General features: G+C 40.8%; 1 protein-coding gene across 1 annotated transcript; it reads right to left on the bottom strand.

Moving 5' to 3' along the window:
• Positions 1-22,065: 22,065 nt before the first annotated feature.
• Positions 22,066-52,737, bottom strand: ZBTB10 (zinc finger and BTB domain containing 10). Its single transcript, XM_068396505.1, has 5 exons — positions 51,808-52,737; positions 43,737-44,637; positions 29,391-29,564; positions 27,092-27,267; positions 22,066-24,242 (listed from the first exon to the last, which is right to left on the bottom strand). Exons 1-5 carry the CDS (start codon positions 52,735-52,737, stop codon positions 23,937-23,939), a joined length of 2,487 nt encoding a protein of 828 aa, XP_068252606.1. The 3' UTR covers positions 22,066-23,936.
• Between the last annotated feature and the right edge of the window lie 19,352 nt (positions 52,738-72,089).

Raw genomic sequence — 72,089 nt, 5'->3', positions numbered from 1 at the left:
CTATTATTCTGTACAGAATTTGAGTGTTAAAACTTTCATCCAAGTGTACACAGTGAATTTCCACTCAGATGAAATAGCCTCGAAGAATTCATTGCCTCCCTTTTCTTGAGGTGCAAATGGGAAAAATATATTGCAATCTATCACGTTCAGGAAAATTGCTGGAGGAGGCAGAGATTTTCCCTCAGCCTGATCCCAATTGCGTTTATTTTCTATTTTAACTACGATCTTGTGTGCTCATAGCAGTTCTAATGCTTAGAGTGCTCTGCCATGGTCCCGAACAGAGCTTTGCATCACCCAACTCCATTTTGTGATACTGACAGTGTCGTATACTGGTCCAATTTTTATTTGGTGTCAGACACTGAGAGCCTGAACAAGAAGGTGGAGCTCAAAACCAAGTGAAAGGAGTGAAGCCTACATTATGTTTGCCACCTGCACAACTGGGGCAGAAAAAAATTACAGAAAGCTCTGTGCCATGCAACTCTTTGACTGCACCTCCACTAGACGTGTTTTAAAGCACCTGATACAGATGAAACTTTTGCAGGCACAGAGCCCAAAGCATTGAACCATTACAAACCCATTAGAAGGGAAAGTTTGGAGATGTAACTGTCTGCTAAATCAGTCATTGTTTTCAATTTGCTGCATTGATCTATTCCATATCATTTCAGGTAGAACAGAATCACAGAATCGTTTTGGTTGGAAAGGACCTTTAAAATCACCAAGTCCAACCATTAATCTAGCACTGCCAAGTCCACCACTAGACCATGTCCCTAAGCACCACATTTACTCGTCTTTTAAATACCTCCAGGGATGGTGACTCCACCACTTCCCTGGGCAGCCTGTTCCAATGCTTGATAAGCTTCTCAGTGAATAAATTTTTCCTAATATCCAATCTAAACCTCCCCTGGCACAACTTGAGGCTGTTTCCTCTCGTCCTATCATTTGTTACCTGGCAGAAGAGACTTGTTACCCATCTCACTACAACCACCTGAAAAGAGCATGATAAGGTCTCCCCTCCTCCTCCTTTTCTCCAGATTAAACAACCCCAGTTCCCTCAGCTGCTCCTCATAAGACACGTGCTCTAGACCCTTCACCAGCTTTGTTGCTCTTCTTTGGACTCACTCCAGCACCTCAATGTCAAGGTATTGTTTGTCCTCCCCCAGTATAATGCCACATTAAAAAGAACCTGTATGGACTGGTCTGTACTTAACATGGTTACGCTGTAGAGCCAGGGCAGTAGCCATACGAGCCCATATGCTTCTCGGCATTTAAAGCCAGTCTGCCCTTCCTCATGCTTAAGGAAAGTAAATTGTGCCTGTGTCAGCATGCAGAAACATAGAAACCAGAAGTACAATACAGAGCATTTTTAGCATACTACAAGAATACATCTAACTAGCTGGGGTTTGGCCAACCTTCTTGAGCCTCCCAGCCACAATACTAAAAGCTTCGTACAAATCAATAGCCACAAGAAACGCACCATATTTAACTTTGCAATCAGGACAGAGAATGTGCTAGAAATGGCTCACAGGGAAGAAGCAATGGTGCTCAGGAGTCCTGTAACTTCACTGCGGGACGAGCCAGGCTGGCGGCGTAGCTGGGTCTTGGTATGGTTCTTCAGTGTTAGCTAAAGCTGGCGTGGCTGATTCACTCCTTCCTGTCGAGCAGCCTTGATGCTGCAGAGGTCTGAGCTACAGCACGTGTTGGCCCCTTGCAGGAAATATTTCAACTACCTCTGGGTTGAGTGGATTAAAACGTGTTACCAAGGACATTTTCCTCTGTTACTTTTTTCTTTTTCAGGATAAAGCTTTGGCTTCTTATATGTCTGTATATTTCCTACAGAACATGAACCAGGGCCCATTAACCCCAAGTGGTCAGGTAGAGCCATTTTGTTACAGAGGAGCTGCCAGTTTTAACATCGTATGTCATATTTGTGAGCACTTTGAGACAGAGTGTTTAGAAAATCCCTGGAGATTCAGATATTCGCCTGGAAAATATCAGTCGGTTAAATTGTTTAGAGGTAAAAAAAAAACTTTTAGCACATTGCGATGCTGAAGTACTGAAAATATTTAACGCGTCTAAACAAATGGTGAAAGTAGAGGATTTTGCAGATGAGTGAAAAATGAGAAAAGATAAATTATTAAAATTCTAAAATACAGCAACATGGCACATTAAGTAACTTCAGTGTCTGTGAATGTAATAAGGACAGGACGATGCAAAAATAATAGGGTTTCTCTTTCTTTATAAACAGAAGCAATAAATCTAGATCTCTGTGATAATACAAGGGGGAAATCAGAAAAAGCTGCTGCACGCAAATCTGCCTCCTGCCTTTAAGTCTCCTCTTTCTAGTTCTAAAAGGATTTACCTACGCAGACACATACACACAGACATGTGCGGTGACATGTTTAGAGGGGCTGCATGTTTAAGAAGTTACCATCTTGTTAGCTGGGTCATGATACCTGTGCCTGCCTCTAAACCATTGCAATAACATCGAGTGAGACTAAAGTACCACTGAATGTAACTTAGCACCCCCTGATTAAACTTCTTAAAACTCCTGTGACGTTTGTGAATAAATTGTATTAACCTCTGCCTGGTGACTGGACTGAGCAAGGCTCGTTGCAATGCATTTTGCCTCCTTGCATGGGTGACGGCAGCAGTGAATATTGGAAGCAACGGCTTCTACACAAGCATGTGCACCAAAGAAGCCAGAATATGAACCACAGTTACTGCCGTCTGTATGTGCCACACAGATTTAGTTAGCACAGGCATGCCTCCTGATGCTGCTGAGCACTCCTTGCTTTGAAAGTTAAGCATACACTCTGGTGGAGACTTAAGGCACCAGTAAACTGGTTCTGTATCACCTTAAGTGGGTACAGTAGAAAAGGTTGCTTTACACTCGTGTCTGCAAAGGTTACTGGCTGCCTCTCCCAAAAACAAGCAGAGCAGAATAAACTATCTATTCCTGTCTGAGCTGCTCCTATTCCCAGCTCTTTACATGAGCTCAGCCTGTTGAGAAGGGTGAGTTGATGCTACTCACGAGGAGGTGGCTGCAGCATGGCCATGGATCTATTGTAGACTGATGCTCTCTCTGCTTGCTTGAGCAATACCAGCTCTCTGCTGACCTTAGCTATGTCCACCACCATGTTGGTGTGATTCAAGAGAACCTCATCTGCCACCTCAAAGCCCCTTAGCATAGGCTGAGCAGTTTGTGTCAGAGCCCATATCAGAGCTGGGAGGCTCCTGACTGCTAGCCTGATCTTGCTTATGTCCGGGCTAGGTCCATTGTGCCAAACTGCATTATGGCTGTAGTTTGGGGAACTCAAAAGATTACTGAAGTCATTTCACTGCGACACAGGTAAGCACTTGGATCTCCAAAAGCACTTTTTAATCCCTTGCTCTAGAATTTGGTATTCGTTCTGCAGAACATGCTACTAGTACCAATGTCAATGTACATTATAAACCTCAAGTTTTTCTTTTCCAGCGGTTACAGCACATCTACTCTACAGTTGGAGAACAGAAGCTGATAAGCCAACGATTCCAGTTCTGGCTACCTAAAAGCTGAAGTGTCAACATGTAAGTGTTCAGGCTAATTTCTAAGTTCTCTTGCCTATAATGCCACTGCTTTCTAAATCTGTTCACATCTCATTTTGACAGCCTTTAAGCCTTTTTCAAAAGCAAATTTTTAGCTCATCAGCAGAATACATACCACAGAATCACAGAATGTTAGGGATTGGAAGGGACCTCGAAAGATCATCTAATCCAATTCCCCTGCCGGAGCAGGATTACCTAGATCATATCACACAGGAACGCGTCCAGGTGAGTTTTGAATGTCTCCAGAGAAGGAGACTCCACAACCTCTCTGGGCAGCCTGTTCCAGTGTTCAGTTACCCTCATTGTAAAGAAGTTTTTCGTCATATTTATGTGGAACCTCCTGTGTTTGTCCGCTAAGGATATTGTCCTTGGAGATGGGGACAAGATCCTTAGCGGACAATAATGGTGAACACAAGTGGCAGGCTATTTTAAACTCACTGCTGTATTGTCTAATTTAGAAAATAAATTATAAAAGTTAAACTGAAGCCCCGATGGAGTTTGTGGTGGAACTAATATTACCAGCCCTTTTTTAAAAATTATACATAGAAAGCTCCAATAAATATGCATACATTTATGCACGTGGTTAACACGTGCATGAGGAAAACTGAGCCCTTCATCCAGATCTGGAGACAGCCACAGCCCTTTGTCACTGTTGATACATCTTTATAACAACATAATTGGGAAGAGAAAACACCAGCATTTCAGATACCAGTGTTTCAGTTTATATTGCTTTTTATGGTACTGTAGCTGAAACTTAGAAAAGCGTGCTAGTAAGTGTCAAGCTTTGCTCCAATAATTAAAGCATTGTGAAATGCGGAGAGCGAACCCTGGCTTTGCTTTTGCAAGCACTTGGCAGGTCATAAATAAAGCACAAGAAAAACAAAGGAAGTAAAATTGTGCCAGCCCCCAAAGCACCTGAAGGTTCATTTAATTGTCAGAAGGATTTTCCCAGTGAAGGGAAATTACTTGTATCAAGTCAGATGGTAAAGCAATGGATATTGGCAGCATTCAGTTTTTTCTATGTATCTTATCCATTTTCGTTTAGTCTACTGTATCACAAAATTTTATAATGTTAGCAGCTGCATGCTGGATAAGTTCAGGTTTGGTTAGTAATGAACACATCCTTACAGTTCTACAGTATTTACTGTTGTGGGAAGCCAAATGCATTATGACCAAAGATGTATTGGATAGCTAAGGACTTCTAATAAAAAAAAAAAAAGTATGCTGCGTAAGATAGAGTTCGAAGTTGGGCATAACCTCCATTTTTGTGAAAGGGACTTACTGTTGCCGTATGAACGGTTCAGCAAAAGCACTCCCCCCAAAAATAACCCAACTCGAAACTGAGGAAGTTTTCCTAACAGCCAATTCAGACATTTCTGAATCTGTGATATGTCTATTGTTTTTAGTCCATTTTGGTTTTAAACAAATTCCACCATTTAGTTTATACAACATTAGGAGGAAATACCCAAGGCAAAAGATGTTTGTAATAGCCTATCTATCTGTTGTGTATAACTTGTAGAGCCTGATTCTGCAAAAATACCAATTGAAACTAAAAGCAGTGCACAAAGAAGCCTCCATCATTAGCCCCTGAAAAAATGCAAAATGTTTTTAGCAAGTTACTTTGCATATTTTTAAAAGACCCTGGATCCTCTGGACAGGTAATTGGAAATTCAGATATACGGAACCAAAATCCATCTCCAGGCTACAGGTACAAAGTTCCATTGACTTCCAAGTGCAACTGAGAGTTAAACTAAATATCCTAGATTTAAGTCTGTTCTGTGGGCTTGTATTCTGATTTTTTTTTCTTTCTGTGAATCTGCTGGTGTGCCTTCATTCATCACCAGCTCCTCCACATCTGTCATGACATACCTGTGTATTGTGTACAATACCTACTTGTATCTACTTGGGACCTACAAGATCCAAAGAAAGACCGTGTGATTGTTCAGTGCTCAATACGTAATAACACCTGTTTTCCCTGTGAAGTCCTACGATTTGTTTTCTGGCAGTGGAACAGAAATAAAACTCAGGAAGAAATCCAAATTCCAGTAGCCAACAGTTTTAGTTCCCAGTCTAGAGATCCTCCATATAAAACCTGACAGTTTTGTACAGTCTTGGCCAAGTCAATGGGACTACCTTCTGGTGGGCCTTAAGTGCCCTCCTGCCTCTAAAATATGGAAGCTGTAATACAAACTTCAACTTGAAAAGGAATGAGGAGCAAAAAATTATATATATTTTTACAATTGTAATTTGGTATTCTAGGGCTGCGCTGTTACATACTATGGTTTCTAGAAGAAATGCATGAGACTGTGCATGTGTAAGGTTCTTTATTAAGCATTTTATGAGCAGGTATGACAGACTTGTCAAGAAATTAATGGCTAAATATAATTTTACAGCTACATGTATTTTTATAGTTTCCTGAAAGTTAAAGTTTGTACAGACTTGCTTTAATTACCTAATTATAAAACAATTCATAATGCCAACCAGCTATCAGTTGACATTATCTGTGTATGTCAGCACCACTTTGTTTTGCTGAGCTTTTGCTTAACTCATGACTCCCTTTAATTATTATACTCTGTGAATCTATCAAAGGTGAATAATACAGCTTCTCCCACAACAGATATTCTGAGATATTTTCCGCATGTTACGGTGTTAAGAATCTAATCATAGGCAGCAGCCACTTCTAAAGAAATTCTGATCTAAAGAATTGGATTCCAATCTGAGGATTTCCTTGGCAGACGTAGCATTGCCTGACTTTCTGTGGCGCTGTTTGACACAGCTGACTCATACACACGTGGAAGTTGCTATACCATGTTGTTTTGTGAAATGAAGAATAAAGGATAGATAAGTCTTACTCTTTGGCCCAATTAGCTAACAACAACCTGGAGTCCTCTGGATTGCTGAAGACAATGGCCAACTGGCTTTTCCATGCGTCCCTGTACACTTGACAAACCCTGTTTCCCTCAGCAGAGAACAGGAGGGAGCATCACTGTACATACCAGAATTTAGCTGGCAACAAACCTTTTCCAGGCCTTTCTCAAGGTCCCGTAGCCAATGTTGCTCCAGGTCTTCACTGGGGCTCTCTTTTAACTTTCAGCTCCTCTGCTTTTTTGCCTCACGAACTTTCAGAAAGCAATAGTTGCATCAAGTGAAATTGTTATCTGACCAAATACAAGGCGAGCTTTAGCTCCAGATCAAAACACCTAAGTTCAGCTGTCTACCTATCTCAATAGGCTCAATGGAGTCTATAGAGTGATTATAGAATCAATTCAGTACTTCTGTTCTTCAAAACATCCATATGGGACTGGCAGATACCACGCAGGATCTAGAAGTCACCCACACACTTTCTGGCCAGCAGCTAAAAGCCAAGTGAGATACCCTAAAACATCTGAAATTGTGTGAAATAGCCATGTTTGGGCAGTTGAATTGAGTCCTAGCTCCCTTCACGTGAAAGGGGTTTCTTTTATAATTACTAAAAAAGCATAAGCACCTTCTGGGTGAAGTTCATCTTGTTCTAAAGCAGATGTGTGAAATGGATGAGGTGAACATAGACAATCAAAGTGAGATGCAATGCAGTGCAGACATACATCTTGGATGTGCCTTTGCTTGGATGGAAAAACATGCCTGTGTTAAGGGTAGAGTTTGTGAATGCTTCATATACTTTATCGTAAATTAAGACTAGCAGCTACATTCCCCAATTCTAACGAAATTTGACTATTTCAGTCTTCCTAGGGGATGCAGTTAGGTTCTTGTTCCTTTAACTAAAAATGCTGCCTGCATACTTTCTCTTTGTTCATTTTACTTAAGTTTATTGTTTGTTAAGAAGCCTGGCCTCTTTCCAGACAGAACTTTGATGTCTCTCCTAACAGCGCAACTCAGAGAAACACACAGAATTTTTATTCTTCATTTCCATCTTAGTGGCAGCAGTCAGAAATAAATCATGTCCAGCTAAAACTTGGGAAGAATGACAGCTGTGCTATGGTTTTAGGGACAGAAAATCAAGCCATGTGAAAACATCTGCTAACTCTGTCAAGGACTTAAACATCATTCTGCAGACAACACTTTCCTAGGACCGTCACAAAGGCATTTTGTTTATCAGAGGATCATTTTTTATTAATATGAATGTGTATATTAAGTAAGATAATTAAGTACAGAGAGGTGAAACTATTTGAAAACAGTCTATCACAAGACAAAAGTTTAGATGGCACTCAAAATCATGCCAGGCACTGTAAGAGTAAGCCCTCCATACCAGCTCAGACTGAAGATACGGATCTTCCCTAGCGTCACGCTCGCCAACAGTGACCAAAGGCAGTTGCATAGATAGGAGCGTAAGAGCAACATGGTATATGCCACGCTTCCCTGAAAGCAATAGTGGCTCAGAGGCTGGGGAGTACGAGATGGCACTGAATAGAGGACCACGACAGTGTGACTCAACAGCATAGGTAGCTTTAAAATCAGTATTGGCATTTGGTGGAAAAGCAGACAAAAGATAAATGGACTTTTTTGTAATTTCACCAAGGTCATTTATAAAAAAAGGTGAAGGACAAAGAATTGGGTCTTGCCGCTACTTCATTTTGACACATATAACTGGGTCCATGCAGATTCCTGTAAATCAAGTCTAATGTGCCTACTTCACTTCTTGACAAGGCTCTGAAACAAACGGGTTCTGAGGAGATATTTGAAAAGGAAAAGAGTGGGATTTCAGGAAGATATTTATCTCTGAAGAAGAACTAATTGTTCAATTAAAATTCACTCTTAAAAGTGACTTAAAAAGAAGGCACTCTAACATTATTTGACACATTCTAATTTAAGTGCAAACACCGCATGTTTTTCTTCCCCACCCTTTCATTTTCCAAAGTGCTATTCAATATAGCAATTTCATAAAAATTAAATTTGAGAATTCTTTGTGCCAATCTAAAGAACACAGATTAAAATCTGTGCAACAGCTATCTGGATGACTGATTATTTTACACAAATGCAAGTGCCAGGAAAGCTGTTATTAATTGAAGATGTTACACAGCTGAAGGTGGTTGATATTTCCATTCAAGACATTCCACAAAGAAAGAGAATACCAGCAAGAACTACACAAAACCTGTGACTATCAATGAAAAAAAGAACACAGCATCCATCTTTTCAAAAATGAATATAATCTCTTTACCACAATTCCTAAATTATTTTCCATGTATTTTTATGAGTTGGAAATGGGATGCTCAAGCTGAGGTCTACCAGCCAGCCTACTTAGAAAGCATTTAGAAAGCAAAGGTTTTCACTGCATCTGTTGACTGATTCCTATATCTTTTCAACTATAGGGGTTTTTTGTATCATATTAAAGCCTTTGCACACTCAAGACTGTCAAGCAGTCCCCAAAACTCTGGATGACTTGTGGTAGTAAATATTTCAATAGGAGTTCAGCATTTGAGTGTATGCACTAAATTTCTTTTGAACTGGCCAATATCTTCATGTAGTGATTAGTATCACTGGATCAGGCTCCCAGATATTTACATAAATTAAGACCTGGATTTTTGAAGGCACTTAAGACAAAACCTATACTCAAGTGCTTTGAAGAATCAGGGCCTATAAACTGAAGTCAAATTTCAGGAAATATTTGATTAAGCTTCTTCAAATCAAAGAACTAGCATTTTAAAAAGTTGAAATGAATGATCCAGAATTAAATACTTGCTTTAGATTGTTTGCTTTGGATTTGTCAGTTGTCAAGAGTAACTGATAAAAATCTGCATAAGACTGTACAAGACCAGACAAACTAAGAGTGGCGTACAATGAAGGGATGAGTAGCCAAGGCATATCTAATTAATATAATTTGGACTGAGTTGTTGCAAAATCTCATGGGAATTTTAAAAAACACTTGGGTTTAAGTGTTACAGTTCCATTATGAAGTGAAACAGCTCAAGAACAAGGTGGCTGTTTTCAGAATGTCTCTTTGCACATGCTGCTCCTGGCTATGGCTGCTTTACAGTGACAGGCACCTTTCACTGGTTTGCATGGGAATCATAGATTAAGTTCTATAGGTTCAAAAAGATGACAACAGCTAATGCTTTTCCATGCAGGCGTAAACAAACACCTCTGCACATCCAGAGGTGCATAACTAAATGAAGCCACCAAGGCTTAACCGGGCATGCCTTGCTGGAGCAGGCTGGGGTGCAGGGGCTACGACACAGGTTCTGGGTTCCTAAAAAAACCCCAGCCCACTCTTCCCTGAACTGAAAACCTGTCCGCAGCAGGACCTTCACCAACTGTGCCAGTCAAATATGAGACTGAAATTAATCTCCTGGATTCGCATCAGGTCCATTGCCGAGAAGCAAAGATACTGGTTGCCCCGTCTAATCCGAGTTCAACCTTAGCCCAGCATCTTTTGGAAGGCAAAGACTTCTGATCCCAGCAGGTAAGAGACACTTCCACAATTACTTCAACATCCATTTGCCACTTTCTGTCAAACCTAACAGATGGGCCACATCAGCTGGGAAAAAAAAAGGACACCTCATCAGTACCCTGACTGAAGCACTTTGTGACATCACAACTGGCTCTCAAAACAAGACAGCTATTGGGGGAGGTGATGTTTAAATTACACCCACTGATACTGCGCAGGTAGGAACAAACTGACTTTGTTTAGAATCCTGCACCCCAAAGCTGTCCCTTTCCTGCTCACCCTTTCTCTTCCCACCCAAACTCACTCCCTGGGCCTGGCAACAGATACCAGCTTGCTTCCTAGGGCTGTAGGTATTCTGCCCTCTGTAACGCAGAGATGACTGCTGCCCGCTTCGCGTTATCACAATACAATCAACGTGATCTCTGGAAGGCATCTAATTTGTTGCCACATGTTGAAAATATGTTTATAAAACTTGGTTGATGAAGCTTCCCACTTTGCCTGATCAAAGTTTGATTAGTGATTTTTGTGAATGCTAATTAAAAGGCTGGTGTCCAAGCTCACCCTTGTTATGAGCATCCACAACTGCATTTTAAGCAGTTGGGGACAAGAAAAATCAAGTATAGCTCAGTTTCTCGTATTACCACTCATCTTTATTTTCCACTCGGAATATGCTTCATAAACATTAGTGAATGCCTGTCCAAATGTAACTTTTACAAATGTGATGAAGATTTAGCCAGACTGAAGAAAGATTACAATCAATGTTATTGTGAGCAATTAATGTGATAGAAAGATGGACAATAGAAGATTTCTGAACAAGTTTTGCAGTACATAAATGTACTCCCTTGTGTTAGGTGATGATTGATCAGAATACCTTAAGTAGCTTATCCTTTCTAGGACACAACCTTGCAACTCCTAGAATAGGAAGGAGAATCTGGACACTGCTCGCATGGCTGGCAGAAGGAAAAAAGGAAGCTGCACTCTCTACCAAAATGATGATGGCAGTGCATAGGGAGGGTATCATGATTTGGTCCTGTGTTCAGGCAGCGCAGTTTCAAGAAGTATTTAACATACAGCCATGAAGAATGGCTACATAAGTGTTTCCATCATTGTGATGGCTGTTGCCTAGACAGCCTTCTTCAGCAAGATGCTCAGCCAACAGAGCATTCATAAGCAATCAATTTTATCCCTAATGTTTTCCAGAGGAACATCAGGAGTCTCTAGGAAAGCAGAAGCATCACAACGCCCCATGAATAGGAATGCACCTGGAAAGCCCTAGGACAGTTGTTGTCAGTTTGTCCCCTCCACCATGTTAGAAAAAGGTCATGATAATCACATCCACAACTTACAGAGAACGAATCCAGCTACCAGCACTGTCACTTTTTCCCCTCACCTTAGTTACTGTCACTGCTTCCAGTAAAGACAGTATGCTGCACCAGAACAACAGTTCTAAAAAAGAATTTAATGATTTTAAAATTTAAAGAAATTTTGTTGCTGTCAGCTTCATTAAAAAAAAAAATACGCAACAGTAGGATAATGAAGCAAGACAAAGAAAGTAAATGAGAACATGCAAGATTGCAGGTACTGCTTCATCAGCAGGAAGAGAAATACTCCTCCAGCTCCCAGGCTGTGCAACATCACATCGCTACACAACTTGGGCAGGGAAAACTGCCAGTAATTTTCACAGCTTGCAAATCACTTTTTTCAGTAATTACTTTGGAAGTTAAGAATTTCTGTGTCCTCGTTTTGGTCTTCAGTAGAGTTAATGCAAGCAAAAGCAGCACAGCTCTAGGGTAACACTGATTTGGGGCCATTTTGGCCATGTCTAAGTTCTATGACTCCATAAAAGCAGATCTGTAAATAGCTGTCCAGGGAAGTTTTCCTTTCCATTATCTCTAATGTGGTCCCACGGACAGAGAGGCATTCGTGGCTGAAGTGTATCAGGAATGGTCCTGAAGTAGGTCTTCAAGTTTAGTTTCATCCAAAAGGAATTCAATGAAGTGTTCAGAGCACTCTGCAATACAAACTGAAGGAGGGTAAGTGGGGATGATGGAGAGTTCTACTTCAAAAGTGACTATCTGATCCAAACTAACTCACTGACTTGGATGCATTTACTTCGTTTTTGACTGACTGTACTGAAAAGTGATGCCTTTTCGTTATCCAAACACAGACTTAAGTTGCAATGTCTGCACCTTGACTCCACAGGAGATACAAGACAGTTCAAGTCTTCTGGTCTCTTGTCAGCTCAGAAACAGCACATGGCAATGCAAAGATGAGCCTTGTGTGCAGTGTGAAGTTCTACTAGGAGCTGGATGGAGGATCTTCATTGTTTCTCCCAGGACCAGTCTCAGGGGGTCACATTTTTTTCAGTGACAGAAGACACCTGGAAAAACGAATCGCCTTTGCTTTGTCATGCCTTTGGGTTTGGGTGTTATTAACAAGCAGATAAGGCCCAAGATATTCAACACTATTAGCAAAAATGCCCAACCCTAGGATTTTGTTTTGTTTTGTTTTTTTTAAACTAAGCAGAATAATGACTTGCATTTCCCTTTTGCAACGTGAAAAAAGTGGATCCAAATGTGAAAGTTCTAAAGTTTAATGAGTGCGATTCATGCAATATTTCAGAACAATACATCATTCAAGTTTACAATTAAGTTTATATATTTAGCAAGGAAGCAAAAAAACCTCAGAAAACAGTTCAAAGAACTATCTGCTGATGAAAAACGTCTACGCAACAAAATGGCAAAAGATTGTGGACACCTAACAAAAGAAATTGGTCTTCTACAGTCTCAAGTACTGCAAACTAGAAGGCAACTCGACAAGATTCCTTTTTTAAAGCAAGTTCGTTCAGCCTAAGGGGGGGCGATGGGAGAAGAGGACTAGAAAAAAGTGGTTGTAATTGTTTTATAGTTTGCTGGAAAACAAAAAAATTGGTCACAAGTATGTGAGAGAGTGGGCATGGATAAGTTTTCAGAAAATAATTTTTATTACTCTGAAAAGAGATGTCTGAGTACGGTAAATTCTAAACAAGCTACACCCGAGTAACAGCAAAGTTGTCCTTTTTATAGCATCTGTGCCGATTCCCTGATTATTTCTTTTAAATCATAATGATCTGACAAGGCTGATTTGTACTTTACTTAGATTTAACAACAGTAGTTGCAAACTGATAAAGCTTAAGAGTAAAGTAGCTTATTAGCACTGGCAGCTTAGCTGGCAAACATCATAAAAAGGATTTAAATCAGAAATTGAATCCCGGCCCCTTGCTTTTTAGCCGGTAACAGCAGTAGAGGATATCAATGAATCAATCGCATCAGCAACAGACTCTGCTAAAACTGACAAGCAAGAGTAGACTTGACATAAAATCTGTCAATATTGAGCCTGTCATCCATATCACCTATGTAACATGTGATCTCTCTTAAAAGCCAAGAGGGAGATTGGTATCACACTTGAAAAGCTGAACATATACTATCTTGCATGACATTGGTAAATATCCAAAGCCTCAACAAGGGTCATATTCTTCCCCACACTATTTAAAGGGTGCAAATTAAATAACAGCAAGCTCAAAAGAGTAACCCTCTCCCTGGAGAGAAAGTTGGACACCTGATGTACTTGCATTCTGTCCCTCAGAGGTGATGCTAAGGAGAAAACCACGCACTACAGAGGACAAGCATTGTTCTTAGCAGCGCGCAAACAAGGACATTCTGTGATTGTGTGACATGACCAAGCTTTCAGAAAAGCTTTCAAGTCACAAGGCCGGCTGGCAATGTTTGTGCCTTAGTAGCTCAAGCTTTAGCGATACTTTGATTTCTTCCAGTTCACCTGCCCAAAACATCTGCTGCACTTCTTTACTACAACTGCATTCTATACCAAGTTTTATTCATAATTACAGTTGTGCCTGAAGGCACACACTTTGGCATGGAACCACCAGAGATCGCTTCTAGGCAAAGGTGATATTACATTAATAGTAAATGCATCAATAAGGTATTGCTTTGGCCATCCTGAACAGAGAGAGGTCAAATGCTCAGGAACAACCTTTATTTTAGCACCTGAAAAACACTGCACAACTTGTGGGTTTGGTGGGGGATTTTTTTTGGTTTTTTTTTTTGATTTGTTTGTTTTGGTTTGGTTTTTTGTGTTTTTTTTTTTTTTGTGTGTGTGTGTGTTTTTTTTTTAAAAAAAGTTACATAGAGTGTAAAAAATACCAAATTTCAAGCTATGTGCTTCCCAAATAAGCTAAATATGGTATGAGGAGTTTGATGGTTGCTTTGGTACGGGAAAAGCGGCTGAAAGTGATGGAGAGCAGCTGCATTTCAAAGTGAAATTCTGAGCTAGCCTCCCCTACAGGAACAAAGGCAGGCAACCTGAGCTCGAGTTTACTTATCTGAAGTAACAACTGCAAGATGAAACAAAGCCCTTGTTGCATGTGAAAAGGTACTGTGTATTTTATCTTTTCTGTATCAGTTGCATTAAATACTGACAACACACAGGGTGTCAAGTAGTGGATTCTCAAATGCTCACGTGGAAGCAGCTTTAAAAAAAAAAAAATTAAACGTTAAGTTGGGAATTTCAGTTTAAAAACAAAATCTGACCTTCACATGGCAACAACAGGTTGCAGACTTAATGCTACAACATACTAACAAAGCTCTTACATACTGTTAAAAAGGATGCGGTGTAAGCTCAGACTTGAAATATCTAAGCGCCCTAGCACAAAAGTTCAAATTCCAACAGGGCTGACTCAGTCCTTCTGCCTTCCAAAGTACATAAATCTAATTCCATGCAGTTTTACTGTGAAAGGAATTCTTAAAGGCAGGTGTCCCTCCTCCCTGCTGTGCCAAAGCAGAGGGTCCCCTCTCCTGTGATATTTTCTGTTGTTTCCTGCCATTCTTCACTAGAGAACTGACTGGCAGGCTGTGTCAGGTCCAGTGATCAGGTGGTTACTTGTTGATACTAAACATGTTGCTTTGAGAGCCCCATATCAAGTTATAGAAATACAAATGACTTGCACTAATTCACAGTTAGTGCAATATAGTTCCAAATACTAGGTACATAAAAAAAACCCGAACTACATTTTAAGATACTTCACCTAAAATGTTTTTAGAGTGGCATCAAATCCAAAATTAAAAGCTAATGTTTGCTTATAAATAACATATTAAGAATTCTAGCATGTTAGCTATCTTCAGAATTCACCAAATTTGCAGGCAATTTACAGTCGGAGTTGTTTGGCCAGTGTCCCTGATGCATTCACTTTAAATATTTACTGTAACTATTCAACCTTCAGTAGGTGTAAGGAAAGCCAATCATCTTCATCAACATCAGTAAAAGCAAGGCAGCATCACCAAAAACCACCACCTAGCCCAGCAGAAGATACTTAATGTTAAACAATTTCATTGTTCTCTTCCCATTGTTTAATTCTTAATTATGATTATCACACTGAGAAAAATCAAGTGTGTTTTGCAACTATCAGCTCACGTTGAGCATTACAGACCCAGTTCTCCCTAACTCCATTGGGGTTCTTCCTACAGAACTCCTTTCCAGAGTTTTTATGTCTCCAGCAAGGAAGGAAGTTCGTGGATCTAGAAGGACAATCACTTCAGAGCCAGCTAACAGGAGTAAAGCTAATTACAAGCTCAAGTGAAGCATTCCAGCTTGTGAAGAGAAAAAAAGAGTATCTGGTGCAAGATAAACAGGTAGTAGTGTTTCTTAGAGAACAGTTGTTTGAGATTTTAGCCTGTGATAATGATAAGAAATGAGTCATCATCCATCACAACGAATATACTCTAAAGTTAAATCATTTGATGTGGTAACTTAAAACCACATTCAGTTTTAGATTCTTTTCTAAACCTGCATCAAAGAGGAGGAACTTCCAATAATTCTCATTGAACACCACAGATTTACACAGGTACTCCAGTACTTAGGCTCTTGAACAGGATTTTTCTCAGTACTTCAGGAGAGCTTTATGAAGTTATCTCAGCAAAAAGGAAAAAGAGACAACGATATAACTGGGCAAAGACATATATGGGGCAAAATAACCTCCCTGAGATTACCCAGCAGGCCATGGCACAAATGGACAACAAAAGGGCTTTTAAAAAGCCCTGTCAAATGCTGTAATTGGACTACACCACTTCGACAGCAACCATTATTAAAGCAGTGCAAACTAACGTCTGCAGTTAAGACCTCTGCAGCACTATAATGAGATCATATTTTTATTAACTTAAATGGTATGTAAGCACCAAAATTACCACACCAGTTCAGACTGACTAGTGGTCACTTTATGCTACTATTGAGCCTTCAAAACAAAAATGCTTCAGAGGATTCCAAGGGAAAAGTCTACTTCTAGTATGAATATATATGCCTTTCTTGCAGATTAACAGGGTTTTTTCCCTGCGCATACAGGTGGACTGCATGCCCCCTTCCACACTTTCCAGACAGTAAAAATCATCATTCCAGACGGAATCCAGGGCAGAGTAATACCTTTCACCAGAGAGAGTTATTAACAACTTATTTGTGAATGTTATATATCCATATTTGGCTGTTTCTAGAAAGTGAGTGGATCCTCTAAAGTTGTAAATTATCTTAGACGTATGACAGAAAAGATGACTTTGAGATTCCAACTCCAATAGTTTTGAAAAAATATAATTGAACATGTCAATGGTGATTTTTGCAAACTTATCCAGAGTAATGTTATTTATCCCATGCAGTTTATAATAAACATCTCTGCACATCAAGTTTCAGTAAGGTTTAAAAGCAAGCATCTTCCTAAATTCAAATTACTTAGCAGTTAAAGATAAACCTTCCCACTCCCCCCTCCTTTCCAATTACCTAGATTTTTAAGAAATATGACAAAAATGCATAGACATATTAATATTATATGCTACGACCTCAGTAGTCTGATTTTTCAAGTGGATGCAGACAATAACTTGCAGAAAGATGGTATGACAGCATGCAGATCACTCACCACATCAGCGTTCCTTAAGAAAAACAGTTACTTAAAGTAAAAGGATCTTTCAGTTAAAGCAGTGCTTCAAAAATGTACTTCCTACATTTCAGTAAAGAGAAACACAACAATAAAAACATTCCCAGGTAGGATTTATTTCATGACACTTCTTCACTGGTAAGATTTTGCAATCTATACCCAGCAGGAGTAACTTAAGGCTTGTTTGAACAAGATGTAACCTAGGGAGACAGCATCTCAGGAGAATGCAGCACACACTGACTGATAAAAGCCACACTTCCAAGCTAGAGGCAGTTTAAGAGTTAAAAGGAGTGGGATGCAGTTATTTCCTATCAAGTTGACAGTTTTGGCATTCAGTATGAATAAAATCTTTGAATGAACTGAACTGGTACTGTGCCTCTACCGTATGAATTTGGGAAATGAATGCATTGAGGTGGTATAATCGCTTATATGCTCAAAAAAAAAAAATCTTCATTTGATTTGAAAATCATTTGGGCTGTTTCTCAGCATATCTTTGGTATGTCTTAAGAGTTAATCCTGTAGACATTTTAAAGTTAAAGGGCTAGAAAGAGGTTGACTGCTTACAAGTTTGATGTTAGGTCTATCCTTTAAAGGTCAGCATTTCAAGAGTTAAGGGTTTTACAGCAACATCAACTCAACCATGCTGCAAAGATAAGCATCTTTTCCTGCCCTTGATGAATGCAGCTAGACTTCAGGTCCATTAAGAAAGCGGCTAGAGACCATTTCATTCAGCACTGTCTTTTTTCATGACTCTCCTACAAACTTTGCAGTTCATCTTCTACAACTGCATGCTGTCCCAGTGTTAGTTCTTATATAATTAGATTGAATTTGATGAATTTTAACAAATGTATTTCTTTTCCTGCTCTTCCTTTCTAGCTGAAGAGTTAACACTATTCTGTGGAATCTGACGCTCTTTTCATAACGTACTTAGACAAAACATAATAGTTTACGTAAGTTTAACAAGAAAACATCACATTACTATAGAGCACTTAATTAACAAGCTGAAGATATATTCAAGTCTTGAAACAATTCTCTGAGAAACACCATTCAGATAATTTCAAATTTAATGCAGAAGTTTGTCCAATGACCTACAAGTTATTTTCTAGGCTCTCCCAAAACCTGAGCTGTTGTCCCCACAAGACAATTTTCTTATGAGTTTCACCTACGTATCAGATAGAAAACTGTGCACAGCTAGCTAATAGAAAAGCTAATTGGACAGAGGTCTTAGTCTTCACAAACCCCTAGTATCCAAGTCAAGACATACAAGCAGACTTGCCTATCCAGGATATGGAACCCAAAATTTTCTCTACAGGGCAAAAAGAAAATATTTAAGTTTTCAAATCCTTGAAAGAACTGACAAAGGTCTGGTCATTTTTTAACTCAAGGAACCCACTTGTGGATAACCCACCAAAAATAACACTCATTTAGGAAGATAACAGAAGCCAACGGATCAGTTCAAACACACATCCAGCATTATTCAGTCAAGAAGCTTTTGAGAAACCCAGGTGAAAGTACTTTTTCCAAGCACCTCAGGTTGGTTGGGCTGGAGAGAGGGAACAAAACACAAGGGCACAGGTTTTGGGCACACACAGTACAACTGCATTTCTGAGGGGATCCAATCCTTCTGGTACACATGAGACTGTGTTTAAAGCATCCCTTAAGCGATCTGCTCAACGTTGCGCTGAAGTTTGTCTAAAATCCAGTTTTAGGTATACACATCTTATCTGGGATGCTTGTTTTTGGAAACTAGTTATCTTAACGTGATCTGCCTTATAATAAGTGAAGTTTAAAAAACAATCTTAAAATAAATTCTATTTTCTATAAATTCTATTCTATTCTGTGTCAGAAGCAGAAATTAAGTCATTTGCAGCAAATGTTTGTATGTTAACTCTTATCCATCCAAAGAAATCTCTGTGCATCTACTTGTGGAGGGTGAGGAGGCAGGGCACAGATGAAAATAGAATGAAATAGTTATTTTTAAAATTTATTTTCAGTATGGTAACTTAAAGACTGGTGCACATAGTATTAGAAGTCTCGAAATTATGTTTACATACCAATATGTTAGTGAGAAATTCCTTACGTCTGTATTCTGAAGTGGCTAATCCAAATCAATTCAGGTAAGCAAAACATTATTATAGCTTAATTTTAAACATTCGCTTCAAATTGCAATGATGTTGAATACAAAGTACTTGTTAAGCCAATTTTATTTTCCAGTTTAAGTCATAGGATCCTTCTAGTATATTTTTACCTTTTTCCACAGAAAAGTATTTTAAAAACCCATAGTGAATTATATGTGGGATCTTCAACATCTCGAAGGGTTCCGCTCAGCATCGCCCCTGCCCCTGGATTTCAAACCTGTATTTTCTTTATTACAAAAGACTTATTTTATTACAGGTTTGTTAAAGGATACTATATAAAACCCAACTTATTTCTTTTTATTCATTGTGTCAATATTTAACCTTTACCATACTGTTTAGTGAAACACAGTAATGTGCTATTAAAACAAAAGGCAAATCTCAGTTCTAAGGAGCAAACATTTTTCAAATAAAAAATGGGTAACAGATTACATAGTGTAGAGGGATGCTAACAGAAGGGTATATGGTAAACTATCTACAGAAAGCTACTCAGTGGTACTACCTCTGCAGAGCCTGAACCACATTCTGGAGATACCAAATAAACTCAAAACTGGGCTTCTTGCATAGCTTCTTCATCAGAAGGTTGTCACCAAATTGTGCTGGAGAGAAATACAGTGAATTGTCTGAAACACTCAAGCAGCAAACCAAAGGAATTTCAACAACTCAAATCCAAAACACTTTTCCTTATCACATTGCATTTGACATTTTTCTCCTTTTTCCACCTTCTTTTGGCACAAGAAGTTTTTCAGGCTGGTGGTGGTGTCAATTATCTTGCTTTCACTTCTCTTTTTAGTTTCTACAGCTATTTAAATACAACAAAGTACAAAGAAACAACCAATAAGGTACAGCTGTTGCAAAGTGAATTCTGCATCTGTGCAGAGTCAGCAGACTACAGAAATATTTTAGTATAGGTGAGAGACTTGTGTTACTGAATGACAAGAACAGGAAAAGTAAAGTGAAACAAAACTTAAAGCAAGCAAATCACAGAGATTGGCCTCATTAAAGAAATCCTATTAAAAGCCTTACCAACTTAAAGCTAGGCAAAGAAAGCATGTTCTGCTGTGACCCACAACTAAAAGCCTACCACATGCCAGTGTCCTGGCCCCACCTTTTTTCACCTGGTAATGCTTACTCTTTTCAGAAGGAAGAGGGGCATGTAGTAATACCCGAAACCTGTGCATCTGAAGAAGTCTACGCATCTCAAAAAGTAACAGTGTGTACTATGGGGAACAGTAATTTCAACTCTTACTTCTTAGGGTACATCATTGTGTTGACAACCAAGTATCATTTCTGGCTTTCAAAACTGGTTTCACTTCAGAAAATGATTTTACTCAAAGATCTGTTTGCAAACTGAACTACGAAAATCTTCTACACAATTGAAAAAAAACAAGCTGGTTTTCCTGCAAGATGCATCTAACATTACAACAGAAAAATGCTTGCTATTGCACTGTAGTAACATTGGTGTAAGACAAACCCAGTTTACCTTGTCAGTCTTCCTTACATCACACCTACTTTGACAGGGACTTGTAATCAAAGATAGTTTATTTACTGATTTTTGTCCTGCATGACAGTTCCCTGCCAGAAAGTGCTCTGTATGTTTATTTCTAAAAGATAACTGCCACAGCTTGAAGAGACCAGAAAGCAAAGAGAAACCCACAGAAATGGGGGAATCCCAACATCAGAACTCTGCGTTTGTCTGTTTCTGTAACATACATGATTCTTTTCGTAAAACTACTCTTGTGTGGTATTGCCTCAAATAAGCAAATCTCAGACATTTGGTTTGAAAAGTATTTCATCGGAAGACAAAATGAAAGACTGGGTATCTTTTAATTTGATAAGGAAGAAAGTTTAAGGGCATTAGTCTGTCTTGTTTTAAACCTGAAAAACCCCAGAACAGACAAACCAAAATTCACTGCCATGTTACTACAGCATAGCTCCAGCATTTCTTAAGAGGAAGACAATTTCTAGTGCAAACAGAAATACCTTCCTACTTTTTATACCAGTAATGAAACTTGAGCTGTCCCTTTTAAGGTAATTCTTAGGAAATGTACTTTTATTAATTTAGAGCTCCCCAATCAAAGTAATATATTTAAAATAAGTTCTGAACAAACAGCTTAGAAAATCCAGACTGCAGATAGCACCCAAACAAATTCTTTTGGTTCTCCCACACAAGAACAGTAGATCTCCATTAAACTATTTCACATCATTTGCTAAAGACTTGGTATCACATTTCAATAGTCATCCCTCTCCCTCCGGCCCTACCAAGGGCAATTACATGCAACTTCTAAAAGCAAGCAGTTAAGTATTACCAAGGAAATGATGATTGTCACAATGCAACAGACCATTAAGGCCAGTGAATAATAACTGAATATTTATAAATAACACTAACTTCTATTAAGGCCTGCTTTTTCCCAATATAACCAGAACAAAAGCACAACAATTCTGTAGTGTACCAAGTGTATATTTCAATTTACTGTATGCAGTCTAACAACAAATTTGGTCATAATTTACCAGATATACATAAATGATTTAAGTAGTAAAAGAAGATTCAGTTCCAAGAGAATAAGTTCATACCTTGAGAAAAAAACAAAAACAAACAAACAAAAAACAAAACAAAACAAAAAAAAAAACACATTAAGAATGTCGAGCCAGGTCCAGTTTCTAAGCATTAAGTGAGCAGTATTCTAATATAGCGGATTTAGGTGAATTTCATATATATATATATATTTGTATATATAGACAGATCTACCAATCGTAAACTATGGTTTTAAACGGGATAAATGGGATGGAAAAATCTTTATGCTATACTTACATATTCACAAAGCAGAACATTACTTTAACGTTTAAAATACTTTTTCATTCATATCATCTTTGCCCAACTAATTTCTACTTTGGACCCCACCGGAATTACACATTACTCATTTCAGTCTAGAACAATAAGATGTTTTCTTCAGTGTAAAAAGAGGCACCCCGCCCTCCCCACCCTCCTGCAAAAACCTAATTGTCTGTCAGGTTTACAATGATGTGGAAACTACCAATGAAACAAGTGGATGATAAACAAAAGCATTTTAATTCCCATATAACTGTAGTTCAAACTTGTCTCAACTTCAATCAGCAAAAACAATGTCTTAACATTATGTTACCGTTCTTCTGATGTAAAGGACAACAGTAAAGCTTGTCTGTTTCAATACATACCAACTTTGATCAGATAGATGGAGCACCATTAAGATTCTGTCCATCAAAGCATAGTTCAAAGTTATCCACACAACTAGCATAATTTAGTTATCTGATATAAAATAGGAAAAAATATACTCATTTTAAAATTAAACAAAGCTGAAAAATATGGTGACCCTCAATTGGTTTTTATACAGTACTGTCACACTGGCCTAGCTATGTGTCATAAATGCTCTGCATAATTTACTCATTGTGACATAATAGTACATCAGATGTATAGTTCCAATAATTGCCTGAATTCATTTGCCTTAGGCTAGGCAACACAGAGGAGTTTAAGATGAAGGTGTAATGCCCTCCCCTCCTTATGAAAGAGGCCTAAAATCATTGGTACAATATTACAAGCTTAGGAAAAAAATCCACATGGCTACAAAAATTCAAGTTTCAATGCCTGCTAGAAAATTTGAAATAGAGTGTAGGGAGCATATCATCCTGAAAAGCAGACAACTCAAAGAGCATTATTTTGCTTTGGACTTTGTTTTTCTTTAAAAAAAAAATCCAGCAAATTAAGTCAACAAGTTAAATGTAATTGGTTTATATTAAACACTAGCAACAACCCCTTAAGTACAAAAGAATAAAAAATAGTCTGTGTTCATTTTAATGATGAACGATGGGCACAATAGCCTAGTGTCCAAATCACATCACATAAACTAGCCAAAAACTGGACAAGTAAGAAATTATCAACCAAAAAGTTGTTTAATATGACACTTTCTCCATTTGTTGTATTTTTATTCTATGGGACTGAGGTATACACCAGGGAAGTCAAGAAGTTTGAGAGGAGGGGGGCCTTTGAGGAGGGAGGAAACATTATTACATCAGATACCTTTTAGCATTACTATCTCTTTTGACTAAGTGGCAGAAGAGTTACCCATGCTCTGACCAGTCTGTTGTCATTATTGGTCATTTCTTCTGCAAGATCATTTTGGAACTGATGAATCAATAACAACGTTCTTGAAAATTCAAAGCTATGAAGAAACAGACACTAAATTAATGCCATTGTTAACCTCTCCAGTGCTTATCACCTATACCACCTGCCAGCATAGAGCCAAAAGTTTGAAAAGCAAATTTCAATACGGTGTTGGCATTATCTGTGATGCATATTTCAGTGATTGGCTTTCGTCTATCAGAGTATGGGAGAGGTAAGGTTTGTATGGCAAAGACATGCTTGTGGAAACAAGAGCCCCTAGCCCAAATTAGCTTCACTGGTTCACTGACAAAGTACAAGCGGATTTGGGAAAGCTGTCTTTGTACTTCCATACCAAGTTGCAATTTTCTTCACTCATGTTAACAGATATATGAACGTGTAACATAAGTACAGTTACTACTATGTCTGGATAGGACCCAAGTAGCTATATCCTATAAATAATAAAAAATACATTTTTCTTTTGATAACTGACTGTAGATGTGAGGACTCTGTATAATTCAACCAAATGGTTGTATGCTGTACAGTCCTGTGCAAATATCATAAAAAAATTAATAATCCTTTTTTGCTATAAGGCTTTGACCCTACATTTTTCACAGCAACATAACTACCCACCCAGCCTGTACCATATTTTGCAAGCCTTCAGTCCAAAAATTCAAATAGTCAATCCATATAGTGTCCATTTGTGGCACTCTGAAGTCATACGCTCTGTCAGTCATCTAAGGGCATACAAACTTCCCCAGATTCATCCCACCGAGACTGGTCATTCTGTTCTTCTACATCATCACCAAGCTCCTCGTCACCTTCTCCCACTTCATTTTCCTCGTATTCTTCGTCCCTAGGGAAATCTGTGTCCTGCACCTGGTCTGCTCCCTCTTGCCCTCCAGGTTGAGATTTATCTGCACAGTCTACACAAACTCCATAGCGTCGTGATCCATGTCTTATTCCAACACTGGCTGCTAGCATGAAAATCTTCTTACACACCATACATTTATACTTTTTATCCTTTTTATGCACCTATGGAAGAGAAATATTAACAGCTGAAAATATGCATATCAGGTTGTATGTGCATATAGTACTAAAACCTAATAATAATAATAACAACAACTAATACAAAAATTCATTTTTTGAACTCTTCTGAAAAATACTCCCAACACTGTTCAGAGAAAGAGAAGTACTACTAGAGATCCATTTTGACTACATGAGCTGTTGCCCACAACCAAACTACCTGCTTACTGTTCAGCAGGTAGCTGAATAGCTGCCTGTTCAGTAAACAAGTGAGTGTTCATTTTATATGTGTTCCGTACTCACTGTACAGAATGAGACTCTGAAATGCAATGAGAACAGTATAAGCACTTATGTTGCACACAGGATCATATCTCATTTAGAAAATTGCCTTTAAGTCCTAGAAACATTAAGAACAAGCAAGGGTTATTAAATTCTGTGTGAATTCAAAGAGCAAGAGCCTTCTTCCACGACATCTCCCTCCCAACACAACCAAACGCAAAAACATCTGTCCACATCCCATTGGTGAATTTTTTATCCTGCATGTAGAGTGAGCTTGTGTGTAAAATTAGAAGGCTGCTGTTGACTAACTTGACTAAACATAAATTTTAATTTTGAATTTGAGAGTATGTTACTTGTACAAGTAACTGATTTCAGCAACCATGTATAATAGTTATCATCTTGGAAATACTTAAGTTGAAGACTTCTTTCTTGTATCTGTTGTCCCCACAGCAGGTTACAACTATGTGCTGAAATATCTCATTTGAGGTCACATTGAAAAAGTTGCTGTTTTAGATAAAACAGAAATCAGCACTCAGATTAAGGGGGAAAACCAAACCAAGGTCAAGATACAAGTAGTTGCTTTAGTCCCTCTGTATAATCTCTACAGCTGATACTACATGTTTTTCCCCAGCCTCTAGACTTGTTATGATAATGTTTCACACAAAGAAGAATGTTTGAGGTGTTTGTTGAATGGCAAAAAAACCCCAACCAACCAACCAACCAAACAAAAAAAAACCCACAAAAAGGTGTTCTGAATCCACCAGGGAGAACACACTTCAGAAAGCACAGGGCTGGGCTGAGCTCACTCTATAGCTATTTTCACCCTGCCTGACTTCATCACCTTTCCTGGAGAGGAAAAAAAAAAAAAAAAAATGTCAGCTACAAGATCTGGTCAGATACTGCAGGACAGAAACCTGAACTCCCACTCTACTCTTCCTGGTAGACCAACTACCGCCCACTGTTGCTATCTGCTCTGGTGAGCCACAAAGGAAGAAGGAAAGTAGATGCTAGGACACGTTACACAGTTATTACCACCAATAAGGTGATAATGACCTAACCTCCTCTGCCCAGCCACAGAGCTGCCCCATACCATCACCACCTCCAGCACTGCAGTCATCTGCATACACTACAGAACAAAATGTCCTTCAGACTCTGTAACATCATAGATACTCCTGTCCCTTCAGGCATCTAAGCCTTCACCAGGTGGTATGGGAGGAGGAAGAAAGGCAGCAGTAGCAGGGTGGAAAGAAGTGTATCTCAGGTGAGAGAAGTCCAGTGGAGCATAAGAAAGATGCTCGTTCTAAAATTTACGTAAGAGCTGTTACCACATGCCTTTCCTACCTGTAGAGCAGTTTAAGGAATACTTAAAATTACTACAGGACTCTTATAAATATCTTCTAGAATTATATCCTGATATGAATCATGTTATTATTTACTTTTAATACTATTAGTGGCTAACAGAAAGTCTATTTCATGATAGCACAAGCTAGAAAGGAAAGTTAGGTAGACTTACACCAAGAGCTCTTTTCTGTATCCGCATTAAAACTTGGACACTCACAACCACTTTTTCTACTCACTGAGGAACAAAAAGCCAACTGTGAGGCTATGGAGATTTATGGAACACCTTCATGAGGGAGCAAGGTAGTCCACTGATTCTCAAAGGACTGAGGAAAGCTACCAAAAATGGAGAAGTGCAATTTACCTCATTCCATGTACTAACCTATTCTGAGTATCTGCAAAACATCGCAAAATGAGCTTTTTAAAATCACAGCTTGGAGAAATGTTACTACCTTCTCACCACAAATATAATCTTGCTTCTATTACTCCCCTAAAACACACCTTGGATTTTATACAGTAAATATTACAATAAAGTCTCAATTTCCTTACAGACTAGACACAAAGTATCTACAAAATACCCAAGACAGATAATACTCTCTCTGGATCCTCAGATAAACGGTACTCAAGTCAAATCCCAAGTTACGCAACACGCACAGGACAGGGTAAGCTCAACTGCTGATTATGGTATTGGTAGAGCGCAAGTCAGAAGGACATATATTTTCTGTATCTCAGATATTTTTCTTTCTTTCCTAAATCTTAAAGCAGATACAATACTATAGCTTTGTCTAGTTGTGAAATAAGTATTCTGGAACTACCCCAAGATATTGTGCAATTGCTGATTAACATGGTGTCCTCACAGAAAATGGTGATGCAGCATTATAGAACAAGCAGATGTGCTATTCCGTTGCAGTAACACTAAGCCAAAATTCCCTTTCATTATCTACAGAATACTTACATATACTGCACCTCTTTAATCACATCACTTTCAAAATCATCTTGAAATTATCAGAATTTCAGTGACTGTCTTAATTGGCATTGCATTTTCAGTTAAGAATATAAGAGGTATAGCTGTCACAAAGAGATGTTTATCTTCATCCGTTTCAGATTAAGATAAAACAATTTACATTACGGTAAATCAGAGAACAGTGTTTCTCCCAACTACCAAAACATCTGAAAAAAAACCATAAAAACCCACTCGCACATGTGCGCACAGACTCACACACACACTTGAGGTTACCTACCAAGGAATGTCTCTTTACATGCTCTCTTCGAGTAAACAGCTTCCCACAGATGTCACAACTGAAAGATCTCACGCCTGTGTGAATGAGCAAGTGTCTCTTTAGTGTTCTTCTGTATTTGGCTACATAATTACAGTGTGGACACTTCAACTTGTTCATTATTAAAGCAGAGGAATCGCCTACAAGAAAATAAGCCATCAGGAGAAAAGATGATGAAACACAAAAAAACTGTTTCAGTATGTTCTACCTGGTGCACAAAAATAAACAGGTGCCAAAACAATAAAGCACCCGCATGACTTTTCATCAGTCAGATCTGGACAATGCCTGCCTGCAGAAACCGCAAACACTGGTAGGTTCTGCATGTATGATCTTGCTAAAAAAATACCTACTTGTAACCAAGGAATTTTTATTACAGAAGTACAGATCAATTCTTTGAAAAGAAGTCTTATTTTATGAATCACAGTAAGTTAGCTAGAAGTTAACAATATTCCATTTTCTAGAGATCACCTACACCAGAAAACAACACGTTATTCTGGATTAGAAACCCTCTAGCTCCATGGCATGTAGACAGTTACAATCTTCTCTCCCAATATTCTATTTAGAATAATGGGCAGGAACTGCCCACCAAAATCTGTCTCTACAAATAAGTAAAAAAAGAAAGTATAACGAAGCAAGAACAAATATTGACAAAAGGAGTAGGACAGTAAGAGGTAGCACAATTCTGAAGTAGCTAAAAAGGGAAGTTATTGGTTCAGATCTTAGCTATTCTCTACACAAAAATCTATTTTGCTCTAACAGCAGAAAAAAATAAAGAGAGCAGAAAAAACTTCTGGAAGTAGGAATATCTCACTTCTTCCTTATGATGGAAGAGCGCTATTTACATATCCTTGGACCAAGAATAACATAGCTAGTTCAAAGGATACGTGCAAAACAGGTTTACTACAGTTGCCTATTACTGTGTGAAACAGAAAAGCACAGGATGCTCTGACAGCTATGAAAAAGGCCACACAGGAACACAAGGATTAGTTTGACAATAGGGTGCTGACTCAACTTAGTACAGGTGAGATAATTTATTAACATGATCGTAACCACCTAGAAGCATCCAAAAAGCACTGGCTAAGGCTACATGATTATATGCATAAATTTCTAATGTTCATGCTGACAGGAAGAAAGCAAAAGTAATTGTGTGTTATGTGCCTGGGCCTGCATGGCTATATCCAAGATGCCTCCTCCTACCTTCAAAACCCATCATAACATGGAAGTCAAATTTTGCTAATATTCCAAGGTTTGCCTTGGTGTATCGAAGCACTCATGCAAGCTGGATGTCAACATAGTGGCTTACATGAAGAAAAATAAGTTCAAGAAAGGTTTTAAATTGAAGTCTTATACACATCAACAAGGGTGTGACAGACAGGCAGTCATCCAGGCTGTAAGTTATACAGGAATTTAATGGTTTAAGAAGAGGTAGACATCCTAAGACCTGAGTTCTAATCCCTTGCCTGCTAGTGAATTTCACCTTCTGATGACCCAATGTCTTCCACTGTATAAACCAAAATATTTAAAGTAAACCATAAACCACATCCCAGTAATAGCTCAAAGTATTACAGAGAAGAGCTAGGCATTACTATTTACCCAGTCCTTAAGATCCTCTTTTTACTTAAGACTTTATGTATTGTAAGGATCTAGCAATAATTATTTTTGATGTGGTGGGTTTTTTGGTGTGTTTTGAGACAGGAAAATAATTACAGATAATTGCTTGCTTGAACTATTAAGAAAGGCATATAAGCTGTGAAAGGGTAGGTTATATAACAGGTTTGACTGAAGAGGGCTTTAGCTATGGCTGCATTGAATTCAAAACTTTTATTGCAATAATTTTTTTATTTTTAATAGTGAGAAGTGTGCTCCGAGATCTACTTTTAAAATTATATTTAACTCCGTTATCTTCATCATCCAAGTGTTCAATTTCAAAGCCCATTTATCTGTAGTTAGCTTACCAAGGGGGGGAAAAAATGCTACCAGATCATTAAACATCTCTGATATCTTCATATTCAGGCACAATACAAGAGCTAATATAAATCATGTTCTATTTTCACTTTTCCATACATTTGAATTCCTTTTTCTCCCTCCAAGGAAGTGCTCCTATTTACATTACCCAGAAAGGCAAATGATACGGAAGAAGATTATGCAAACACTTTATCTAAATCTCTAAACAAATTAATCAAATATTACCAGCAGTGATACAGAAGATAAAGAACCCCTATGAGAGGCAAAAAACAACCTCTTCTCCATCAGATATACTTGCCATTTTCCCAAGCTTCTTTTGGCCAAGATTCTGGCAGCAGTCCGTACTTGAAGTCAGTTGAAGTACCCGGCAACAGTCCGTACTTGAAGTCACTTGAAGCACCCGGCAGCAGTCCATACTTGAAGTCACTTGAAGCACCCGGCAGCAGTCCATACTTGAAGTCACTTGAAGTACCTATTATGGACAAAGTCTTACTTTAGCTTCCCGGGTTCTAATCAGTCATGTTGTTAAGCAAAATATAAATCCTTTTTAAACTGTGACAAAGAAAGTTTCAAACCTTAAAATAGTAATTATAATCTTTTTTCACATAATCTTCAATACTGAAATGAAGAAATAATTGCATTCCTAATTTCAATGAAATTAGACCTTTGAACTACTCTCCATGGCACCATTTCTCCTCCCCATCCTAAGGAAAATTCAAAGCCTTTTTCATACTACCAGAACTTCTATGGCAAGGATATTTATTCCCTCACCATCATCATGACAGGGCTAAAAAGTTTTCCACTGGATTCTCTTTACAATTGCTTTGTGCAGTGACTTCATCTGGTCTACCACAAGCAGTCTACTTGGTTCCACAAAAGTAAACATTTTCTACTGGAGGTGTGATTTTCTTTATTGCCTTAAAATATCTCTGGTATATAAAGTGCTTTAAATACCTTTATTTATATGAAGTATCCTACAGCTATGTCTAAATCCTTTTTTGAATAATCATCTCCATTACTCTACAACCACATCAATTCAAGAAACCATAATTACTTGGAATATATGATCTTAAAAGACTAGTTTGCATATTTACATTTGGTCTTTAGACAAGCTCTTCACGCAGTTTGCATGGTCTTTGTAGCTTTTTTTCCCCCTCTTGAAAAGAACAAAATAATTCAGAAGTGAATAGTGCCTCAGTAAGAAAAAGATCCTTGCTTGTTTAATTCTATACTTCTGTAACAAGTAAGAATTGCATGAGTGAATATGGAATCACTATTACACAGCACAGAGAAGAGAACTACAAATAGTACACAAGAAAGCTGCACTAGGCATTTGACAAAATCATATTTGTGAGGCAAAGACTTCTGGCAAGAGTGCAAATCAATCTTCCCCCCCAACCCCCAAGACAGGAGTTTGTTGGAAAACATGAACTCAGAAATCCATTACTTTCCTCACAGGCACACAGTTGTTAAATAAACAAACTGGGAAACTGGCAGATTTCCTTTTATTTGTCTGGATGGTGCTCAGGTCCTCACACTGGATTCCCAGTGTCACTGCTGTGAAAAGTCTTGAGAAGGGCTTCATAGCAAACATATACATTTTTACTTTCAAACCTGAGACTGTACATTTTAATAGTACAAAGACTTTTTCCTTTGTCCCCCATACTGCCCATTCTAAGGATTTTCCGGGAAAGGAAATTCTCTTACTGTAAACTAGAATTTCATGCAGCTAGTGGTAAGCTGCATACTGAAACACTCCCAACTTACAGTTTTACTGGAAAAAAGTACAGATTACAAATCCTCACAGCATTAGACATATACAGTAGTTTCATTTACTGCTCAGGCAGCATTACAGTTGGCAGCAGTGGTTTAATCTGTAACGTAAGACAACAGTTCAAAAGGAAATCAATTAACAAATCGGAAGCTTACAATTCTATCCTACCCGTTAGGCAATGGCAAATGATAAGCAAAGCTGGATCGCGACTGCCAAACTAGGTATTCCATCGGAGCTTTTAAAAAGCAGAGCTTGAGCGGACAAAGGAAGCAGGACCCCAGTATCTTAGCTCACTTAGCTCACCTAGCTACTTTGGTATAGAAAGAAGAAGGGGGAGGGGAAAGGAATAAATCTCCCTCTCCTTTAAGAAACAAAGTAGTGAGGAAAGTTGTTTTTTTTTTTAATTTTTTTAATTACTGACTCTAATAGCTGCTGTTATGTCCAAAAGAGGCAAGAACTCCTTAGACTAATTTGGAGCTATGGACTCCAGCAATGGCATCTCACAACAGCTCAAGGAATAGAACACAGATACCCTATAGACATGCCAACCACACATTCCTTTGAGGTGAGCAGCAGAACTTCCTTCTGTAATACACAAGAAAGGATTAGTGAGGAAGCAGTGTTGTTTCTGGGCAAGACCAAAGATGACTTGACCTCAACGCTAAAAAGCCTCCAAATTAAAGCAGGCATCAGGATCCAGCAGAGAAAAATAAAACAACTTTTATCATCTGTTGAAAATGTATTAGACCTTTTCTTTATAGTTTTTTTCCCCTCTAATAGAACTGTCCTGTCTCCAGTTCACCAGTAGAAGATCAGTGATCAAAATATTTTAATCACTTTTCCCCTCCCTTATGGGAGAAATATCTGTAAGATCAACAGACCAAACCTTTACTGCTCACAGATGTAACACATATGCTGTGTACACGCAATATTGCATAGCTTCCTTCAAAATAAGCATACAAAGACTGACCATAAGTCAGAGTTGTACTGAACTGAGCACATTTATAACACTGTCACTTTGACAGTTGTTCTGGGTCTAAGAGAACACAAATTGAATTTCATTAGGAACATTTATGCTCATAGTTGGTATTGAAGTTTGAGGGAAGTTAGGAGCTCAAATCCCTGCATAGGTCTAGATCTTAGCATAAGACTCAGCGTAGAGCCAAACAGACTTGAGAGCTGTAGCCTAGTGTAGGTAATAGCTACTAAATCTCGCTACCTCCAATTTGAAGAGAAGACCTGCTATAACATGAAAGAACACTGGCACACATACCACAAGAGATAAGAGGTTGCTACAGACACTTCAGTCTCTGCACAGTACAGGACTAAGTAGATCATAATTAAACCTAATGCTTATTCTTAGAATAATTCGTTGACCTAGAAAACCTGCTTTCTAGATTAAGCACACATATAATGTGTTCAAAACAACAAAAAAAGAGGGCATTTTTAATGTCTAATGGCTCATCCACACAGGAAAGACATGAATTACATATAGACTGGGAATTGGAAGTACAATACCTAGGCTCTACTAGTTTCCCTAGGTGAACATACAGCCTAGGTCAGACAAGCTTCTGACTGTAGCTGAGCCAAGTAGAAGATGTTACACACCTCTGTGGCTCATAAAATCTTCTCCCATTCCTCCTCCCACCCAGGCTACTGCCCCTGAAACCTGTTTGCAAAACCGCAGGTATAGACATCATCTAACTTGTTCTTGTCAACTTAAACCCATATGATTTTGATAGGAGACTGAAAGCAACCACATAACACAGTTGTACTGGTAGTCTTGGGGTGGCGTGCAAAGGGGGAAATAGAGACAGCAGTGGGAAAGATCTCTTAAAAAAAAAAAAAGGGAATAATTAGAAGCAATAATGTTCTGTATCCCCAGACCAGGTCATCTGACAACTTTCCTCAGATCTAAGGATACCTTTTTACAGTTTAGTTGATTCCTAAAAGAGGTGTAAGTTAATAATTCAAATGTCAATTAGCCTCCAACATCTACCCAATCTTCTACCCTGCACGGAGAAGAGGTTTCTATCAGTAACCTAATCTTAAAGAAAAAAAAAAAAAAAACAACCCAACAAAAAACCTAACCAAAACCTCAAAAATATTAAAAATTAAACAGAACACAAATAAGCTGATTAACTATCAGCACTAAAATTCTCAAGATGTGAATCCGAGAAGAAATAAAGACAGTCGAAATACAATTAAGTGGTTGTGCAGGCTTTGATGCAACCAACAAAAACTTTATGGAAGGATTTTATGTTCTACTGTGCTTGTTCTCAGGAAAAAGGATAACCAGAAGTCAGACACACTGATTTTCAGTTTTGAAGGCAAGAGGTAGGGGAGTATCACCAGAAAAAGAATACATGTGAGCAGAAACAGCCTTAGTTTGACAAGTTTTGCTCTTTTTCTGTAACGATAAATGCTGATTTTTTTGGGAAGAAAGTGAGACATTACTGAGTAGAGGATGATCAAGGAGATTAATGAGAAGATATAGAAGCCATTGAACAGGTCATTATGGAAATGGATATGGACATAGGGTGTACTGAAAGAGAAGACACACAACTTCACATTACATAGTTGTCTGTAATGAACTTAACTTCTGTTTACTTTATACATGTTACCACTAAAAACAGTGCCTCAAGAGGAGAAAGAGGAATACTATTTTTCCACCAAGTTTTCTAATACTGACTGCTCATTCAGATCAATTAAAAATGACAGAAAGTAGACAGGATAAGCAATTAGGCCATAGCTTTCAAGGACTGTAAAGAGTGCAGTGGTAATCTACTGGTACAATCTGGATTGCTGTTAGAGAGCTGGATTTGTTGCTTACATTAGGTAAAACAAGACAGAAAAAAACAGCACTGCCAAGACTGACATACTGGGAAGGTGGGAGACAGACAGTATATTGTACTCCATTTGTTCCCAGAGTATTACTTACATCTTTAACCTTGCTTCTGAAAAGGGCTCAAAGATTATTACTTCTCAACTGCCACTCGCAACAGAAGGCTCAGACAAGCTTAAGACATTTTGCCAAAGCAATCTTACTCATACTCTATGTACTGCTCCCAGTTCCTCTTAATTTTTACTATTTCTCATTCATTGCCTTGACTATGGAGGCAGATCTATCACCAACTAACCCTGACAGATGACCATCAATTGATGTCAACTATATAATCCACTTCCTTTTCAATTTCCTTATCATATATTCCCTGAAAAACTCCTCCCTGAGAAAGGGGTGCCATTCACATTAGAAAGCTGTTTTGCTGATCTCTCCCCATAAAGGCTACATCAGCAAAACACAAGATAGTAAGAGCTTTCCTCATCAAGATCATTTATTTGTGGGGGAGTTACTGTTCTCAGGGACTATCACAGACTCAAACAAAAACTTAGCTCTCAAGGAACCTCTCAAGGTCACCTAGCTAAACCTCCTGCTCACAGCAGGGCTAACTTCAAAGCTGGACTATATGTTGTGTTGGACCTTGCAAGTTTTAAACATCTACAAGGATGGGAGATTCCATAAATCCTCTAAACAATCGGTTCGAACACAGCCGCTCTCAACAGTTTTCTCCATATACAACTGGAATTCCCTTAGCTGCAACTTGTGACAACTGACACTTGCCCTTTCACTGTGTGCCTCTGAAAAGCATCTGGGTTAATTTTCTCCATAATCCCCTTAAGGTGGTACAACACAGCAGGTAGATCCCTCAGCCTTCTCCATACTAAATAAATTCAGTTCCTCAGCCTCTCCTTGAACAACATGTTCATCTGTCCCCCTAACCACCTTAGTGCCCCCTCCACTGGCCTCGCTCCAGCTTGCTGGCAGCTTTCTTGTACTGCCTGCCTTAAGCTGGGCACCATATTTCAAATGTGGTCTTGCCAGTCCCAAGTACAGGGATATTATTATCACTTCCCTCAGTCTGCTGGCTATGTTCTTGCTAATACCACCACTACAAGTCTAGCCTTCATTGTTCCTAGGATGCACTACCGACTTATGTTCAGCTCGCTGTCCACAAGGACCACCTGGTTCTTTTCCACAGTTACTACACAGCCGCTCAGCTTGTACTGATGCATAGGGCTGTGACTTCCAGATGCAGGACTCTACATTTGTCTTTGCACAGCATCTTGGGGGTTACTGTTGGCCAATTCCTACAGACTGTTGATGTCCATCTGAACAACAGCCCAGTCCTGCACTTCAGCTTATCAACCATTCCCACCAATTTGATGTCACCTGCAAACTTGCTCAGAGCATCTTCTGTCCTACTATCCTGATCACTGATGAAGATGTTAAACAGCATGAGACTCAGTAAGCTATTTTCAGGAAAAGAGCCCTTCTTGACTTCACTGTCAAGAAAATACCTTCATCCATAAACTTCTGGACTATGCTATGAGCTCAAGGGCCAGATCATGAACACTGCAAACAAGTCAATTTAAAGATGTACCTCAAGAGCTTTCTCAAATAAAGTATTCAAGAGATAAATCAAAGACTTTCTAACATAAACATTTCACATCCCCTTTTCATCAAGTCTTCTATTTAAAGTGTTAATAGTAGGACTTTCCAGGAGATCTACACCTGAAAGGCCACATGAAAATCCTATAGACTGATTGGAATTTAGGATTAAGATCCTTCGATACAGTAAAAAACACCAACCATTCTAGATACTCTGGTAACCAAATTAAGTGTCTTGCCATTATGTTCTGCTCCTATTTTCTTGCTAATTCTTTGAAAAAGCAACTGTAGAACAGTCCAAGTAAATAAGTTTGACTGGTCCTCAAAGCTGCCAGTTTCTCCCTAATGAGGGGGTAAAAAAGCATCCAATTAAAAAAAAAGTTAAGTTTATTCCCATCTTAGCCCCAATACAAGGGTTCTCTACACATTAAAGCCATTAGTTTCTTTCTGCATCAGCATTAGAGACCTGCTATTGCTACCATTTTATCAGCTACATGTTGTAGCTTGTAAACATATTTTCTTAAAGGAAGAATTACATGTCAGCTTGAGGGACAGGAAATAGAAGAATCACCATGCATCATGATCAAAGACCACTGATGTCACTGTAGTCGAGACAAATACACCAAGAACTGATATGGGTCTTCATTTGTATTTATTCCCATGTAAAAACATAAGCACAGATACCACTGCTATGTAGACTGTTTTGGGCCGAACAACTTTTTATGCTAAAACAGTTGAAAGGAAATGCTAAGGAGATCTTCACTTTATGTTAGCTTCTCTAATCGTAGGCATTCTCAGAAGCAGTAGCATAATTGACCAAAACCCTTGTGTTGAACTGGTATCTCAGTATCATTCATTCCAGACTTGCTTTGCCAAAGCCTAACTTTGTCCAGGAATATCGAGGGATTTTGTCTTTACATTGGGCTTTGAAGAAAAGCAAGGTGCAAGACAGAGGCACAAATCTGTGAAAATACCAAAACAAAAATGAAAAAACCCAACCCTTCCAACAACAACAGAAATAACAAACCCAGATACATCCTTTGGAACTCTCCATAATAAGATCTTGGGAGTACATAACAAACCAAGCTTGACAGACGGATGTCATGCTCTCCTGACAAAGTAACATGCAACATTACACCCTAAAGAAACGGGATAAACTCAAGTCACAAGCAAGCAAACGTGTAAAAGACTGGAACTTCTACACAGCTCATACTTTTCATACACATGACCTGACCATGAAAGACAACTGCCTCTTAACAAAGGTTTGTTTTTTTTTCCTCCCAGCTTTAAAGATCACATCCCCTCAGCCCCCCCCACCAAGCCCTGGGAATACCAGAAGTGACTGAAGTTCTGCAATTGTGGCTACATTTTTACAGTAAAAATGACAACTCGGATCTTGCAAACTCCCCTCTCCATTGTTCCCAGCGTGACAGGATGAAGCGTGTAACTAACAAAGCTGCACCAATGAAGGCTAGTGGTTAAAGTGAAATTGGCTGCTAAAGCTGTACTCCTACCAACCCACGTGAACTGCAAGTACTACAATGAACTCTAGGGCAAACGCATAGTATAAGCTCACTATCCTACAGTATTCTGCATTTCATGTAAACTTTCTAGACTATGAACACATTTCTACTTGGATGTATTTACTGATACCTGCCAGAAACCAGCATAAGTAAGAAATGCTGCCTGCCTCTCTCCTTCACCCCAAAAAAATGACTCCAAGTTCTGTACACAAGAATTCCAGAATGTACACGGAGAATAAATGGCTGGGCAGCGAGCAAAACAACTTGGCAAGGAAAGAGAACCTGAAAAAGAGAAGCTGAAGGAATGGTCTTTTAGTCAAATTACATGCCACTATTCTACTCAGCTACCAACACTGAGGATGACCTAACCCTTCCCTCAAATTTAAAAAACAAACAAAACAAAACAAAACCACAACCAAAAAAAACCCCAAACCACACAACACACTAAGACTTGTAAGCCCAGAGTAACAGAACAGCAATTGATCAATCTATACTTCCATAAACTCTTACATGATAAAGTTACTCTAGCATAACAGTGCTCTCACAGGGAGTTATGGTGGCGTAACTGAATTGAATAGGCCTACCAATGCAGAAAACCTACAGCTTAAATAAGAAACCTGACACTGTTTTTCTGTACCATATGTCAGCAAAGGGACAAATGATATTTTAGAGTCCTCTCAGCTTTATAAATATCATATGGAAATGGATAGGCATGTGAAGACAAGCATGTAGGAGATAAGGGGGCTGTGGATAAAAACAAGACTTTATTTCCTAGGGTAATTACTGTCTAGGAAAAAAAGCTTTTTAAAGGAAGTTGTATTCTGATCTTCATGATAGTCTAAAAAAGCTCCACACTACTCTGAAAATCAGCTACAATCCAAAAGGATCTGAAACATCTGGAATAAAAACACTTTCACTGCTCAGCAGGTGATAAAATTAATTAGATCTGACTTACTAAGCTACATCTTTGAGATGCAGGAGGGAAGCTAGCTGAAGAAATAGCACAGCTAACTTCTGTGGCTGGAGTTATGCCCCCCAAATGAATCAAGAAGATACACAGTCCTTGGTTTCCTTTATTTATGGAGCTGGTGCCATCATCATAACTATTTCATAAATGAGGTAGCAAAAAAAAAAAATCAAATCAGCACTTCAGATTGATAAAAAAGTGAATGTATTGCCTGCACTTCAATTGCATTAAGATAGAAAAAAATTTTTCCAGGCAGAAAAGTTCTGTGGACACTACATAACCTTCTTCCCCAACCTATCTGCCTTGCTTGCCTTTTTTTAAAAAAAAAAAACCAACAACCAAAACAAAACAACAAAACAACACAACAGTAATATGCAGAACATTGCTTAAAGTTGCAAGGTCAGTGGTTGACCATACCACCAGAATGTGAGGATCTACTTGTCTTTGGGATCATCCCTGGGAGAGGTAAACTTAATGAACGGGAAAGAGGCTGACCCCTGGATGTTCTACTCTCTTTAGATGACACCTAAAAAGCTATAGGGCCTTCAGTACCAGATTACATAGGGAATGGGGCAAATAAAAAGGTTAAAGGTCCATTAATCAATTTAAATCTTTCGATCACGCTATCAGCTGGAGATCTGACTGAGAGTCATAGTACCATGGAAGAGTAGGAAAAAAAAAAGGTTAATTTTCTTATACTAATTTTTTTCTTTGTAACTCAGACAGTCAAGTGGGGTTTATCCCTACAAGAAATATATACATGTCCAGATAAGTCCATCAATCTTGATTTCTTCAAATACAAAGTTACCTGTCTTTACTGTAAAGTCCTGATCAAGTTGTGTTATGCTGCTCCCTCATGTCATGACAAAAACTGTGACCAGCACTACAGTCTTTGTAAGCAGGTTTAGCTGCTGTTTGTATCCTTCTGAAAAGTAGTTGCTTCTAGAGCAAACTGAACTAAATTCCTTAAGAACCCCTACAAAAATCACTCAGGAACCCTCTTGTTCCACAAAAGGGCGGTTTTCATCCTGCCCTTATCATCCTTTCCCTCATCCCCACCCCCAACACAATATATGACGCAGCATTATCTAGCCTGAAAAAATCAAGGTAACAATCCGGTGACAGCTTCATAAAGCTATTGGCATATTACATACAAGTCTCCTGAAGAATCAACACTGTCAACTCTGGAAAGCATAAGCAATACTTCACAGTCGTGTTCTGAAGCCTGAGGATAGGACACTTATACTCCAAAAAACAGGCCCAAATGAAAAACAAATTCAAGAAGTGATAAAAACTTCTAAAAAACTATGAACAGACATTAAGAATTCGATGAATTAGAATCATTGAGCTTTTATGAACTGGAACCTGACTAAGAGATGCTGACTGATTGCACTGCTATTTTCATCATGCTAAACGGTTAACTGTTGGATGCACCACGGCTGTAAACAGTAAAGACTTTTTTTAGCAGATTATCAACCAGAAGGGAAAATAGTGAGACAGGCGGTAACATTCAGTATGAAGAAACACAGCTACTTTAATCAATATAGCTAAAAACTGGAGAGGCTTGAAAGCTTCAGTAAGAGTAGGTAACGGAAGTAAGTCACTACATGCAATTTAAAATCTGTCTCAACTTCATGGGGTTTTTTGAAACTCACCAAGTGCTACTTTTACAGGGAAGGTGTTAAATATAAACTCACTGGCAACACAGGGGGAGAGGAAAGAGAAGATGACATGTACTTATGGATACCTGTAGGAAAACTCACATTTGGCAAGGAGCAGTTTAACGTGTTTGCTTTACTGGGACGAGAGGGGTAGCAGACAGTTCAGAAAGCTTTTATTGTTGATTATCTAACACTTACCTAACAATACCCAATTGCAAAGTCCATTTACTATGTAATTCAAGGTAGTAGCTTTTGGGGCAAATTTTTGCAGTGAGAGGAGCACTCCTAAATAGGATTCTCTTCCACCGTACCTATGGTATTTCTTTCCCCTCACAAAAAACACCAGACAACCCAAAACCCTAATCAAGGACACAGCAACTCACCTCGCATATAACTGGACATCTCATAACCACAGCTGGTGGTGGTTATCCCCATCAGCACATGACAAAGTGTAATAGGAGAAGCTCATTCTTTCCCTTTTAGCAACCAAAGGGACAGCACACTCCTCAGCTTGCATCATAAGAATTTATGATTCTTTTTTTTTTTCTTCTCACAGCACTGTCTTATATCTATTCCAGAAGACACCTTCTTACACATTTTTAACTCCCACTGCCCATTACTTTTTGTAGCTTTTCATCTCCACAAGAAATTTAATCCACAACTAACAAGTTACCGTGTAACCTGCAGGTTACTCTACAACTCATTCTTGTCATTCTTCCAATTCTCCACTCCTCCCTCTTCCACCTTTTCTTGGGCATAGAGGGAGCAACTGAAAGAAGAGTGTTTAAGAGTGGAATCTACCTGCAGAGTAAAGAAAAAGCTAGCCAGCAGTTGAAGAGAAAGAACACTGAACACTGAAGCACAGCCTATGGCTGAAAGTAAACTACACCAAGCCCTACTTGAATTTCTCTTCTTGTTTCAAACAATGTGCATGCACACAAGAACTTCCTAAAAGTAAAGGTCTTATTATAAAAATATTACATATGGCTTCCAAAATTAGTTTTAACACTGAAGAAAATGTAATTATTTACTTGGGACCACTTATGTTGTGCTCTGAAAGTACCAAGGAAACACTGTTTTCCAGTTCAATAAAATAAACTCTCCCCTGCAATCACCGAGCTTTCAATGGTTTTGGACAGACACGACAGCACAAATTCAGTGTGCCCTTAGCCTCTAATACAGCTCTTTTCATCCAGATGTTGCATGGATGTCTTTTGTAATTTAATTCTTTAGCAAAACAAGTTACTGGAAACCTTGGTGCTCCTGTCCAAAAAAAAAAAAAAACTGAACGAGGACTAAATTGTTTAATCCTTACTGCACTGCCCATATCCTCCATTAGTTCCTCAAGAAAGCTCCACAACACATACTCAAGTTCTGCAGAATGCAAACAAGTATTTGTTTCTGTTGCTGGGGACATCATTTAGCAGACATTCTCTGTGGTATTTCCAACAGTAAAAGAGGCTGAATATCTACCCCATATAAACCAGAAATATAAGTCACATGCTCAATTCTGTCAGAAATTTGATGTTTGTGCATTAATATACAAGTCCTCAGCTCCTGCTCCAGACTCTCTGCTGCCCTTTTTCATGCTGCCGCAACTAAGCATGTATTAGCAAGTAGTGTAGCCCAGCACAGGCAGATTTGTTGTGTGGGTGCTGAGGACTCAACATCCCCATCACACACATCTAAAGGTGCTGTACTTAAGGCTACATGATCTCATGCTGCGGACCCAAGGCCTGTTAGCAGTAGGCATGCAATAGGCATGTTTCTGAGAAACAGCTTCTATTTTCATTTCAGCCAGAAGAAACACTGTGCAGTCTACAAAAGCTTAGACAGTAAAAGAAAATCAGAAAATTCACTTTACAAGTGCACATTCCCAAGCTGAAGTGCAAAGCTAAAGCAGAACTATCCACTGAGTTCAGAGATGAAGACTAGAGATAAGCAAACCCCCTCAAGCATTTACAGAATGAATGTTAGCTCCTCAGCACAGCTGCTGCTCCAGAGCTGCTCCTGTAGTGCCACACTACTTGCTAACTATATGGACGTATCTTGTACTGTCTGCTCATGTGCCAGATGTACATGTCCATAGCTCCAGTCTGCATTACTCTATATTGTCACATCTCATTGTGGTGCTCATGCATATATACTCATAGAATCACAGAATGGTTTTGGTTGGAAGGGATATTAAAGTTCATCTAGTTCCAACTCCCCTGCCACAGGCAGGGACACCTTTCCTCTAGATCAGGTTGCTCAAAGCCCCATCCAACCTGGCCTTAAACACTGCCAGGGAGGGGGCATTCACAGCTTCTCTGGGCAACCTGTTCCAGTGTCTCACCACCCTCACAGAAAATAATTTCTTCCTAATATCTAACCTAATTCTACTCTCTTTCAGTTTAAAACCGTTCCCCCCTCATCCTATCGCTATTTGCCCGTGTAAAAGCCCCTCTCCCGCTTTCCTGTAGGCCCCCTTCAGTTACTGGAAGGCTGCTAGAAGGTCCCCCCAGAGCCTTCTCTTCTCCAGGCTGAACAACCCCAACTCTCTCAGCCTGTCTTCACAGCAGAGGTGCTCCAGCCCTCTGATCATCTTCGTGGCCCTCCTCTGGACTCACTCCAACAGCTCTATGTCCATCTTATGTTGGGGGCCCCAGAGCTAGACGCAGTACTCCCGGTGGGGTCTCATGAGAGCGGAGTAAAGGGGCAGAATCACCTCCCTCGACCTGCTGGCCACGCTGCTTTTGATGCAGCCCAGGATATGGTTGGCCTTCTGGGCTGCAAGCGTACATTGCCGGCTCATGTTGAGCTTCTCTTCAACCATCACCCCCAAGTCCTTCTCCTCAGGGCTGCTCTCAATCCATTCTCCACCTGTACTGGCATGGTACAGCACAGCACAGAGTCACCATGTGTCCTCTGCTGCACTGATATTCACCTATTGCCTCCTCACAGCACAGCAGCTGCCAGCCAGGCAGAGGCATTTCAGGGCCCCAGGAGAAATGGCCTGTCCCTGCCACTACTGAAAGGATTTCTTACAGCCCTGTTATTAAACAAGTCTGGGGGTACAGGAAGAAACCAAGGCCATTCTTCCTTCCACCAATATAAATATAGGTTCCTAGACCCTCCCAGAATTCAGGTTGCTTTCCAGTCTCTGTGTTGTCACTGGAATACAAAAATATCCAGAAATATTCTACACCCACAAGCGTGAGTGCTGATTTTTTTTTTTTCAATTTCCCTCTTAATTCTACCCCTTGAACCTGGGAAGCAAGAGGAAATCCACAGTCCCTTCATGTCTGAAGGGGGCATACATTCTAAAACGCTTTAGAAACTGACACATCTAAAGAACTTTGTTCCAGCTAAATCTCAAATCCACCTTTAATTTGACTCCTAAATTGCTGTAAGTTTTCAAAACTGCTAATTCATCTGAAAGTGACACAGGTAAACGGCAGTACTTCAAATACATACTTCAACTATTGATACAGTATAATAATAATTTAAAAAATAAAAACCAGAACGTAATTACATTTCCCCAAATGCCAATTACACTGCGAACAGTCTGCTTATAATTCTTTGTGTAACTGTATTTGTTTAGCAAACACATATTTAATCTTTCTCTAACATTTACATTAACCACAGATCCTTAAGAAAAAAAAAATGCTATGAATTCAGGATTTGTTTAAAGAGTAGTTCAACAAAAAGATATTCCTTCTACTGTAACTCATTGTGGCATTTCTTTCCAATCTGTTTCACAAATCTGCTTTAAGAGTTTCTATTATACTAGCCAGGATTACTCCATTTTGTAACTTCCCAGATACTCTAGCAGTGGAAAGTTGACTTCAGTTTGAGTGACACTCAGGTGAGGGAGGTTACCAGAAAAATCTTCTGCTAGTGTAGTAAGGAAATTATAAAGGCCTTTTCTCTCTGCGCAACCAGCTAACACCGTCTGCCACCAGTTATCAATCCTTAACTTTGCGCCTAATAGTAGCTACAGATTAAGAACTGTAGTTTCTACCAGCTGGTAAGGATCCCCAACTCAAGCATCAAATGCAAACAGCATGTTACACACTGCATGGCACAGCACTGTCATTCCTGTCTCTAGCCGAAGATACACTGCTGTACCCCAAGGTGGAGAATCAGATTACTGATTTAGTAACCCGACTGGTGTGCTGACTTTACTAAGAGATATATCCAACATACCTTTATACAAGTTACATAGTCATGTACTTTATTCAATAATTTAGTTTTCAAATTACATGACTGACATTAAATAATATTTACCTGGTTCTTCTTTAATAAATGACAAATCTTCTTCTGGGTATGGGACTGACGGTTGCAACACTGAGCAATCTTCCGAGTTCTCTTCAGTATTAGGTGGTATATTATAAATAAATCTCTTTGCAGTTTGGTTTTTCCTTCTTGCTTTTCCAGGTTCTTGAACTGATTGTCCCTGTGCGCCCATGTCATTCCATACGAAAACTTTTCCCTCACCTTGAGATTCATTTTCAGCCATTTCAGGTGAGCTGTCCTGGACCCAACTGCAGTCATTCATTTGGTAGCTTTCCATTTGGCCCTCATCAATAGGGTAACTGTCATTCTCAGTTTTTATGCTACTTGCCAAGTTGGTAAGGTTTCGCGTTGCCCAGAAGCTGGCAACTTTCTGATCCCTTGGAGACAAGCCATCCCTGCTAACAGATCTTCTGTTGTAATCCACGACAACGGTCTCTGGAGCTTCTGATTTTATACTTATGTTTAAGGCATCTTTAATGAAGTTGCGGCAGGACTGGACAACCTCCGTCATCTGAAGGTAGCTGGCCACCGACATCACTTCAATGGCATTTTGGCTCGTAAGCACGAGGTTCCCAGAATATAAGAAGTCCAAGATGACAGAAAAACCTTGAACAGCAACAACGTCTAAATAGGTAACAGTGGTTTGGTTACGGCTTTCTTTGTTTGTAAAGCAATACAGAGTCTTGAAGAAGCGGCTGCCTGCAACCAGGATGTTCTTGTGAGCTCTGAAGACCCTCCCGCTCACCACAATATTAACATCACAAAGAATGCCTTTCTTCCTCTGCTCGTTGAGCTCTTGCAGGAGCTGATAGCAGTAAGAGTTCTCATTTGGCCTGCTGTTAAAATCACAGTATACTTCTTCATTATTCAGTTCTGACGGTAGCTCTGACTCCTGCAATTAAAAAAACCCACAACCGTAATTAGCTCTTAATGAATGCTCTCCTTCGTCCTCCAACACTATAATAAGGATATGAAAACAAACTTAAGAAGATAATATTATTCAAACGATTTTTTAAATTTATGTTCTTGGTCATAAAGGCAGGCAGGAATATATAATTGAAGAAACATTTCTGAAAACTAAGAATCACGATCTCACTCTGCACCCTCTGCCCCCAAATCTGAAACAAAACCAGAACTAACAGAATTGCCTTGAGGGTAAACAAAGTGAAATTTCAGCCCAAAGTAAGAAAAGATTTAGCTGAGTGTGGAGTACTTGTTTTTCTTAACTCACATATATTAAAGATTCAGGAGTCTCTCTTTACAAAGATTTAACTAGATGGTTCTCATGTATCCAACCCCCTCTTCTTCCCTAGAAATCTCCACTTAAACAGATAAGTAGAACCCTACTAACTGGTTCAACATTTTCTCATGCTGAGAGATTAATACATAACGATTAGGTCTGTATCTCCCAATTTGTCTCGTATGTTTTAAAGAAAACATTACTGAGGCAGTTATAATAGCAGATATATTTCTTACACAGTTCTACAAATTAGGCATTTATTCTTTATTTTCTAATTGTGGCAGGTTAGGATTAAATAGCTGTATTACACGACAAGTGGACAGAATACTGGAGGTGAGCAAACAAAACTTAAGCTTCCATTACATTATTTAACTAAGACTTTCTTGAACCAAGCTTCACTGAAACTTTCCAGTAGCAACACCTTTAACCGGTACATACTTATTACACAGACAATATGTACTTATTTGTCTCTCTACAGCCTTCAAGACATGATCTCAAACAGGGCTTGAAAATTTTTGCTAAAAGCAGTATCAGACAATCCAAAACCAAGAAATAAGTTGTTACTAAAGATTAGTTCAGACAGCAAGAGGCTGATAAGTAACAAGAGATCTGAACTGGATTTTAGAGCATTTAGAAAACTTATAACTGATGTTCAGACAATGATGATTCAAATCCCCTACAAAGCAGCAGCTGGGAGAAAGCAGAAAACAACACAGACTGGCATATTTGAGACCATACCTGTATTGATTGACATGTGCTGCCACCAAGAGCAGCGACAATGACATAGTCTGTTTTATACTGGATCTCTAAGACTCTTTCTTCCCTAACAAATAAGGACAGTTGAAAACTAGCTGGCTCCAATATGATTTAAGATGAGAGAAGATCAGATTTTGCAAATTATATCATTATTTTCTCCTCATTTGCTAAAATGACTCACAGATTTGGGCGCTAAAGGTATCATTAAAGCTTGACTGCCTCAACATTACAGGTCAAAATCAGCATTAACAAGGTAATATTAATGCTGTCATGAGCCCATAATCTATACTGGGGCTGAAACAGATGTTGCAGAAAAGTAATGCCCTTAATTTGGGACTATTGCAGAAACCACCTATATAAAAGTCACTTTCCACCACACAAGAATTAGTGCATTAAATCAGTACTCACCTCAAGTTATAATCCCAGTGTGGGTCACTGGGATGATAACTAAAGCTGTAACTACATCCTCTAAAATGGTATTTACACATATAAGCAGTAAATAATGCCCAGCATAACCAAAATAGAAACTGTACCATTTCAGCATCTCCTGCAGAGAAATTTCAGTTTGCTGTCATGTTCAAGTTGCTTCTAAATCTCTACCCTTCTCAGAAAAACATGTCAGTGAAAAGAAGAGGTAGAAATAAAAGCAATTAGGCTTCTATGTGAAAACAAGCAACAGATCTTTATCCAACCATGGCTTATTTTTTTCTGTGTACTCTGACATACTCAAGTCCTCCCTCAGATCAGAGATCTGAAACAGAAAGTATGTCCCAAACGTGTGACAACTAAGTCTATCATTCTCTAAGTTCTCAGCAGATTTTGGTCTGGACTAGCTTCCTGTCACTCCAGCAACACAGCACTGCATAATTTCAAAACACCAATTACACTGACTTTGGATCAGATTAAGATGAAAATTATCGTACCCTGAAGCATTGTCACTCTTGTCAAAGTCAATCAACAGTGACTTGCATCTCACACGGTATATGTTAGGTAGATGCTATGGCAGCTGACAATTTCATTCTCTGAGAACACGTTAAACACCACATAAAATTTAGAGATAATCTGCAGCTGTTCTTTTCTTTTTACAAATGACTGATTAAAGAATGGAGGTAGAGTACATTTTAACTGAGCATGTGTACGTATCCAATCAAGCTGATAACAAAAGAGAAATATTTACATGTATCTTTTTGTTTTCCTAAGAAAACGACAAGCCAGCATGATAAAAAGCAGCTGCAGATCACAAATGTGCTACAGGAACACAAGACTGAAGTCTTCATTACGAGAAGACCAGAAGGCTGAGTGAAAGTAGTGACATTATGTAATTAATGTCCAAGCTATAGGGGTGTGTTGGGGGAAAGAGATCAGTATTACAGCTTTACAGAAATGGGTGCATAAAGATTTTTAACTGCAATATTGAAAACAACTGTTTAACTGCTGGTATGGAAGTAGCTAACCCTAACTCATATGAAATGAAAGCCCTGACATCTGAACAATTATCAAGCCTATGCACACCACGTGTAACAAGCAGAATTAACATTTACTATGACAAAATTAAAAATGAGAAAAATGAAAAAAATTACTATCCCTTGTAAAGTTTTAAGCATCCCCCCTTTGTTCAGAAAAAGTACAACACAGTTCAATAGGAGGGAAGGGGCAGAAAATAATTACGTAAAATCAAAAAAAAGTATATTTTCAAGTTTGTTACTTGTGCTCACAGCACATCATCATAAGGGTACTGTTTTTCTGATGAGAACCACAAACTAATATTTGCTTAGATGTCAATTATATTTTCAGAATACAGACCAAATATTCCCATCAGCTAAGTTATCTTAACACCAAATCACCTTATCCTTTAATAAAAACTGATAAGCAATCTAAACTAAAAATCAGGATTATTTCAGTTTTATTTGTGGAACCTACAGCATTGTAAGCCTGAAAAGCTTCTCTCTGTAGGTGGGATTAAGCAGCGGTCTAACAGAACAGAGACTGCTCAAGGAAAATAATAATGTGCTCAGCTTCAATTAGTTAGACTCATCTGAATGCACTCAAAGATAAATGACTATTTCATACGTATAATTCACTAATTAAACTTGCCTAAAAGCTAATAAAAGCAGAAACAGATGATCAAAAACTGCTACTAGAAACTTACTTTTCTTTCTCCTCCTGTGCCATCAGCATACTCTGTCTCCTGGGAGCAAGGTAGGGGATGAAAAAAAAGCCCAAACCTAAACGAATCTAACCATAAATTTCATCTCAGCTGCACGTGTATGAAAGGTAGTTATGCCACATTTTTGTAATCTCTTCCCTACTACCACACCTTACTCTACAGCAGTTCCCTATGCCCCAAAATTGATTATTATCCTGAAAAATGGTTCCTCTATCAGAAACTTCTCAAGCACATGCAGTTACAGAGCAAAATTATCTCAAAATATGGTCCTATCAGCTGCGCACACAATGCTCCGCTGCCTTTTTACATGCCATAGCATCACTCACAGAAAACTCAGCAATTTAAAACTGTTCCATTAAGTGCTTAACAGCCAATCCAGTAGTTCGAGGTCTGGCAAAAAAACTACATAAAAATACAGTAAATGACAGTCCTTACTCTGAAGGCCTGACTTCCTCCCCAACTTTTTTACTCTGCTAAGAGCAATTCAAGAAGTTAACTTAGAACACTACAATGTAACTCTTACATCTGAAGCACGACTTCTATTCATCACTGCTCACATAGAGCAAACAATTACAGTTCACATGGAAAAAATAACACATCAAAGGCCTTCTTCCTTTTGGAGAGCTTCTGCTTTAAACCAACATGCCTCTTAGGCTGGAGAAAGCTTTTTTGGCAGTATTTCCAAAGCTCAGCTTCAAATTACGTCCAGAGAGAAAATGTTTTAAGAAGCTGCTTTGAGGGGAGGAACCCCCAGCAGCCAATAAATCTGCACATTACACATCTAAATTCATCACAGAATTAAAATCTTTTGCAGTGACTTCCCAGTAAGTGTCTATTTATTAAGATTTTTGCAACACAATAGTCTGTTTATTAAAAAAACAAAGGTAGTTTCAAGCTCATTATATCTTTCCTTAGGCCTTAATATGGAGACAGATTATTTTAAAATCTAGAATAGAAAACAAAAGAAAGTCATATTTTTGTCTTAGAAAGAAGCACCGACTGACAGCTCAATACCCTTGAATTCCAGCAGCTGCAACAACTTGTGATGTATTTTGGCATTCCAAATTAAATGTATCCCAAAAATAAACTGAAATCATCACTCATTTCTTCATGAGTGTAATAGCCAACAGACCTATAGAAATTTCCACCGCTTTACTGTCTTAACACCTACAATTTCCTTTTCGCACTTGAACAGTGGCACTATGCCATATGTTTATTAGCAGCTGCTAAACATGCCCTGCAGTTGAAGCTTGTCAAGTCAAGAATACATGTGTGTTGTCTCCGAGACAAAGGCTGAAAGATCTCTCCTAAGTTTCATTACATCTAAACAGCTTTGCTGCTTCATTATGTATGTTGGAAATATGGTCAGGGTACAAATTACCTACTTTTGTTCCAAGTATCTGGTATCATGGCATTAAGGGAAAAATGGGGCTATTGTTGTGGTATTAATTTAAACATATGTATCAAGAGAAATTCAAGTGCTATTAAAAGTGGGAAAGGATATGGAAATTAAACATAAAAGCGGAAAGAAAACAGAGATTCTTAATCAGATTTTCGATAAAGCAAGCGTACCCGAAAGTGCACCACAAAGAAAACTACACTGACTCTTGAAAAACTGCAATCCCTTCCCTTGTGAGAAGTCTTTAACTGAAATGTAATTGCCCAGGGGAAGAAGCATCCAGCACTGTTTTCCACTCGAAAACACCAATCTCCGTACAGCTACCTTGTAGAAGCTTACTTTGTCCAAACCTTATCTTTAATACAGTAAAAAAGAACCACTATCACATCCCATCTATCCTACTGTTTCATTTATTACAGTTACTACAAATATTTTTTCTTACAACTACCAGTGATGTAAAAGCAAACGCTCATTTTTATAAAGATTCCCATGACAATGAAAGGTTAATCTTCAAGTAAAGACTTATATTAACTTTTAGGCTACAGTGACACACAAGCCAATATTCTGTCCTCCCTTCCACCCTCCCAGTATTTAACAGTCTTACAACATACTGGGGATAGGAAGACAGAAAGAAAAAACTAGTAAGTTTAGTAGCAAAAGCTGCTTGGAATAGGTTTTATTTACACGTAGCTTAATGGGAGTGAGAGAAACTTCCAAGTGTGGCATGAATTAGCAACATCTAGTGACACAGGAGGGTACACAGTGACAGGACATACCTTTACAGGGTAATCATTCAGAACTCAAAGTTAGAAACTAGGCAATAAGATGGTAAGAAATATACTGCAATAACACTAAACAGAAAGAACATTTTTGAAGATATAAAGAGGTAAAAGAAATTAAGAATGAAGTTTAAAAATTAGAAACAAGTTATTTAAAGCAAGTTTGGCTAAAACACGGCAGAGTGAATAGCAAACCCCAGATTGGAGGACACTGATAAGATGACGTACTGCCATGAAATGTCTGTAGCAATAGCTGCCTTAGAAATACACTTACTGAAAAGGGAGTATTACTCATCTTCAAGGTGAACATTGCATTTGTAAATCCAAAAAGAATATTTTGGATAGCTGATATTTATGCACCATAATGTTTCCCTTGCAGTCCTGCAGTAGTTTCACAAAAAACTTGCATACCTTTTCCAACTAGCTCTAAGAAAACCTATGTTCACCTAACATTTTATCTGTCATCCTGATATCCTACCCAAACATTAGAATAGCAGCTCTTGTCCAAGGTACCCTGAGCTGCTTAAAGCGCTCAAGCAATAAGCTCAATTTAACTACTGCACTACAATTCGGACTGCAGACACATCTATACAACCAAGGTAGGTGTTTTAATTAAAACTGAGCTCTAAATAGTGAAAAACGGAGTGATCGGGGATTAATTCTGCCTAACAGCTCAAGTTCAGCCTTACAGGTCAAGTACCAGCCTAACCTGAAGCACGTTAGCTTATGCTCGCTGGCCAGTTTCACCCCAGCTAGGCGATCGGAGTCAATTTTTGCAGCGCAGACATCCTCAGAAGGAAAGGCTGCAGCAGGCTGGTGATTAAACACGAGTATTCTTTAGGAGCCTCCCATCCACATATGTTCTATAGTTAGCCTTGCCTTATTCGAAAGAACAGCCAAGAAACCCAATAATTTTAAGTTCAGCGGGGAACGTGAAGAGTTTTGCTAGTCCCAAAGCGTTAGAGGAGAGCTGGCATATTAACAGGGCTTTCAGGAAAACACATATTTATCTCAAACATACGCCAAGCAATTGCGGACTTCTTGCTCAGTAACTCAACCTAAAGCAACACAATCGGGAAAAAAGATTTAAACGCGAAGGTCTTGCACAGAGCGTTTACACAGAGTTATCCGATTAGCGCACAGGGACCGTACCGTTAAGAACGGCAAAGTAATTCTAATTTCACCCTGGCAAGTACCAGTTTCACACGCAGTCGTTAGCCGGACACTACCCTCCCTCCTCCGGTACCGCAGGAGGAAGTTGTAACGAGTGTTTTTAAATCACTGCTGCAACACTGGTATTCGTACGCAACTTTTTCCCACACCGCCGGTTTATCTTCACGAGATAAAACAGATAAACTAATGAAAACGGCACTCGCTACCTCCGAACTGGTAACGTTAAGCATGCACAGCCATAAACAATAGTTCGTGCAAACGCTCCCGGGCTGCACAACGGCGGCGCCCTGCCTGCCCAACGCCAGCGGGAGGGTCACCCCACATCGCACAGCGGGCTCCTCTCCCGCTCCCGAGACGCCGTGCCCAGCCCGCCGGGCAACAGCAAACACTGGAAGCCATTTAAAGCAGTTCACACACGTGGGCACAAAGAAAAAAACACCACCTATGCGACAAGGGAGACCGGCCTCTCCCCCGCGCCGCTCCGCGGGTCCCCACCGGGGACGCACCCCCCCTCCCCAGCCCGGCGGCCGCCCCGCCGCGTCCCCTACCTGCTCGGCGCTGACGGGCTCGTTGAGGCGATGCTCGGCGGAGAGGTGGTGCCGCAGGAGCAGGGCCCGCTTGTAGTTGCGGGTGCCCTTGCAGAGCTCGTCGTGCCCCCCGGGCAGGGCCCCGCCGGACATTATCAGCTCGGGAGGGGCGGCGGCGGCCGCGGCGGCGGTGCACCAGGCGCAGGACATGAGGCCGGTCTCCTGGCAGTAGTAGAGCCATGGGAACTCCTTGAGCCAGGAGCCCTGGAAGGCGATGTGCAGCTTCTGCAGCAGCGACTTGGGCCTAGCTAGCGGGAAATGCCTGATGCTCTCCCCCTCCCCTGCGCCCACGCTGCTGCCCTCCGCCTCGTCCCCGCCGTCGCCCCCCGACCGCCTGCTGCTGCTGCAGCTGCCGCCCTCGGCGCCGCTGCCGTCGCCCAGGCTGCCCCCTTCGCCGTCCTCCTCGTCGTCGCTGCTGTCACTTAGGGAGCCCCCGTCCTGGACCAGCTCCTTCCCCTCCAGCAGGCCCTCCGGCTCCAGGCCCTCTGCGCCCTCCAGCTCCATCTCCTCGTCCGCCCCCCGCCCATTGAAGTGCTTCCGCGGCCAGGCCGAGGTCTCGCAGCCATTGTTCGCGGCAGAAGGGGCGGCGAGGAGCCCCCCGCCGCCCCGAAAGGCCAGTGTCCGGCGGTTTCTCTCGGCGAACATGGGGCCGGCGGCGGGGGGCGAGACCACGTCCTGGGGCAGCAGCAGCTCCTTCTCGTCGGCGCCGGCCTCCACCTCCTCAGCCTCCAGCCCCTCCAGCTCCACTTCCTCGTCCGCCCCGCGACCGTTCAGAGCCTCGGGGTCTTGCCGGTCCCAGGCCTCGGCCGCGCCGCCGGCCGCCGCCGCTGTGGCGGTGACCAGGCCACCGCCCCGGAACGCCAGCGTCCGCCGGTTCATCTCCGCGAACATGGCGCGCGCGCGCGCGCGCCCCCCGCCCGCCGCCTCGCGCCCCTGGCCCGCCGCTCCCCGCCCGGCCGGCCGAGGGCTCTGCCCGCGGGAAGGGGGAAGGAGGCGGCCGGCTGCCGTGCGGGAAGGGCGGGGGCGGCGGCCAAGAGAAACGAAGTCCGGCCGCTCCCCCCGCCGGCTCCGGCCTAGATCGCCGCCGCGGGCTCCCCACAATGGATCCGGCTCGGCGGCGCTTCCGTCCCAACAGGCCCCGGATCAGGTCGAATGGCAAATGAACAACGGACTGCTCCCACAATGCACCGGGAGAGCCACCGCAGGGGAGGGGGAGCGCGAGCGGGGGGCGGGCAGGCGGGGGCCGGCGCGGCGGGCGCGACAGCTGGGGCGCGTCACGCGCCCCTGCGCCGCCCGCCCGCCCCGCCGCGCGCGCCCCGCCCCGCCCGGCACACGGAGGCGGGGGAGGGGGGGCGCGACCCCCTGCTCCCCCTGAGGGGCCGCAGCCCCCGCCGCGCACGCGCAGGGTGGGGGGGGGGCCGCGGGCCCCGAGGGTGAGCGGCGGCCGCGGGGCGGGGGCAGCGGCAGCGGCCGAGCGTGCCGGGGCCGCCCGGCGGGAGCCCTGCGCGGCGGGGCCGGGCGCCGCGGTACCGTTAGGCGCGGCGCAGGCGCGGGCGGCGCGTGCGGCGTGTTCGCTGCCCGCACGTGCCGGCGGGGCGGGTCCCTCCGCGGGGCGAGGACTCGAGGCGCGGCGCGGCAGTGGCGGCGCGGGGGGGGCAGAGGGGTGCGGCCGGAACGGCCGAGCACGCGGGTGACCCCGGCGGGCAGCTGAGCAGCACGGCGCCCCTCGGTCACTGCTCCCCCACACCCGGCGGCGCGGGGAACAGGAGAGAAGCAAAAAAAAAACCACCCTCGTATGTCAGACACAAAATAGTTCAATAACCGAAGAAGTGGGAGAGGAAAAGGAAAGCAGAACGAGCGATGCCAAGCCAATGGCTCTGCGCCTCCCACGGGTAGACCCGTGCCCAGCCAGTTCCCGAGAAAAAGACGATTAACTTCCGTAAACCCCTCCGCTGCGGAGCGTGAGGGCATGGAATATCTCTTTTTGTTGGTTCAGATCCTCTGCCCGGTTGTGTCACCTCCCAACCTCTTTGGTCACCTCCCCAGTCTATTCTCTGGGGGGGGCAGAGTAAGAAACAGAAAAGGCCTTGATGCTGTGCAAACACTTTTCAGCAATCCCAAATGTAACCCCCCTACGGCCTGCCATGAAGAACATTAACTCCATCCCAGCCAGACCCAGTACAACAGATAACAAAAGGTGTCAGAAAGGAAGGGCTGTGGAGTCTTCCAGATGAAGGACTGTGGTATTGTCACTGTCATGTAATGCAGATACATATAGTCAGTGGTAAAAAAAAAGCTACTCCTCTGTCTCTGGAAATACGCAGGGGTCTGGGAGAGCTGACTTTGAGTTAAACTTTTGAGAGGACTTTGCAAGAATACTATAAATGCTATAAATACTGCTGTAAGCAAGAACGTTCTCCTTCCGAAGAGTTACTTGGAAAAAGGAGGAGAGCTTTTGTAGAAAATAAATTGATATTCTGGAAAGATGAAGAAAATCTTTCTGAAATTCTAGAGGGGAGAGTTGATCATGGAGAAACAGAGAAGCTGTAAAAGGCAGTATCAGACTTCCAGGAGAGGAACAAAGATGGTCTAAATTGAGGCGAGGGGGCAGAGGAGTGATGGGAGATAATTTTGAGATTTGCTGTGCCTCGCTGGGGCACAGGGTGGAGATAGCGGTTCAGATCTGGGTCCATCGAAGCAAAGGGTTCCCCTGATATAGCCTCCGTAAAAGGCAAAACAGACCTGTATTTCATAAAGCTTTGGGCTTTGTGATGTATCGATGTTTTTGCATTCCTGTGGCGCTTGATCTTTGCCTGTCAGCATTTGTCAGCTGACTAGCGCCTCAGCACTTAACCTACATCAGCATTCCTTGCCCATTTTATATTGTTTTTAAAGAAATGTTTGGTGGTGTGAATGTTCGGTCATTATTTCTCACTGAATGTTTAAACTAGCGCAGATTGCAGTGAGTGTATGCAGAAAGTTTACATTAAGAATCCCTGCTGGGATTCACATTTACGGAGCAGACTACTTGTGAGGTCGGGGAACATAACCTGCCCCCAGGACTGGTGAGTTAAAACCTACCCAGTGGACATCCAGGAATGAGCTGGGATAAGTTACGTAGGAGGAACAGTAGGATTAAGAGCTATAGAGTCCCTCTTTTGGAGTGCAAAGAAGTGTTATTTGATTGCAGCAGGTAATCTAGAGTGCTAACAAATCGATACAGCATCATAAAATAATTTAGATTGGAGGAAGCCTCTGGAGTTCACTCAGTTCAAAGCAGGGCCAGCCTCGAAGCTACAGTAGGTTGCTCAGGGACAACGGCTCAGGCTCTCCTCGGCTGTTTGCTGAGAAGCCCTTTGGTAATAGCTCCTCCCAAATCGTCTCATCACGCTTTTGCTTTGTCAGCTTGCTACAAGGGATTCCACCGCTGTGCAGTGCGCTCAAGAAAGGGAACTTAACTGAATCATTGTGGCTAATTTTATTGGTCTATCATGGCTCTGTCACACCAGAATTGAGGTTGTATTGGTCTATTTGATAATTCCATTTTACTGAGTGTCTTCATGGACAGGTCATCTTAACTTTTGCATAACATTTTTTTTGTCACTGAGTAATTTGCAAAATTTACAAAATTTACAAGAATTTTCAAAGCACTTAATCTTCACTGCAGAAATTCTTGTTTTCAGACTTTTGTTGCAAGTGAGGTTTTGTATTATATTCATGATGGGACTAAATATTTCAAAAAGCATCCTGAGATGCTGTAGCAAAAATGCATTTATTTTGTAGAAACATTAATTTGCTGTTTCTTCATCAACTGGTTTTCAGCTCCCCTGTGAAACCCACATGCTACTAAGGCTCATAATTAAAAAATAATCATTGATGTACCCCTCGTGGCAGTTTTTTAACATGCCTTTTTCACCTGTAGTCTCTTGAGAGTCAGTACTGTTTACTGCCAAAGTTCATACATTTGGACAACAACTAGAATCTCTTTCCTTTTCCATTCTTTGATGGGAGAGTATAGGAAAGAACTCTTTAGTGGTTAACCATCCTAGTCCTGTAGATAGCAAATGCTGTTTTATTCAGTCTGAATAATCATCTAATGTATCATCTAATTCTCCAGATACAACATGCAGCTTCCTTATTTCTCTAATAGTCCTTTGGTTCTTTCGGCTTCTTCTGTGTTACAGAAAGACATAAAAATCTCCCACTGTTCATTAGGAAAGAATCTTAAACTGATTCAGCTTCCTGCAAATGAAAAGCTAGTGCTCACACAAGACAGCAGAATTAATAATCGATACATCATGATATATACTGCTGCAGTGTGGCATTTTGCTCCAAATCTAGAATAACCCAAATCTAAACTATTCGGTTGCCCGTCACTGGTAGTACTTTGTGCGGGGGACCCACCCTAGGAAGGCATCACTTTTCACTTATTTTTGTTTTCCAGGATCTAAAAGTCCGACACTTAAAAATAATTAAATGGGCATAATGCTGTGAAAGGGAGTGAACATTGTATGAAATCCTGTTTATCGTTCCAGCTGTATATATATCTGGGCAGAATGGTTTATAAAACTCTTTTGTGGATGAATATCATCACTAATCAATTCCATATTTAATACTACTTAAAGCCCGTTCTACCAAAACATTTAAATAAATGTGTGTTTGTATATTCTGCTGAATTAGGGTTTCAATGAACAAATTGCAAGCTCCTACACAAAGAACAGGATCTTTAGATGATAAAATCCCTTGTGCAAGACACTGAGGATTAAATTCTCCTGCTTGTATGATGGCTGATGTAGAGTACCCTGTTGATTAGAGGCAGTGTGTTATCCATAGGGGCAGTGAGCTGCTTACACACAGCCAGTGTCTCCTTTTGTTGCGGCTGAGGAGAGTTTTTAAAGTCTGACCTGACTCTTACAGAAATGAGTGAGAAATAGATCATGCCATGAGAGACATCGTGCAATTCCAGTGTACACCAATCGTAGCATTTTCAGCAAAATAGTACCGATACTAACAGGACGTTATATCTGGAAAGATTTGTGTCCTGAAATTAGTGTTGTGACCTACAACACTTTCATGATGAGACTGACTCTTCCAAGACAGCTTCTGAACCCGATGGGTTGTTGTCCTGTCCCTAGAGCACACGTCTGCAATGGATGTTCATACAGTAAGGAAGATTGAAGATTTTTTTTTCAAAGGGAGTTCAAGTTTTACTAACATGGTTTTTGTGTTATTGGAAATCTATATTCCTGGGCATATGAAAGCTTCAGTTCAAATACTCTGTATGGAGGGATTTTGGAAGCTAGAAGTTCACTGATAGGAGAGGAGGCTCTTTTGTCTCTCAGGCAAAAGCATTACTCTGCAGAATAGGCTGACCTGCTGTGGGGATCACGCAGCAAAGCAAGTGTGTCGAATCGGAGCCTTTTTACTGGGGCAGGAACAAGTGCATGTTTGTCCTGATACACCAAAAGTGGAAAATAGATCATAGCAGAAAATAAATAGTATAAGTTGTCACTTAGTGGTATGAACTGTGCTGCTCCACAGAACAAGTACCAGGAAGAGAACACAATGATTGAAGCTCATGAGGAAGGACTCGGAAACCTCTACACCATCCCTAGTCTGAGGTTATGCTCACGCTGCCTGCCCAGGTGATGAAGTAGACATACCGAAGGAGATTTTGGTGGCACAGGTTCAGCTGCCTCGGGAGCACAGAGTGCCTTGGGAAGGCTTGTGTGCTGAGATTTCATTGCTGTCCAGCCTGGCACAGGCACATCTGTTCGTGTCGCTGTCTGTGCTTCCAGATTGCAATTAGAGAAGACTTTTGAAAGTGTAATTCCCAATAATAGCAACTCGCACATTTGTGGAGCATAAGCAGAATGTTTCGACTACAATCAGTAGCTCTTTCTGTAGTAAACTGAATTCAAATTGAGTTCATGCAGTGATTCCTCTTGGAATACCTTGTAAGTAATATTTGGAAAGGTAAATCACAACCTTTTTCAAGTCAATTACTTAATTTTTCACAATCACACCTTATAACATTAGACAGGTTAGGAAGGTGTCATGAATTAAACTTACCATCCATCATCTGATAACTATTCCCTTGCATGCTCTTAGCACACAGCGAGTATGAGATAATGTGCCTTAACCTAGCCCACGGGGGAAGCATTTTCAGCGTAACTGCATTAAGTTTATTTGCTGCAGAATAAAATATACACGTGGACAGGTGTTGTGCATGTAAGATGCTATAGCTTGTGTGTACTTGTAAAACTATGGACAGACAGCGTGTTCTGGATCTAACTGTGCCATTTGAAGATTTTGCCAGTTTGCACCTACACGCTACCCCTTTGATGCTGTAGTTACTACTGCCGTAGCTCTGCTGGTAAAAGGATTTGTTTAAGAGCGCTTTCGTTTGCTTCAGGCAAAGCGAGCAGGTTGGTTTAAACCCTCTTTGTTGACTAATCTGTCTGATTTGTTGGAAGCACACGAGGGAGTGCTCACTTAATTCCTTCTGCCAACAGAGCTGCGGGGGTGGAAGCTCTCGGCAGAGGAGTGGTAAGAAACAACTGGAAGAACGATAATGTCACCGACGGGCACACCTGTCTGCGAGCTGAGTGCCAGTGCATGACTTAGTCCTGCAAGCGCTGTGGGTATTATAGCTCTTCCAAACATGTCTGTGCCTTTTCTGTTACACATTCCTGGCTTAATTCTCTTTTATATTAAGTACTTTTATATCGTTCTGGCAATACAAAACAATTTGAAAGCATCCAGAGGTGTTAAACCCTTCTTATTCCGCAAAACGATGTGAAAAGGTCTAACAGGTGAATATCAATGATTGGTCTTACAGAATTAAATCCATTATTTTCTTATCCAGAACCTGAGCTGTTCCTTTAAAGGGTGCCAGATGCACGGGGATGTGGGGTGGCGCTGCTGCCCCCCAGACGAAGGATGGTCTGTTTTGGGGCTGTGTCACCCTGATTTTACACTACTGGGGGAAGTTCACATCATAAAGTGGGGTCCAGCCATCATTCCCAGTTTGCACATTTTCTCATGGTCACTGTGTGTGTGACTCCTGTTACTCATAAACCTGGAGAGGTCCAGTTGCACACAGGCCTCTGAGAAGAGTTTTGTCTGCCTGGCTGTGAACAGATGTCCTTGTCACCCTCTTTCCAGGTGTGTCCTTTCTGTTGTAGAACCTTCTCCTCTGGCTGCACCATCACCTTGCCTGAAAAGCCCATAGGATGAGTAGTGGCTTCCCTCCTTTCACGGTTTCCCCTGCTGTCTTTGGCAAACTGTTGCTATGTGGCAGATTCATTGCAGTCTGTCTTCCGCTTTCTGCTTTCTGTTTTCTTCTCCTTTTCAGTATTTTCCTAATCTCTCTAGCTTGTATTTTCTTGTATTTTCAGGCTGGGGCTTCTAGACATCCTTACCAAGAGACTCTGCTTTATCCACTGCTGTTGTTGCTATTATAACTGCTAACTATATTGCTTCTTTTGGACAGTTCTGCTTAGTCTGATATTCTTAATGTTGTAGCTTTGTACAGTTGTTTTTTGTTGTTTCTTTTTTTTTCTTTTTTTTATTCTATACACGGACACCACTGCTATTTGTTTTAGTCAGTCACCTGCAGCCTAAATGAAAAATACTTTTTTTTTTACAGCAAAGCACTTGAGCATGTGTTTACCTCTAGATAAGTGTGTTTTCATGTGCTTCCATGAAGAAAGGACATAGGGCTTTGCTAAAGAGATTTTTTTTTGCTGAAGTAGGACTGGAAGAGCTGATCTGAAGTGTGCTGCAGGAGGTGGAAATCTGCTCACTCCTTGGGGCCAAGTGTTCAGGCGATGGAGGGATTTTTTCCTGTATTCCTGTGGCTACATCTATGGCCAGTTTAGCCTTAGCAAATGCAAGGCTTTTCCTCTTAGTCCCAGCCCTCTTTTAAAGTCATGTAGACTGTTTCTGCCTAAGATTGATTAGTCTGTCTTATTCACATCTTTCTGATCCTTTTTTCTGTCTTTGGGTTAGGCATCTACTCTGAATGGAGGTCAGCTCTGGGAGCTGCTGGGTTTCAGCTGTTACCTGACTGAAAAAATATCACATCCTTGGTATTTCATGTCTTTTGTTTCTTTGATGGTCCTCCATACTAGTCCTGCATTTTTCAGTCTGCAGCTAGGACAGATGTGCTTTATCAGGGAGTGAACAAGCTGTAAAGATACACCCTAATCAGGAAGGGAATGAAGCTCCTTTTCTGGGTATTTAAACAACTGCACTTTCCCTGTGACTTTGATCAGTTCCGGTTCAGTCAGGTTACAGCCTCCTCCTAACGCTCTGACTGCTGACTTCAGGTGATCTAATTTAGCCCTCTTTGTAGCCTACTTTCCATCTCTTGTTCTTCTAGATGATCTTATACACTTTTCTTATTTTTGTAAGTCTGCCAGTGGGCCAATGGTACTCCCTTTGTCTTAAGTTACCAAAGTTCATAGAAAGCATCTATCTCCGTGAAACCATCCTCATATTAATTATCAAGCAGTTATTAGTTATCATGGGCTGCAGAATCTCAGCTGAGTGGAGTTAGTCCACACAGTGGTGAACAGGAGTGAAACTCAAAAATTTTGCTTATTAAAATGTCCTTCTTGTAGCACAATGTTTGTGAATCCATGTCTTGGAAGGAGATAAGGAAACAACACAAACTGATTTATTTTGGCACACTTTGCTAATCCCGCAATTCTGTACAGCAGCCATAATTGCAACTATATGTGCTGAAGGGAATTCAAGTGATTCCTAAGAATATTTTTACAGGATATCTTTAATCAGAAAATCAAATTTAACCCAAAATTCCTTACATTGAGTGAAACCTGTCAGCAAATATGCTAATGCCAGGTCAGTAAGGAACAGGGTTAGCACTCTCAAAGGTTATTACTGATGTACTCATTATAGGATGCTGCAGTTTCTGATGTTGCCAATGCCAGACATGGTCATGCAAATCTTTTCCTCTGGCAGTCTTTGGCAGGCAATGCACAGGCATGGCTGCAGTGCTGCTGCAGTGTTATTCAGGCAGGGACCAAGGGGAAGAGCCTCAACTTCGAAGCAGGTCCCACGGGAAGGAGGGGCAGCCCTGGCCAAGCCTCCCTGCATTGCTTTTGGGAAGAGGTTTCTCCAAGGTCACCAGCTGCACTATCTCTGAGCTGGCCCTGAGCCCAGACAGCCAAACCCCTGGGAGGATGGGAGTGGGCTCAGGGCCCTGACGCTCCATTTTGTCCTCACTAAAGTCCCCTGCCCACTTCATCAGCCATTCCCTGACCTAATCTTCCCTTTTCTTTTTCCTTTTCCAAAGCAGACTAGTGCAAGCAAGGGAAGGAGTCCACAGCAAGGCTGGCTGCCTTTGCACCACCCTCGTGCCATCCCTCTCCCTCATGCACATTTACCCAAACCATCAAAGCCCTCAGTGTGCCAACATGCTCCTCTCCACACAGAGTGCTGCACGGGTTCCAGTGTCGGTGACCTTATGCCTATTGCTTTCCCCTATCCAAATTATAATAACAGTAGTAATACCCATGGCCATTTGGATACCCTGTTTAGTGCCTGGGAAAGTGTTGCCTAAACATTGGTGGCTGTTGTGTTCACCATGGCATGGACCTGGAGCATGTCCCAGAAGCATCAGCCCCTCTAGTGCCAGTCTGAAGTATTCTTGCTCAACATCCTTTATTTTCCTCCTTTTCCTCCTCTTTGTGGTATGGACAGGCTGTTGTCCTAATCCACTGAATCTTAACAGCCTTACGTTGCTGTGGGGAACATTGTTGTGGCCAAATGGGTGTTTCAGAAAGGCACGTCTGTTTTCACCAGGAAAAAAAACCAAACATTTTTATAATACTGCTAAAATGTGTACTCTCTTGCTTTGTAAGATCCTAGTTTAGTCAGGAAAACTTCAAGCCTACCTCAGTGTAACTACTCAGGCTTTTCTGGAAGTTGTAAGTAAACTGGAAAGCGTTTAATGGTTTTTGTGTGTGAGAGAATGGATGAAGGTATAGCACTATTGACATTAAATCAAAGTGGCTACTTGACTTTCTGTCAGTGTATTCTGTAAGTGTTCCTAGAAATTAGGCATATGTCACAATTGAGTTAAAGTAAACAAAAAAAGCCCTGCAGACATATCTATGCACATGCATTTTAAAAATTATGGTTGGCACCTTTGTAGTATTTTGATTTAATCTAGGCAGGCTACATTTTCAAAACCAGGCGCTAATGCTAAAGCACTTAGTGCTGGTCACCCAGCTACATCAACACACCCATTTCAGCAGTTTGATTGAGTTATCGAGCACATAATAGTATCAGCTTTTGGGTCAGAAATCTCAGCGACTAGAAGAGGTGCCCACAGAGATCTTTTTGAACAACTTACGTGTCCACCGTAGTTTCCTTTGTGTGAATGTGCAAACCCCCAGTCTGTTCAGTGCACAGTTTGGGAGCAATTCTGGGTTTCTTGCTGATACCCAAACAGGAGCTCATGAAGGCAGCAATGTTTGTTCATCTCTGTTTGGCCGGGAGACTCCTGTGTCGGCAGACCTGTCATGCCCTATTCTCATATTCCTTCCACCTCTTGGTTAGACAGCAGCTACGCACTATTTCTACAGGAGATTCTTGTCACCAGGGAGATCCATGCGGTATGGGAAGGTTGTAGCAACTCTCCACAACAGCAGCAGTTCTTTTAAGTATGCTTGACAAATGTGTTTGAGGTTTTTTTGCATTGACTTATGAATACTGATTGAAACTCAGGATCTGTCTGTGTTGTTAGGGTGCACCATAATCAGGGAACTGCTATCTAAAACAGTGGTCTCCAAACTTTTTGATAGTGTACCCCTATTCCTAAAAAAATTTTAAGCGCACATCCCCAAGGTATGTATATTTTTTAATTTATAAATTATGTTCATGTACTACTGTCCTAATATATTATGTACATTTTAAAACATACCCAAAAATAGAAATTAAAAAAGGATAAGCTAAAGATAAAATAAACACCTTTTAAATTTTATTTATTAATGGTACAAAATGTATTTTCTTGCTGCACCCCAATGGATTGTCTTGCACACCCCTTGGGTGCGCACACCTCAATTTCAAAACCAGTGATCTAGAAGATGGGCTAAAGCTCAAGGCGAAAAAATAAGACAAAAATGAAGAAAAAAATATTTACTCTTTGGCCTTAATGTACTCTGTGCAGGAGGTTAAAGACTTTCAAAGTCTGGTCCAAGACTATGGAATGAATTCCCTCAGGAGCTAAGACAAACATCACAAACATCATCCAAATGTAAACAACGTTTCTTTAACCTGCCTTTATGCCATAAATACATTGCAACATAAACATTAAAGAAAACCACCCAAATTATCAAAGCAAATAATACTACAAACCTCTCCCCTGGGGCAGAGGAAGGGAGAAAAAAGGAGGTGTTGCCTAATGTTCTACTGGAAAGCAATTGGGTGTTGCTGCAATGGGGTGAGGACGTGAATAGACTAGGGTGTGATAGAAAACTGTATTTGTTACTGTTTCTACTTGATTAAAAAGCTGCACCAATGTGAATTAAATGTTCATTTCAGGTCAACAGGCATTATATATTCATTTTTTAATTGGATACTACTTATTTAGGATTCTTCTATTGTTTTCTTCCTTCTGCAGTGGCATCCTCACTGTGGAACTGTGAGTAAATTACTATAAATCATTGACTCTAGCTGCGTCTGGCTGTAGAATAAGCTAATTTCTTGAGCTCACTTCGAGAGACTTTCTTGGGTCATATTTCAGTAAAGCTGGATTGCTTTGTTGGCACAACTCTAAATACAGATCAACTTTTAAATTACTTCCTTCCAAAATTGGTTCAAAGAAGTATTCTGAGTCAGAAATACAGTTAGTACACAGGACAGCGAATTCCAACCCTCCTGGAGGTACCCTACTGTTTTACCTAAAGGGTGAAGTTTATTTCATCCTTGGTGCCTGGCTAACTCTCCTAGTCATTGTGTGAGTTGGGACGAACCTGGCATCAAGACTTTCTCCTCACCTGTGGCCTTTGCACAAGGGAAAGTACTAGAAAAGACATGCTGCATGCTCCCTGCATGCTAATTTATAGCAAATCATTCACCCAGGATCTAGTTTCCAGATACATGTAGGAATGGGAAGAGACTAACTTCGTACTTCATTGTCCGCTGTTCTGATTATGACAAGAAAGCAGTCTAGGTTTTAGAAGTGATTAGGGCTGGCTAGAAACTTGTGTTTTACATTGGAAAATTTACTTTCTGAAACAAATTGGAATTTTTATAGGCAGTTTTTTGTTTTGTCATGATATCTCTGTTTGGCTGATGTTCCTGGGAAATTACATCTCTCACTGTAGCACAGTGCTTTCCCTCTGACTGCCCTGGCTGGTATGTTATGGAAGACGTACTTTGACCAGCTTGCCATGCCTGTGGGAAAGAATGGGGCATCTTTACTTGAAACAGCAAGCTCTTTTAAGCTATGGAGCTACACCACAATGGGAAATGAAAGTTTAACATTGAGATGACTGGAAGCAAAGATTTTTAGCCTTGTTTCAACATGATTCTCTACCATGATGTTTCCTAGTCAAAAGCTTTGGAATTTGTGCTCTGTGCTTCTCTAGGGTGCACCTTGAAATAGTACCTTTAAACAGTCAAATCCAGCTATTGATATCTTTGAGTGTGGGAGAGTAACCATTGGTGAAAAATACAAACAACTTCATTGACTAGTAAAACAATAAATAAAACTGCAGCAGAATTTATATCTATTAATAGATTCAGAGAATCACAGGATGGTTTTCGTTGGCAGGGACCTTAAAGATCATCTGTCCAACTCCCCTGCCACGGGCAGGGACACCCTTGCACTAGACCAGGTTGCTCAAAGCCCCATCCAGCCTGGCCTTGAACACTGCCAGGAAGGGGGCAGCCACAACTTCTCTGGGCAACCTGTTCCAATGTCTCACCACCCTCACAGGAAAGAATTTCTTCCTAATATCTAATCTAAATCTTTCAGTTTAAAACTGTTACCTCTTGCCCTATCACTACATGTCCTTGTAAAGACCCCCTCTCCAGCTTTCCTGTAGGCCCCCTTCAGGTACTGCAAGGCTGCTATGAGGTCTCCCCAGAGCCTTCTCTTCTCCAGGCTGAAGAGCCCCAACTCTCTCAGCCTGTCTTCGTGGGAAAGGTGCTCCAGCCCTCTCATCATCTTCGTGGCCCTCCTCTGGACCAGCTTTAACAAGTTCATGTCTTGCCTATCGCTGAAGTCTGATTCTTGGTGAAGACTAAGTGCTGGTTTCATGTAGAAAATGTTGAAATGTCAACTTTCTTTGGGGTGATAAAACAGGATGAAAATGGATACTGACGCTTCCTAATTTCCCGAGGGAAAGGGATTCTGAATTTAGCGTGATGTAAACCAAGATTTTCCTTGACAAGTTTTGCATAAACCTATCAATCGCTTAACTTTTCTCAGGTATTAAATGCTTCTTCTGAAGCTGATCTGAGTATGAAATATGGTATTTTAGTAACACTTCCATAACATTTTGTGTAATAGCTCAGTAAGTATACTAGCAACTTGCATCTTGTTCAGTCTTTCATAAATAATGTGTATTTTGTATTGAAGCCAGTATTTTAAATCTACAACAGACATATACGTCACAAACAAATGTTCATGTGTGAAAATAAAAATGCAGGATTAATTCTGTTAGTATAAACTATTTGAATCTTGAATATATTAAACCTTATTTCTGAACAACTGTTAACTTTGAAAGTAAAAGGTTAAAGTAAAAAGTAAGCTGTGGTGTGATGGCAAGTAGACTGAAAGATTTGTAACTAGGAGTATGACTTCGTAGTATTTCTAGAAGTGTGTCTGAAGAAATTAGTGAATCTTACTGAGAATTACCATATTGCTCAAATGGCTGTTACAGACACGTCTTTTTTTCTGAAATTCTTGGCCAAAACATCACCACTAGACTTCTTTGGTTATATTTCTCAATTAACAAATGCACTTGAAGAATTTTTCTACTCTTTTGAGTGAATTAGTTAATTCATGCTTGTGCAATGTTTTCAAGACAGAACTACCTACTGTGAATTACAGTAACCCATGACTGCTCCTGAAAATCTAATCAAAATTATATTTGTCATAACTAATCTGTAAATGACACTCAACAGTAGTAGGATTTTACACAGTACTAATTTTGCTTCAGACTTCTGGAAAAGAATCGTTGCTGAATGTTCCTGAAAATCTAGTATAATTTTGGTTTTACCCTCATCTTAAAAATAATCATATTGCCAAGTTATATAGGAAATTAAAAACATACAAAGTTTCCTACTCTCGCTCCCTCACCTACAAAGAAAGGTGGTTTCGCACGTATTACCAGAAGGCTTTTGGCCAATGTGTGCAACCCAATAAACACAGATGCAGACTCAGTCCTTTGAACTGAGGCAAAATGCAGCTGCTGTCAGAGTTGGAGGCACAGACACAAGAACATTCTAGTATTACATGGCCTGGAGTGCATGTTAAACCAGGTAGTGCTAATGGGGAGAAGAGGACTACAGATGCTTTAGCTGCTCCCTGCTCCCCTTCCCCTCCAAATATATATAACCCTGGATGTCATTGTTGTTGGTGATGATGATAAATAATGTTATTATTATGGACGTACCATCATGTTCAGGAGAAATGAAATTGCAAATTTGAGTGTCTCCTGTTCCAATTATACGTTCAATGGCATGAAGTATAGGCAGATGTTCCCATTACTGCAAACAAGCTAAGATACAAACAGGCAATGCCTCAGCTGCACTTTGATCCCTCTGTGGTTGTTCTTGCTCTGCAGTAAATGTGAAGCACCTTCATCACCTAGCGTGTGGACTCACAAAGTTACTCTGATGTTCTTACTCAATGTCCCACTCTGTATCACAGGACAAAGCAAGCACACATACTGCTGTTTACATAGTTTACATCAAGTTTTCAGGTCTGTGTCTTTAAAAAGTGACAATGATGTTCCAACCGCCCTAGTACCCACACCTGGCTTGCCAACACTGGGCTGGTTAGCCACTGAGCTGTGGCCATTTAGGTTAGCAAGCTTCCAGGCAGCAGCAGCAGCAATCTTCTTCTGAGTTGGGAGGGTGTTCCTCATAGCCTCCTCCCATGTTGGGTGATTGGGTTACATAGTTCACCTGTAAGTCCTGGAGATGCTGTTAACTCAAAGTTTCAAGACAGTGGAGCTGCACTTCTCTGAAGTTATGATGCTGCACCAAAGTTGCAAATTTGCATGGAAAACCTGTATCAGATGTCTTCAGTCTATCACATCACCAGCAAACCCACGTGACAGCATCATGAAAACTTGCCTTCAGAGATCATGTATTATTGCTGACATGTCCTCTTCATGTCCTGTATTTCTGATTTGAGTTATCAGGGTAGCTAAATGCAGGAACAGATCAGCTTCCTATTCTGGATCCGTGGGGGGCAGCAGGGAGAAGAGAGAAGATGGAATGAGCCTGCAGAGCATGTCAGCAAACACTGACAGACTAGGAGCCTTCTGCCCTGGGATCAGCAAAGGTAGACAATGTGCTCTCTCACAACACCTAATATGCACTAGCTTAGTGCTAGTGAGCATGGATGTTTCCTCCAGAAGTTCCAGCAGATACTGTGACTTACGGCAGACACTAGCTGCTGTGCAATTCAGTTAGGGTAGATGCTTGTTAGCCTGTCGTGGTAAACTCTGCAGAGATGAGGTTCCCTCAGTCACATCTTCTCCGGAGAAGTATGGAAAGGAGTAATTTTGCGTAGGAAGGAGGCAGGAGCTAAGCTGGAAAGAAGATCTCTTCCTCACCCCTTTCTTTTTTTCACTGTGGGCTCTTGCAAAATGTCTTCAGTAAAGTTAGCAAATTATGTTTTATCTGTGGCATTCAGCTTCTGGTCTGCACTGGAGGCGTGTGACCTGCAGGGTCACAAACAAAATGCCACATCTCTTTCAAGAAGAGTTTTGGCCATTGAATCAGACCCACGTCTGTATGAAATACTCCATCAGCCCCATTGTCCTAGCATTTCCTTCAAATAACATCGTAACTTGGGGTAGGGAGCATTTCCCCTGAGCTGTTTGTGAACTTTTTGTGTCTTACCACTGTAATTCTTTGTCTTCAGTCTTGTTTCACATTCTGGCATCTGTGACACTCCTTAGCATTTACTAGTTTCTGCTTTTCATCTTGCTCACACCTTCAGCTGTTGAATGGAGCTGGAGAAAGTCCAGACTTCTTTTGAGTGCCTAATTCTTCAAATCAAATCCATCTTTGCAGGTTTGGTTTTGGCTTTTATTTTTGGCTAAGGAAGACAGTGAAACCAGCATTGCTAATGGTGATACTTGTTATCTTCACAACATTTTTTCTACCTTTCTTCCATTCTTTTCCAAGGTATTTCTTTTGTTTTCAGTCTGCTGTTGTTCAGATGCATTTTGCTGCTTTTTTAACTGTTATTCATCCTCCACTGTCTGATCTCTTGTCCTGTTTATGGCCTATGCCACAGAATTTGTCCTTTGTATTTTACTGGGTTGTCCTGGACCCATTGTGTGAACAAAGTAATCATAAACCACCTACAGTTACTGAAGAAATTCTTCTAATAAAGCCTTCAGCAGGCAGAGTCAGTGTAACGGTCTCGGTAACAGTCTGTCCCTTGCAGGGGATCCTGGCACAAAGACCTTTGTCAAGAAGCAGTTCCTGCGTCCCAGCTGCTCGAGCAGTTGCGAGACTTCCCAGATACCTTCTCGTTTTTGTGGCCAGCTCAGTTCAAATGCAAAGATGAACCTGGCCGTGTGTCCTGTGGCAGTTATTCTTCTCCAGGGACAACAAAGCCTTTTCACCTTTCCTTTTTTCAGTCTTACCCTTTACAAATTTTAAACGTTATTTGGTATGTGCATCTGAATCTTTTCTGCCTTGTCTTTATCTTCGTCACAGAGTGGGATGATGAGCTCTTCCATTCTCCAAGAATCTGTCATAGGCTGAACAATCATTGCCTAATCTTCCTTCCTTCCTTTTCAGGTTAGAGGCTTCACAGTTTTCAGTCTTTCTTCCATGCCATTTCCTCTTGGAGATCCCCTTGAGCAATACTTTCTTTCAAAACATTTTGCTGAAGATGTGATTGCATCTGCTTTACAGTTCTTCCTTAAATAAATTTCCTTTCTCATTTATTCATATCCTTCTCAATCTTTCAGCTGCTACCATCTGTCAAGGGTTTCTTATGTCCACCTTTTCCTTAGCTGCATAATATTCTCTTCTTTTGTAGATCCCATCTTACATTTCTGTCTAGTCCTTCTGAATGGCCTGCACTGGCAAATTTTTCTCTCTGTGGTTATGTTCGCCCTCTTTTCCTCCCTTCACAGACATTCCTCTGGTATAACTCATTCCAGATTTTCCTTAGGCTAATTTATAGGCTGCTGGCACTTGAGTATTCCTTTCTTTTCTATCATTCACATGAGCTCTTTTATATCTTTTTAGTTGTTTTTCACAAAACATCCGGCTTCCCTAAAATCTGCATGCTATTATGTCCTTAGATGATTAGCTGTTGTAGCACCACTGTCCACAAACATTTATACTGTGACTATCCTGCACTTGAAGTAAAAGGTTTGCATGATTTGCAAAGGCTTTGATTTTTAAATTTGTAAGAATCAAGCTCTGGTCCATTGTCTACCACTGCCATTATCAGTATGCTACTTCTGGCAAATACCTTGACTATGACCTCGATTATATGCTCATCAGCTGTGTCATATATTACTGGATAGAAGAAATGATAACTTAGAGACAGCATGTAACTCTTTTCCATGTGCAATCACAGAATGGACGGCCACTCTGCAGGTTGTGTGGTCCAAGCCCCTGCTCAAAGCGCGGTCAGCTAGAGCAGGTTGCCCAGGAGCCCTGGGGTACACCCCCAGTGACTGGCCTCCAGCTGGGGTTTGTGCCTCCCATCACAGCCCTCTCAGCCCAGGTTGTGACCAAGGGACACACCTGCATCCATCACTGCAAATACTTTTTTAGTAAATTAGTGTACACAACATTGGATTCTGGTCTTTGCTCTAACTTTTTCAAGTCACAGTAGTAGCAAAATTTTATCCATTTGCTATTCATCTACTTGTAAATTTGGGGTTTTTTTCTCCATAATTTCTACACTTGTATTTACTGTGTTTTCTTTTGTCCTCATGGGTCTGTCTGACTATCGTGAGTGCTCTGCTAACAACACCGATGGATAAGGGTCATTTTGCTGGACACTGGTAGCTGGTACCCCAGAGTGTCCTGACTGGCATTTGAGACATCCACGTACATTGAAGGATAAATCACGGGGTCTACAGGACACCCATGCCCTACTGGATGGGGTCAGACAGGACTCTCTAGGGCACCTTGAAAGTAGTAAATGACTTATTTAGGCAACTGAATTGAGTCTCTGTTACCAAACCCATGTTTTTCCACCCTTCCCACTAGCTGAAATGACTACAAACATATTTTTTCCCAAAATAACTGTTTTTTTTCCCCACTCCAAAAGGTATTACTAGTCTATATTCAGCATGCCTAGATTTTCTTTGCAGAGTCTGAACTGTAACTGCAGATACCACATCAACCTGTCTGAAGTTTTTGCAGAAAATAATTTTAGTCTTGCAAATATAGCAGCTGTGGGGAGCTGGGTGCTCCTGATCCGAGCTTGTTTCCAGCCTGCAGGCAAGTCTTTATCCCGCTTCTGGCAAAACAGCCTTCTTGCCTTTTGAAGCCTCTCCCTAAGCTTTCACTTTTGCTCTAGCTGTGTATGCTGTGTATCAATCTGTGGTTTGCTAATTTAAACTGCTGTTTGTTTATCTATCTCCTTTGTCTCCAGAATTTGCTCTTGGTCTTTTGCCAGGCTGCAGAACACACATGCCTATTTTGTGGGGGGAAAAAAAATAAAACCAAGTTTAAGTCAGGAGCTTTTTCTTTGCCTTTATTCTCTCCTTCCTATTGCTATGCATGACACAGATCTTCTGAGGCCACTGAACCAAGAAGTAGCTAATCTGTTGTAAATGACCTGAAAGTGTTTGCCTCTTGTATGTTTATATATATGTTATAGAAATATTATATATATATGTATGGTTTTGTCCCAAGTTCAGTCTTTGTAGGACTGCAGTATATTTGAGGGTGTGTCATGTCAAGACCTCCTCTCCCTACATCTGCATGTGGGATCTATCCGTTCTCCTCACTATCTGCCATCCGAGAGGAGCTGGACCCTTCTGGTCTGGCCTGCCCACCTCTCTCTCACACTGGGGTGGGAGATGATGGCCAACTCCCAGCCTGGCTGAGGAAAGGCTCTAAAAGCCCCTGCTAGCCTGCTAAAGCAAAACAGCAAAGCATGGTAAGCTGCGATGGCCTCTGGTCCCCCACTTCTTTGTATTGCAGGTATCAGTCTGGGAGCAGAGCCCGGCCCGGGAGGGACAGAAAGGATCATACGGGAAGTTACAGCAGCCTTTTGCTGTGAAACATCTTTGTGGAGGAAATAAAACGGTGGTGGGCTATCAAGAATGGCTTCAATAGGAATCAGTTAACATACGCCTGAAACTAAAGTTGGGCTTTCAACATAAATCAACTGATCTAGAAGCTTTTAGCATATTTGTGTCAGAAGGGCTCATGTAGCCAGAAAGGGAAAAAAAAAGAAATGCTTGCGTGACCAGCTTCCCCTTCTGTAAACAGAAGAGGTCACTACTCATATAATTAGAACTGAATGCAGGATATATGTTGGCATACGCACAGCAATATGTCTAAGGGGAATAATTCATATTTAGTCTAAACCTCTGCTTATGAGAGAGAGGTTTAGGTCACAGACTTCACAAGGTTTTCTTGTCTGGAGTGAATGGTAACAGATCGATAGGACCGAAGGATTTCTTTACCACTAGTAGCCAAGTATTCTTGTGTCCAAAACAGGTATTGCTCAGTGTTTCTGTAAATAAAGGAAGAGTTTCCTATTTTTCTCACTGAAAAAGGCACTACGTAAAGCCCTCGAGCCTCATTTTCCCTTCAAGCCCCTGTAACTGCAGAAGGAGGGAGGAGAGGGGCCAAGAACCAGTTACCACCCCCTGCCCCATGCCACAGCCTCGGCTGTGACACTATTTTGAACAGAAATTACACCCAATTCATTTCTCTCGGTGGCAGCAGCCTTTTTGCCACTCTGAGCTGTTTTAGTGAGTTACAGTTTGAGGGCCGGCGTATCCAACCTCTGGCTGCGCTGCCCTTCTCTTGCC

This window comes from Nyctibius grandis, chromosome 3 (assembly GCF_013368605.1).
Source record: "Nyctibius grandis isolate bNycGra1 chromosome 3, bNycGra1.pri, whole genome shotgun sequence".
In the NCBI taxonomy this organism is placed as follows: Eukaryota; Metazoa; Chordata; class Aves; order Nyctibiiformes; family Nyctibiidae; genus Nyctibius; species Nyctibius grandis.
This window is presented reverse-complemented; position numbering and strand designations above follow the sequence as displayed.

Bases quoted from the DNA above. Each gene is read 5' to 3' on its own strand.
- ZBTB10 (XM_068396505.1), bottom strand. From the start codon at position 52,737: ATGTTCGCGGAGATGAACCGGCGGACGCTGGCGTTCCGGGGCGGTGGC. The intron at 29,565-43,736 runs GTAAATATTATT...TGTCCATAATAG, and splicing joins ATTTATTAAAGAAGAACCAG to GTACTTCAAGTGACTTCAAG. The intron at 24,243-27,091 runs GTAGGTAACCTC...TCTCTTCCATAG, and splicing joins ATGTAAAGAGACATTCCTTG to GTGCATAAAAAGGATAAAAA.